Here is a 72,089-nt window from a genome sequence, read left to right as displayed (position 1 = left end):
ACAGCACATGTAAACATTATGTATCTATATAGAAATCTAATATTTTTTTTCGATGTTGTTGTTATTTTTTAATTATGTACGAATTTGAATATTTTGTTGACACAATTTTTAATTGTGGTCTGAAACCACCTGCTTAAATAACAATATGAGTTATGCCCCTTTATTTTCGGTACAGGGTATTGCACCTGTGTATATATATCTAAGCTAACTTACTGTATTTTTATCTTAACCTGACATTTTCTATGTTTCTACAGGACATAGCACGTGTATACGTGTATGGTCATCTTTAAACTGGACACAAGTACAAACTGGATGATTTTTGATGATTTTAAACGACTTTTACGAATTTTTAAACAACGATTTGATATTAAACGAATGTGGAAGAAATTAGAGCTAAATACACAAGATTAAATGATACCTGGATTACAGTGATTACTTACTGTATTATTTTCTAAACCTGATATTTGTTCGATGTGATTACAGGATAAATCTAGAATCTTTAATCTTTCAAACTGTTGAAGATTATCGATGTATGTTAAATCTTCACCATGTCGAATTATTTCATAAACTTTATTATATTCTCTTTCTTGATTTATAGCAAGCTGAAATATAAATATAAAGATAAATGGGGTTTACCGTCCACTCAAGCCAAACTAGGTCATTTTGGGACTAACACATGGTTCACTTTAATTTCAATAATTCGCTTGCGCGGAGGGGTCTTTAGCAGTGGGAGGAAACTGGAGGACCCTGAGAAAACCTACCCTCCTCCTTGTCATGTAATGGGGTTTAACATCCACTTGACATAAACTAAGTCATTTTGGGACTAACGTACATGGTTCACTTTTATTTCAATAATCCGCTTGCGCGTAGGGGTCTTTAGCGATGGGAGGGAACCTACTCCTTGTCATGTACAACCGGGGAATCGAAACCACGCCATTTGGCACAATGACAGACCTTATGATACAGCGCGCAAGTGCTAACCCTTCGGCCATCCACCCTCTCCCCCATCTGGATAATGAAGATAGACAAACACCGTGCAGTGTGCAAGGAGGGAAATTGTGACTGGACAGTTGTAAATCCAACTGTCAAGGGTTCTTTTACTTGCTAGCTAACTTGTACACTGGACTTTGTTTTTTTTTGTCTCATCTGAATGAATAGGCACTGTTCCTTGCCGGGCCCTAAATCCTGAACAACTGGGAAACCAGTTTGGAAAATGCTGAGGTACTTTCTCGGTCAAGACAGAGATCGAACCAGGGACCTTCAAATAAGAACTACTACTCTGTAATTGGCACATGCTCAGTAGCCTATGTTATATTTGACTGAAATAAGTATATTTTTCAGAGAAATAATAAACCATGTCTAATAAATATTAAAACAATTACTATTTCTAGGGGATCTATGGTCTTTTTAGCCATTGGTTCTCCAAAGGCAGTAGGAGGTTGTGACCTTGAACTCTGAACATCATAGAATTTGACATCTTGACCCTGATCTTCATCATCTGTGCCGTAAGTAGCCTCACTACCACATCTCTTGCCAATGGACGAGTTTGATTTCGCTCGATTAGGTTTAGATCGACTTCCACTTCCTGACCTTGACCTTGTTGAATGTGATGACCTCTTTGACCCTGCTGACCTTGAAGCACTGTTTGATTGACTGTCCTTTCCAGATCGGAGTTCAGTAAGATTTAATGACAGATCAGATGGATCAGTTAGTTTGCTGAAATGAACCCAATCCATTACAAATACAAATTCTTTTATGGGATGAAATGCTGTGATGTGTTATGAAATCTATTTCAAAATGTTTTTACCGAAGAGAGAGAGAGAGAGAGAGAGAGAGAGAGAGAGAGGGGTTTTTTTTTTTAATGTCCACTTGACACAAACTAGTTTATTTTGGGACTAACAATGGGACTCAATGACAGACCTTATCCAACCCTCCTTTATGGAATAGAATGCCGTACAATTAAAATGCCAAAATATATATTATGTTTTTATTGGATGAAATGCTGGGATGTTATTGCATAAAGAACCCTTTTACAAAATTATTTTATGCCAAAGGTTGTTCTACACCTAGATGACTCAACTGTAGTGCACGTTTATTTTTCTAAAAATTACTTGGGATGAGTAATAGTTATTTACCCAGTATGGTCAAATAAATTTGGAAAATTGAATATTATTCACCATGATTGGCATGATACTTCATTGTTTGTGATAAAAGTATTTATTTCAATACAAATTAAGACGATATGTTTTGAACATTATTCGTTTGAGGCTATATCTACTTGCACAAAGCATCAAATTGAATGTATAAATTGTAGATGGAAATTCATGTCTACTGGCAAGTCAACTGCTATATATTATTATAGTATAGTAATTATTATTATAGTCTGCAGTATTTGTGAATATTTAATTGTTTTGTAATTTAAAATAAAACACCAAAACAAACTTTTCAGAAAAAAAAGTTTTATTACGTTAGAGCCAGAGGTGATGAGATCTGTTAATTATTTGTAAATGACAATACATAATCACTTACTATATTCGATTCGATGATACTGATAGTCTAACACAAATGTGACAAATATATCTGATTTGCGGTGGAATAAAACCTACCTTGGGATTCGTCTCTGTTGTTTTGGCCTAGGATCTAGAGGTAAAACACCTACAGGGCGACCTACTGAACTGATCACTCTAGCCTTCAGTTTTGTATTCATCATAAAATATCCAAAATTATTCGCATCGAGTTCAAATTCCATAAAATTCCTCCATTGTTTACCTTAGATTCGCCTACCATAAGAATTTCTTGATTAGAAGAGTTGAACAAGGGACGTAATTTTTAAATTGGAGTTATCTCCCTTCCATAAAGCGTACCTGTCTTTTCTCCTTCCATTCGTAACTATCCCAAAAAAATATTTTAAAGGGCGTATGGCTCTATTTTTTTGAACTTTGAAATAGACAAAAAATGGTTCTAAAAGCACGTATTAATGTAATATGAATTCATGTAAAGTGATTTATATTCAATTTTATTTTTATTATTCAATTATGTTTGGTGAAATAGTGAACAGTTCAAATTGAACAGTAGTTTTCGCCTGCTTAGTGCATTCTACACGTTTTTTAATTATTATTTTGTCGTTTGTTAATCAGACTTTACTAATTACTTCCACACTGTGTTTGAGGATATGTTTTTATTTGTTATTACAAAATGGCACCCAAAACTATAGGGTACTCGGGTACATGACTTGTGTAGCCTACTGATTATAAAATGTTAATTTTGTCTTAAATATTGGATATTATTATTGAAATTGATCAATGTTGAATTATAATTTGTGTTTTTGGTTTCGAATATTATGGAAAATGACTTCGCTCCTTTAAAATACGTTTATATGATCATGATTGTCTCATCTCAGAGAGAGAGAGAGAGAGAGAGAGGGAAGGAGGGAGGGTTTAACTCACTACACAAACTAGGACATAATGGGACTAACACATGGTTCAATTTTATTTCTTTAGCAGTGGGAGGAAACCGGAAGACCCGGAGAAAACCCACAAGGTTGGACAGCCGACCCTACTCCTTATCACCTGCGACTGGGGGATCAAACCACACCAGTTGACAGTTGTATATAGTTTGGTAGGTCATTAGTTCATGGTCACAACGAAGGCCCATCTTCATTAACTTGGTAATTGAAGGAAAGAAGGATGCTAAAAGCCACTCATTTCATTTGTTGACCGTGAACTTTAGACCAGAGAGCAATCGTTAATGTCAACTTTCAGATGGTTTATTACATATCGGATGGAGCGGCAGCAGAATAGAATATATGAAGGAAGCAGAATTTGAGTATTTGTGATGTCCCCTTATTTAATGATGTTCCTGTTAATAAGGCAGACACATATAGCTGTTCTGTTTCCCGTGCATATACATCAGACGTTCACCTATCTCCAGGATGTATTAAATCCGGAGCTATTTCTCAAACAATTGTGCATGTGGCTGACTTTCAATTTTAGACAAATTTAATTTTTACAGCTTAATCCACGCCAACATCAATTCATTTTGTTGTTGTTCTTAGTGTTTAACATCCCCTTCTACCGAAGGTGATATCGCAGACAAGTTGTCTTATTTTTATTATCTTAGCACATGCGCAGAGGTGTTTTCTGTGGGAGGAAACCCACGAGGTTTAGAAGGCGCCCCTTTCTCCAAGCCACATACCCGGGATCAAAACCACAAGCCAGAGGTTACTGACCACAGCTAGAGCTCGAAGCTCGACAATTTAAGACCACTATGCCATCTCCACCACACTTATAGAGAGAGAGAGAAATGCGGTTTAATGTCCACTCGACAAAGACCACTATGCCATCTCCACCACACTTATAGAGAGAGAGAGAGAAATGCGGTTTAATGTCCACTCGACAAAAACTAGGTCATTTCGGGACCAACACATGGTTTAACTTTATTTCAATAATTCGCTTGCGTGTAGGGGTCTTTAGCAGTGGGAGGAAACCTGAGGACCCAGAGAAAACCCACGAGGTTGGACAGGCGACCCTACTCCTTATCACGTACAACCGGGGATTCGAAACCACGCCAGTTGACTCAATGACAGGCTTTATGATACAGCGCACACGTGCTAACCATTCGGCCATCCCCCCCCCCACCACACTTGTAGGTGGCAGTAACTTGTTTACATATCCTATGCAAAATGAAATGGTGTTTAACGTCCTACTGTTCTGCTCCTAACCTGGGCTAATGAAGACGAGCATACGCCATACAGTGTGCTATAAGTGGAATTTTGCCCAGACAGCCGCACTACGGCCTACTCTTATATCGAATTCCAACTGTCCGGAATCTTTTACGTGCATACCAATGTATACACAGGACCTCGGTTTTTTGTACCATCTGAATGACTAGACAGCTGTCAGTCCTGCACCACTGACAAGGGGGAAACCATGCCTGAAAATAACTATGATCGAAGCCACAACCTCCAGGCTATCGAACCAGTGTCTTACCCACTTAGCCTCCTTGTAGTTAGCAAGGGATTCAAAACATTTATGAAAGAACAGAATAACAGAATACTTTGTCTTCACCAAAGGAGCTTTTATTTACACCTCTGGGTTTTTAAAAGTTTTTTTTAATATTTAGAAAAAGAATCCTAGAATTTTTCCTCCAAGATGCTTTTTTCTCGCTTCTTCGTGATCCATAATACCTCCCGATGTCGTTAACACTAAATATCTGTAAAAATAAAAGATAACAGTTACTAGAGAGTAATGGGGTTTAACGTCCACTTGACACTAACATATGGTTCAATTTTATTTCAATAATTTGCTTTCACATAGGATGTCTTTAGCTGTTGAAGGAAACCAAAGAGAAGAGAGAGAAATGGGGTTTAACGTCCACTCGACACAACCTACGTCATTTCAAGACTAACATAATGGTTCAATTTCATTTCAATAATTTGCTTGCGTGTAGGGATCTTTAGCAGTGGGAGGAAACCGGAGTACCTCGGACTAATATATGGCTCAAGTTCATTTTAATAATTTGCTTGCACGTAGGTGTCTTTAGCAGAGGAAACCGGAGGACCCAGAGAAAACCCACGAGGTTGGACAGGCAACCTTACTCTTTGTCAACCGGGGAATAGAAACCACGCCAGTTGACTCAATGACCGACCTTATGATACAACATGCACAGGCTAATCATTCTGCTCCTCACCCCCCCCTCCCCCCAACACATGACAGCACAATGCCATGGTTACCCAACCTCAATATCTTTAACCAAGAATGTTACTGTAAGTTGTATTAATAAGAACTTACCCGAACTGTCGAGAAGGTAGAAGTTGGTTTGTCCATTTTTCCAAGTGTCTGATTGAAACATCAAATCTAGGACTGATAACACCACACTACAAACAATAACACAGATTAACATAATTATAAGACTTATAATAAATGGGACGAAATGGGGTTTAACATCCTAGGACAGCGGCGCCAAGGCCTTTTATTATATCCAATTACATCCATCAAGGGTTCTTTTACGCAAATTTCTACACAAGAATTTTACTGACCAAACCGCGAATGAACCCCAGACCGGATTAGAGTCACTGCGGCTTCCCATAATACAAACAATAATATGATTAATATTATTTATTAAGTCTGTGTGGCATTTTTCGGAAAATATCAAATTAACCCACACTAAGTTGTACTTGAAACCAATTATTTAATTACAAAATCAAACCATCAACGGTAATCCATAACTGACCAGCATTAAAGGAGCTAAGTCGCTAATATTTTGGACCTAGAAATTGACACAAATGGGTCGCAACGCATCTAATAATGTAATATGAATGTATATAAATTGATTTACATTCAATCGTTTCCGTTTTTACTCAAAGTTCAAATCAGTTATGTTTGGTGAGATACGCCAGAAGTCTGAATCGAATGGCAATCGCTAGCGTCTGGTTATTCCAGTCTACACTGATAGTATTCAATGCGCATGCTATCCAGATAAGAATATGCCGTCACCATTTAACATGATTTGTGGAATATGTCTAGCCTTGTTCTTCGTGTCCCGTGTTACAAATAGCGTTGAAACGAATTATGGTACACGATTCGTGTATCAATGGCAATTGTTTATCTTAATTATTGGATATCAGAAGTCAATCTTTTCCCGGTGAGAACACAGCATCAAAGTTGATTTAAAATGACAAACAATTTGTGTTTTCAATGTTGAAGACATTGAGTTAGATACTTAGCTACTTTAAACTATGTTTGGACTGGGATTCAGCTTTCACAACATTGTAGTTTTCAAAGGATCAAAAATCCTTCAAATGTCTATCGGAAGCAGTAAGATAAGACAATAATTTGAACTTACTTTATTTAATCTGCCTGTTAAATTGACGATAATTTTACCATTTCTGTGATCATCAATTATTTCAAATTCACCAATGTAACCTATAAATGAAAGTTAAATTTATAAAAAAATAACCAGAAAATGTAAGATTTATTATAACGCTAATAGTGAACCGTTGTTTAAGATGTATTTATCTATGATCATGGAGAATATTTTCTGGACCATGGTGCTCCACAACTTCTCTTTATTGAATTTAAACTGTCAAGGACTCTAAATGTGTACGCATGTGTACAACATCAAAGCATGTGTACAACATCAAAACGGCTAGGCACACTGTACTTGTTACCATCAGTGATGACTGGGCTTGAAAAATTCTGAGTTTCTTTTCAATCCCCGCCAATATATGACCCAGCCTATATCATTAAGGAAAACTATGTAAATGGACAAGTTTCAAAAAAGGCATGTGGGCAAAAAAAGGAAAGATATTTGAAGTCTTCAAGAGAGAGAGAGATGGGGTTTAACCTCCACACCACACAAACTAGGTCATTTTGGGGCCAACACATGGTTCAATCTTATTTCAATATTTTGTTTGCGTGGAGGGGTCTTTAGCAGTGGGAGGAAACCGGAGGTTGGAAAGGTGACCCTACTCCTTGTCATGTACAACCGGGGAATTTAAAGTCTTCAAAATAAGTCGGAGGAGGCCTGGTGTATTAAGAACTCAAGATCAAAGTCATATACTGAGCGCCATGGAAAACATCACTTTTTTTCCCAAATATTTTATTACTAGGTGGTTTTGTATGTATAATATTATGCAATACTATGAACCATTGTTTCACACAGTGCTCCCAAACGCAAAAAATATCGGCCCTTGTGCACAAAAAAAAATTGCAAGAGATGCACATGAAAAACCCAATATTCACGTGCAGCATTGTGCGTGAGCCCTTTAAAAGCATGTTTTCAACTTAATGTGCAGTACATGAACTGTGAAACGTCAATCTGTCGTAATTTGTTGTTGGACGTGTGAAGGAATCGAGCTAGAGATGCTGAGACTTACTGAAAATCAACGGAATGAAGCCATGGGAATGTCCCGGGGCTGGCATGTCTACACGTGCTATTGCCAGACACTTCAATTGTCATCAGTCCACTAAAGGTTGGTGATACGTGTTCGAGTTATTGGATCAACACGTGACCGTCAACGTCCTGGTCCACAACGTGTTACAACCCAGACTCAAGACCGCTACATCCAGGTCACTCATCTGCGTGACAGATTCCGCCCAGCGACTCGAACAGGTGCAGCAGTCGTTGGAAGACAAGGACCAGTAAGTGTCAACACCGTAAGACGTCGTCTAAGAGAAGTAGGACTCCGTGCACGACGACCTTATGTTGGAGCTATCCTCAGGGATCATCACCATCAGCGGCATTTGATATGGGCTCAAGGACACCAGACATGGAGAAGAGTAGACTGGCAAAGTGTGCTCTTCGGTGATGAGAGTCGCTTTCATCTTTATCACGCTGATGGCCGTCAATGTGTGTGGAGACATCTTGGGGAACGTCTTGCAGACTGCTGCGTCTTTAAAACGAATCGATGGGGTGGGGAGGCTTCACATTTCGTCACCGGACCGCCCTACACATTTGCAGGAGTCGCGTTAATGCTGTAGCCTACCGTGATGATGGCCCGTGGAGGACTCACGCGCTACTGACATCTGTGTCGTACTTTTGGTTTTGACCCCTCTGACTTTGTACCCTTGATTACAGATTAAACATCCATAAGTGTACAAATGTGTTGTTATTGATGTGTTCCCATTTGAATATTGTTCACAATAAGAAGCAAAATAAATAAGATATGTTTACAGGATCATTTTGTTATACGAAAAACTAAGTGATGCGTTTTCCATGGCGCTCAGTATATATTGAATCAATTGTCAGTCAGATCATAATTAGCTTCATATTTTATTCAGAAGAACGAAGGTATGAATTTAGATCATCATACTGACCAAATATACCCTCAAGTAATATATACTCCTTTCCTCTTCTTAAATAGTGGAAAGAAATTTGGGCATGCTCCCCCATATTACTTCATACCATGTGTACAAACTTGAGATATAAACACACTGCACTTGATCAAAAGCAAACATTTTCCGAGAAAGTTAATTGGAATTTTCCAACATGGTTTCCCCTTGTAAGTGTTGCAGGAAGGATGGCCTGACAAGGACAGCTGTCTAGTTGTTCGGATGATACGGAAAACCAAGGTCCCGCGTATACATTGGCGTGCACATAAAAGACCCCTTGGCAGTTGGAATTCGCTATAAGAGTGGGCCATAGTGCCGCTGTCCGGAATTTGATGTAAGAGTAGGCCGTAGTGCCACAGTCTGGGCAAAATTTCCCTCATAGTGCACTGTATGGCGTATGCCTGTTTTCGTTAGCCCAGGCAGAGCAGAACAGTAGGACGTTAAACCCCATTTCAATTCATTTAACCGACGAAAACGCTTGGAAATGCGTACATGGAAAAACAGGCCTTATACTGTTCTACAGTGTCCATAAGCAGGAGTGACAATAATTTAAACATAATTTAAATATAACTGAAGTAAACTAACCATGTTTCATCATTACTGTGAGAAAGCGGATGATGACCTTCGAGCTGGGTCTTAAAATCACCTGTCGCTTGCCACGCCTCTCAGCGGCAGTGATTCGGTTCAAGGCCATAGCTAACACACTTATCATCACCATCTTGGCGGCTGAAAAATACAATTTTAAAAATATTAGGCAAATATTCCATTATGGGACTTTAAACATACATTATGTAAGAGCTAAATCTGCCTATTGCAGGTCTTTCTTTAGGCCTAAAATGTTATTTAAATTATTAATTAGACATTAATTATCCAGGCCATAATCAACTCTCGATGGCATAGGATTTCTCCGATATTAAAGAGATTAGAACAGTTCAGCCATATTTTGATTTAAGCTAAAAATGGAGAAGCGAGACTTAGCGTCGAACAACCAGTACGGTGGTTGAAATTATTGCACACGTCTTGTCAAACCTTCAAAGGCTAATATCTTCACTGGCAATAGAGTAAATTGAATGAAATTTTCAAATTATTTATTTTACATTATCTATTTTGGAACTATTATAGCAAGAATGGCTAGCTCTTTATTTAAATCTTACATAAAGTATCTTTAATTAACAGTATATATTGTTACTAAGCCATATGTCAGTTCAATTTTTATCTTCAATTAATTTAAGAAGAACGAAGGTATAATTGAGTATATCATCATTCAAATGGCTTCGGTCTTCAGAGAATAAAAATCATTTGATGTCAGTTTACACATTTGTGATAAAATCCTATTTATTGCTTTTCCAAGAGAGAGATAGAGAGAGAGATGTGGTTTAACCTCTACTCAACACAAACTAGAACATGGGACCAACATATGGTTCAATTTTATTTCAATAATTAGCTTGCATGTAGGTGTCTTTAGCAGTGGGGGGGAAAACCGGAGAAAACCGACGAGGTTGTAATTAAAAGGAAGACAAACTTTCAGAAAATATCATCCAGAAAAATGTTGGGTTTTTCGGTTCATAAAGGAATACTCGTTTATTTTCGCAAGTTTATTTTTAATACCAGAAGCTATTACTGTACTGGAAGCATTGTCAGGTGCTTAGTTGTGACTGAAGTTTATCTATTCGGCTATTATTATTTTGCAGATTTGAACTAAAATGCTTTAAATAATGACAAAGTATTATTTAATTTCAATACATTTCTGTCAAGAGAAAATCGGCTTGTCCGCAGCTAAATGGAATGCGAAAAATCAACTGTCCAACAAAATGATCAACCAGTCCCGGACTTCCGGAACTGTGCACAGCTGGTTATAACACTGCTTATTTATGTTTGTCGGACCAATATCCACAGCGTACTTTGTGTGAGTATCGTTCTCAGAAATATAAAATTGCCACAAAAATAAAGCCATGAGTCAGATCAATTTTCATCTTCAATTAATTTAAGAAGAACGAAGGTATAATTGAGTATATCATCATACAAATGGCTTCAGTCTTCTAATTCCATTCTGTATGACAGTTTCCCTTTCTATTCCATGTAAAAATGAAAAATAATTGCAATAATGGGGCTTAATATCCTACTTTTCTGCACCGGGGGCCAGGTAACTTGTCCACAACCACTGGTTAAGTCGTCCACAACTAATACTTGACTCGTACACACTTTAATTGTATAGAGAGAGAGCGAGAAATGGGGTTTAACGTCCACTCGACACAAACTAGGTCATTTCGGGGACTAACACATGGTTCAATTTTATTTCAATAATTCACTTGCGCGTAGGGGTCTTTAGCAGTGGGAGGAAACTGGAGGACCCGGAGAAAACCCACGAGGTTGGACAGGCGACCCTACTCCTTGTCACGTACAACTGGGGATTCGAAACCACACCAGTCGACTTTAATGACAGACTTTATGATACAGCACGCACGTGCTAACCATTCAGCCATCCAACCCCCCTTAATTGTATGGAATAAAAAAATATGTTTTACTCGTTGGTTGTTTTATTTACCCAATAATCAATAAGCTTGGTTCACAGACTGATTAACGTTATGATTTTAGATTAGTTCACCGATGTTTTTGATCTAAATTTGTTAATAATTACGCAGTGGATATTCAGCCGTCCGACGGTTCTTTACTTTATTTACTATTTAGCCGTCTCTTCCGTTTGACATGCACAGTTGTCTGATTCCTGGACTTAGCGGTTTTCGCTTTGGCAATGATGCCGGCTATTTCAACTCGTGGCCTATTTTACCGTCTGACATTAATTGCCATCGGTCAGTTCAACTATTTTACCGTATCACGACGAATTTTATTTTACTGTCTCGAGACGAATTTTATTTTACCCTAACCCTGCTCGAAGAGTCAATTTCACGAAACATCATTTTAGTAAACGCACTAGCCGTCAACATCTTCTTCGGTCGCCATATTTAATCACGCGATAAGGGCGTGAGATCTCGCGGGAATCGGACAACTGCGCATGTCGAACGGAAGTACGGCTAAATATAGTAAATAAAGTAAGGAACTGTCGGATGGCAAAATATACACTATGAATAATTATAATTAGCATTACGATTTTAGATTAGTTTGCCGATGTTTTTGTAATAAAGTAGTCTCAAATTGTTTGTTAATTGGCGGTGTAAATTTTTAAACAATATTTAATTGAGTTGATATGACCATTTCGTATTTTTTCAGTTGCACCTCAAGAATCTGACACTCTGTGCTGTGGTTAGGTGGAAATACGTCTCTGGCACCAAAGATATGAAATGAAACGAGGTTTAACGCCCTACTGTTCTGCTCCGACTGGGATAATGGAGACGGGCACCCAAGATAGAAATCCGGAACGAACTAATACACACCTCCCCAATTATCTCACTGAAGTTGACAGTGAAAAAACGGAAATAATCGTCCATGCGATTCCACGAAGGAAAGGCGGTATGCATGATCTATAGATTGAAATATCAGGTAATTTCCAATCCCGTAACATAAATATCAACATTTATTTATTCATTAAATGTTCACTAAGGATTCAGGCCTGTTTATTTATTTTTGGGTGATGTAGATATTGAGATTTATCTTGATTTTCATCAAGTTTTGTTTAGGTCACCATGTTTACCTTTAGTAAGATGGCTGCAAAAGGCCGAAAAGGAGGCTACTTCCGGGAACGTAACTCACATGAACTTCCGGATTATGTAGAAATTTGGCAGGTGCCCGTAGCAGTTGAGTGAAATGGTGATTTGGAGTTAAATTACGGCCTTACTTGTCGACTGTAAGTGTGTAAATCCTTTTAGACTATTTAATTTTTAATGTCCATATTCTGGTTGTTTTAATTACTAAATATTTCTTGAGAAACAATAAAGTAACCAAACTACCAAAAGTTTGTTTACATGTTTCTATGGGAAAAGTTATCTCCCTTAGCATAATACATTTCTTTCTTAGTTTCACCTTAAATTATTTAGGCTGATTTATTGATCAGTATTGATTGTCAATTTTGATTGACAGAGCCATTAATTGATATTTTTGAAAAAAAAAAAAATAATAATCTTTCAGAAAAAAGTTTAAGATGCATTATAAAAGATTTAAATAAAGAGCTGGCCATTCTTGCTGTGTATAATTACTTAAATTACTATAATTAAAAATAGTTCAAAAATCGATACCGGTAATGAAAAATGAATTTATTGAAAATTTAACTTTATTCTGACTTAAGTTATGAGTGTTTGAAGATCTAGCATAGATTGTTTTTTATCGTAGCAACGGTCGCCTACTTAACAATCAAGGCTAAGTCATGATTAGCAAGTTTTTAAAAATTTGCGGGAGTTAAAATCCATTTAAATCTCGGCCATACGATGGTCTAGATATTTAATTATAGGGTGTTTTTAGAACAGACATATTGGAAGCCATAACCAACAACGATATGGTTTCCTATACATCTGGGGATCACAGTGGCTAAGTGGGTAAGGCGTTGGCTCGCTAGCCTGGAGGTCGGGTGTTCGATCCCTGCATTGGCCGAGAAAGTTCATCCAATTTTTCCGGCGTGGTTCCCTCTTGTCTAGTCATTCGGATGAGACGGAAAACCGAGGTCCCGTGTACCCATTGGCTTGCACGTAAAAGATCCCTTGACAGTTGGAATTCGATATAAGAGTAGGCCGTAGTGCCGCTGTCTGGGCAAAATTACCCTCATAGCACACTGTATGGCGTATGCCCGTCTTCATTAGCCCAGTTCGGAGCAAAACAGTAGGACGTTAAACCCCATTTCATTTCATTTCATTTCATTTCCTATACATCTGTTCTAAAAACACATATAGATAGCCTAGACGATACTTGTGAGAAGTAACAACCTCTAATATAACCTATTGTATTAAAATCATAATTCACAGTCCAAATATGAAGGAGTAAAATATCAAAAATGGATCTTTTACCATTTAGACACGTGTACAAGAAACATTACCCCCAAGTTTCAAAGTATTCAAATATAGGATATACGGACTTATATAGATTTCATAGATTTCTAATAAAAATACAAAAATGCCCCCCCTCCCCAAAAAAAACAATACAAAACCGGAGTATTTCAACTGAATATCATCGTGAATACCAAGTCTCAAGCTTTCCAGCTAAAATGTCTACCTGTGATAATTTAGGTGCAAAGTTCAAGGTTCGTTCAATGTTAAGGTTTCCGTGGAGCTTGCCATGTTTGATTTGAGGGTGTTTGTGTCACGGCCTCTGATTGGACAACGTTATTGTTCACGTGTCTGTGGTAAAGGGAGATAACGTACCTATAATTTCATGAATTAGATGGTCGAATGGTTAGCACGTGCACGTTGAGTCAACTGGCGTGGTTTTGAATCCCCGGTTGTACGTGACAAGGAGTAGGGTCACCAGTCCAGCCTCGTTTGTTTTATCCGGTTTACTCCCACTGCTAAAAAAAACCCTACGTGCAAGCGAATTATTGAAATAAAATTAAACCACATGTTAGTCTCGAAATGACCTAGTTTGTGTTGAGTGGACGTTAAACCCCATTTCATTCTCTCTCTCTCTCTTCAGGAACATGAAATTCCTGTGGCGAGAAAGTATTCAATTTTCCAGTGGTGTCTTTATCTGTATAGAAATCAAATTATCTCAAACATGTTGTTTTATGTTTTATTTTCAGGGGAAAATGTCTGGAAGTGCAATGTTAGAAAGGCGACCCACGTCTAGACATAGTGGTTCCCCTTTAAAAGGACAATGTAAAATACAGCATCGGTCAGATATCCTTATGAAGGAACAGGTTAGAAAATAAGAAATTTTATATTTATATTGTGATAGAAATCTTTAGCAATGCAACCAAATAATCATCAACTCATTTCCTTCTTGGGGAGACATGTTGACTCACTGAGTAAGATGCCTGCTGACTAACCATGAGGTCCTGTACTCCTCGGTTTGATCTCAGTGTTCAAATTTTCCAGTCAGCTTTTCTCTTGTCAGTGATGGTACAATAAATGTCTAGTCATTTAGATGGGACAAAAAACCTGAGGTGCCCCTTGTGGGAATTTCCCTTCATCGAGTAAGCAAAGAAAGTATAATGTTAAACCTCGGTATATTTTATATCACTGTACTCTTTCATGTGAAATGAAATGGGGTTTAACATCCTACTGTTCTGTTCCGGCTGGGCTAATGAAGACAGGCATACGCCGTACAGTGTGCTATGAGGGAAATTTTGCCCGGACAGCGGCACTACGGCCTACTCTTATATTGAATTTCAACTGCCAAGGGATCTTTTACGTGCACTCCAATGTGTACACAGGACCTTGTTTTTCATCTCATCCGAATGACTAGACTGTACCACTGACAAGGGAAAACCACACCGGAAAATCTTGAACTTTCTCGTCCAAAACCGGGACTGGATCTCCGACCTCCGGGCTAGCGAGCCAGCATCTTACCCACTTAGCCGCTGTGGCCCCAACTCTTTCATTGAAGGGGGGTGGGTGGCTGAATTGTTTGACACATGCACTTTAGATGATACGATCTGTCATTAAGTGAAGGGGCATGATTTGGATTCCCAGCTTTTTGTGACAATCTTGTGGGTTTTCTCAGGTTTCTTCCAACTGGTGCATGTGAATTATTGAAATAAAATTGGGAAGGTCGGGTGTTCGATCCCTGCATTGGCCGAGAAAGTTCATCCTGATTTTCCGACATGGTTCCCCCTTGTCAGTGATGCAGGACGGAGGGCCTGACAAGGACAGCTGTCTAGTCCTTCGGATGAGACGAAAAACCAAGGTCCGTGTATATATTGGAATGCACGTAAAAGATCCCCTGGCAGTTGGAATTCGATATAAGAGTAGGCGATAGTGCCGCTGCCCGGGCAAAATTTCTCTCATAGCACACTGTATGGCGTATGCCCGTCTTCATTAGCCGAGTATAGGAGCAGAACAGTAGGATGTTAAACCCCATTTCATTTCATTTTGAAATAAAATTGAAGCATATGTTAGTCCCGAAATGACCTAGTTTGTGTGGAGTGAATATTAAGCCCCATTTTTCACTCTTTTCTTTCTCTCTCAATGAGAATATTTTATTTCTCCAGGTTCAGAATGTTCAAACAAGTCAAGACATGTTAAAAGCTGCGGAAGCAAATCTCCATGCAGCGAAATCATCGGATGCAGACCGGTATCAGACCATTGTAAATGATCTAGAAATAAAAGTAGAAAGACAGCTAATTGTCTTACAGGTAAAAACATCATATTTTTAGTTTGTTTTCATTTTAAATGATGATTATTACAGTTTATTATTGAACCATATGTTAGTCCCGAAATGACCTAGTTTGTGTCTAGTGGATGTTAAACCCCATTTCTCTCTGTCTCTCTCTCTCTCTCTTCAAGAAACAAGCATGCCAAGTTTGATCAAGATGAGTAGCACTTTGGTAGCGTCTACAGGGCTGACAACGAAAGTGTGTCCAGTCATTAGGATGGGATGATAAACCGAGATCCACATGCATGAAAAAACATCCATGACAATTACAATTTGATGAAAAGTAGACAAAAACGATGCTGTCGGGGTAAAATTATCTACCCTAGGAAAATGACCATAGAATAAAAACATATGTTAGTCTCAAAATTACATGGTCTGTAATTTCAGATAATGCACAAATTAGATATAGAGTTGGCGTATGCGAGAGCTGATTTACAGACGGCCTTATATGAACAAGTAGGTGATATAAATACAGCTAGAAAACGGGTAAAATGGCTGGAAGACAAAATGGGTGACCTTTGTGGCAAGAAAAGGTTAAAGGTAAGTAAGGACATCTTATTTAAATAATGATCTTGTTAGTCTCAATTAGAGCAGTGGGTACAGCAAGAAGGACGTTAAATCCCATTTCATTTCTTTTCATTTGTCTTTAGATTTTTTAAATTATTTTTGAGGGGGTTGGGCGGTCCAATGTGTGTGCATTAGATTTTAAGGTCTGTTATTGAATCAAGCCCGGTCGCCTCTCCATCCTCATGGGTTTTCTCCAAGTTGGCTGGTTTGCTCCTGTTGCTAAAACCTCCTACGTGTAATCAAAATTATTGAAAAAAATTGCACCTTATGTTACTTTTTGGCACCGACTCTGTTAATAGGAGTAGTGCATGCGGAGCTGACACGGTAAGTATACCTACTCATTGGGTTGGGATGTTAAACCAATATCTACATACATACATATTGACATGAGTGTAATAGAACCCTTCACAGTAGAGAGAAAGATGGGGTTTAACGTCCACTCGACACTCCTTGTCACATACAACCAGGGAATCGAAACCCCCCTTCAGAGTAGAAATTTTAATAAAAATAGGCATGAATTAGAACCCTTCATGTAACCATTCGATGAAGAATTGGCAGATATTAGAATTTGATAAACAATGGGTGGATATTAGAACTCTTCACAGTAGTAATTCGCTGCAATCTGATTAAAACACAGATCCTATTTCATTTCGTTTTTATAGTTCAAAATTTCGTTTTATTTGTCTTTACTACATGTACACTAGTATCTGGAAGAGTTGTTGTCATTGACGTGTTCTGAATGATGTGAGGGAATAGCTAATCAAACGGTCTGTTACAGTGAGCTTTAGGTGTGTTTTGCACGGAACTGTGGGTAATCCACTAGTAACATCAATGCCGATTGGTTAATCAAATGTCTGATGTCATAGGGTCAAAAGCTGCTTGTATGACCTCTGACATGACCTATCGCTACAACCGGTCAGATCTTCATGTAATGTAGGCCATCAATGGTATAAAAAAAACGAAACGAAATATAGATCTGTATTTTAATCAGATTGTACTTTGCTGAAGAATAGGCAGAAATATTGACACAACGTTAATATCCACTTCTTTACCTCTTTCAGAGTCAGCCGGTAACAAAAGATGATAAGTCAACTAACAAGACAGCGATAACTAGTCCGGAACAGAGTGATTTGGCCATTGAATCTTCTTCGCAGATCGATCCGGATAAGTCTACCGTGGAACCAGAGTCAGGAGACGTGGAGACCTCTAGTAGCGCTGAAAGCCCAACTCGCGATTCCAAGATTATTAGTGATGAAACAGAAGTGGCTAATGAGACTGAAGAAAACAAAACACCTGTAACTGCTGAGACCAATGAAAAAGAAGTTAGCAATCTGTCGAAAAAAGTGACAATTTTTGTGACAACAACCGATGAAGATGAGCAGGCTGATGATGATGATGAAGATGATGATAAATTAGAAGAGGTAGTTCATGATTTTTTTATTTTATTCTTGCTAAAAGGCCATATAAAGAAACAACTCTTGTTCTCAGGTAACCCTGCATCACCTAAAAAGGGCTGCATGTCCGTTTTTTATTATTATTTTTATTGTTCGATTTATATAACAGTTCATTACACATGAGTGTTTCTAAGCGCATTCACATCAAAACGGTTGAAAAACATTTTTGAAATAAATATGTTTTTAAGTTCGCCTTAAAACTCTGGATGGACGAGTTTTTGGAAGATCATTCCACATTTTAGCTGCTTTGACCGAGAATGGATATTCACCAAAATGCTTACTATATTTGGGGATCCTCAATATGCTACGATCACTTAAAGAACGAAGGTTGGATCCCCGGGGAGTATAGAAATCAAAGAGTTCTTTTAAATAACTGGGTGCAGTGTCGGAATAAATTGATTTAAACACATTCATAAGAGCTTTAAATTGAACCCTCGCTCAAGCTGGAAGCCAAAACAATCTCATTAATTACAGTACATTAATGTTTATCTCGGTTTACAGGAAGTAGCTCTTTAAATAATTTGAATCAATCCAAAAATGTGGCATAGACTCATTCATCAAGTACACAACCCTTATAAATGTTACTGACAATGATAAATGTTACTGGATAATCATATACCTTTCTATAAAGAACATGATGAGATAAATATAGTGCCTTGATGAAATGTGATGTTTATGAGAAGTCATTTAGCCCAGTAGTAAATAAAATGAAATGAAATGGGGTTTAACGTCCTACTGTTCTACACGGGACCTCAGTTTTTTGTGCCATCCGAACGACTAGACAGCTGTCCTTGTCAGGCCCTCCATCCTGCATCACTGACAAGGGGGAAGTATGCCCGAAAATCTGGATGAACTTTCTCGGACAATGCAGGGATCAAACACCTGACCTCCAGGCTAGCGAGCCAGCGTCTTACCCACTGTGATCCCCTAGCCTAGTAGTGATCATTTGACAAAATAAAAAAAAAACACAAAAATAAAATCTCCCACCTGCATCAGACTTTTGGTAAGGATAGTCTGAGAAGAGAATATTTTTTTCGTATGGCCTAAGAATAGGGTAACCAGATTAATCATTGAAGAAACCTGGACATTTATTTTTCCGAGCAGACTAAAACCAAATTAAGCACGAAGCGACAAAATGAGCCCCCGAAAGCCGCGGAAAAATTGAGTGCCCCCCCCCCCCGAATTTTTTTATTCCTAGAAGCCGGGAGATGTGTTTATGCTCCCATTATGTATTATGCACTGAACTATATTTAGATCAGAAGTGGTGTGCTGAAGTAAGATTGTAGCAAACACTGTTTTATATATTACTATTAATCACTAGTTTATGTGTTTTGTCTTATTATTTTCAATTTAAAAACACCAGATTTAAAAACCAGGACATTTAGACACGTGAGATGCATCGGGACGGGACGACAAAAAGGACCCCAAAAACCAGGACGTATGGTAACCCTACCTATGAGGAACCAGGATTTTTTCCAAGCATGCTGATTTTGAAGGGTTTTTTTATAAGCAATCTACAACTATGTAAAAATAGAGTTACACATTGATTCAATCGTTTTTGTTGTTGTTCAGGAACAAAAAGAAACTGACCTTGCTGGTGGTTCAATTCTTGATTATGACCAATCATCCAGTACTAAAGAGAAGAAGAAATCAGTAGTACAAATAGTTACAGGAGATGAAGTAAAACAACCAACTTTCCTAACAGAAGTTTCTAAAGTTACGTCTAAAAGTTGTGTTACCATGGCATCTATTGTCGACAGTAAAGGTAAGGATATAGGTGTTGCTTGTTCACAGAATCCTCGGGATGAATCCCGGCATCGGACACAACAAGCCACTTGTTCCCACACATGAGTTGTAGCACCTGTGTAGTTACTCGGATGGGACAAAAATCTGAGGAAGTTGGTTGGTCTAGTGGTTAAACGCGTGCATGTGAAATCACAATGTCTGTCACTGAGTCAAAATGGCAAGGTTTCAATTCCCCACATGTAAGTGACATGGAGTAGGGTCGGCTGTCCAACCTCGTGAGTTTTCATCAAGTCCTCCGGTTTCCTCCCGCTGCCAAAGAATTATTGAATTAAAATTGAACCATATGTTAGTTCCGAAATGACCTAACTCATGTCGAGTGGACTTTAAACTTGCAGGTTGATTTTATTTTTTGGGGGGATCTATTTCAGGTTATGTTTGTGATGTAGAGGAAGATGCAGTTAGAGATTATTGGCAATCAGAACATCATCGATTTGATCTCGGACAATATTATAACGAGCTGATAGATAACGACCCAATATCATACCATAATCTAGGTGTATCCTTACCTGGATGTTTTATAAACACTGATACAGGTAATTAAAACGAGTTTATATATATAACGACCTGATATCATACCATAATCTAGGTGTATCCTTACCTGGATGTTTTATAAACACTGATACAGGTAATTAAAACGAGTTTATATATATAACGACCTGATATCATACCATAATCTAGGTGTATCCTTACCTGGATGTTTTATAAACACTGATATAGGTAATTAAAACGAGTTTATATATATAACGACCTGATATCATACCATAATCTAGGTGTATCCTTACCTAGATGTTTTATAAACACTGATACAGGTAATTATTATTATAATGTGCTTATATCGTAGCATAATCTAGGTGTATTGTTACCTGGATGTTTTATAAACACTGATACAGGTAATTATTATTATAATGATCTTATATCATACCATAATCTTGGTGCATCGTTACCCGGGTGTTTTCTAAATACTCATACAGGTAATTATAATTATAATGAGCTTATATATAACGACCTGATGATATCATACCATAATCTGGATGCATCATTACCTAGGTACTTTATAAATACTGACATAGGTAATTATAACAAGTTTATAGATAACGACCTGATAGTACCATAATCTAGGTGTTTACTTACCTGAGTGTTTTATAAATACTGATACAGGTAAATAATATTATACCGATCTTACCTGGATGTTTTATAATACTGATACAGGTAAATAATATAAGTGACATATTTTGGCAGTCATTATTAATTAATCAGCATTATGGTGCGAATGTCCCGCTTGGAATGATCCAGTGTGTCACATGGAATTGTCTGATATGCAGCCTGGTGTGTGCCAATTGTACTGGTCTATACTGGTCTAATATACTTATAATGGCTTAATATGCTGCTTGAAATGTGCCACTTGGAATGATCTAATATCCAACTTGGAATGGTCTATTATCCAACTTATGCCATATGTTGGCCAACCCTGATATTGAAATTCTGTTAGCGTCTAATCATGCAACAAAAAAACTTAGAATGTAGGTATACAATAGTAATTATTTTATTTCTGGGTTTTATTCAATCTCGTTTATTTACCCATCGTTTATCTCTGGTAAAACTCGCCAGCCATTTTGTAATCGACAGTATTTTGTTTTAACAAATCCTGCCAATCAGTAATCATGGGGGGGCGGAGCTAAATAACCGGTTTCACGCTGATTAATGGCTGGCGAGTTTTACCAGAGATAAACGAGGGGTAAAGTTGTCTCTGAAATCGAGATTGAGTTTTATTATTATTTTTAGACGATCAAGATTTTAATGAGTTACCATGGAGATTGAGAAGAAAAGAAAGTGATATAAAAGATGTACATGTAAGTTTTAACTCTTTAAGTTGAAATTCCTGTTATCCAAGAATCAGTAGTAAATTATTTGAATAGTCATTATCAAACAATGATAAAATATGACAATGTAATAAGAAAATGGAGAATCCAGACTATGTTTTTTTATCGTACCGACTTACGATTCTAGGCTCAAAATTCAATGGCTAAATTCTCGGTTCAGAGAATTTTCAGCATATTCCCTTTACATTATCTAGTTTTTAACTATTATAGTGAGAACTGACAGCTCATTATATAATCTCCCATAATATATCTTTAAATGAGTGTGATATTCACTGTATTGTTTGTTCTTGTAGAGAATAGCATTAGAGATAAACTAGCTGTCAAATTAAATGGAATGTACGCAAATCACATTATTTTTTTAGCGCGTTCTCTAGCCATCTCTTGCAAAATTTGGGCGTATCTTGCATGGCAATCGCTTGTCGAATTAAGTGTTTGTTATATATGAGTGTTATTATTTGTTCTTGTAGAGAATAGCATTAGATAAACTAGCTGTCAAGTTAAATGGAATGTACACAAAGGTTTATGATGCGGCCATGTTGTCTGTGTTACCTTCTTCAAGACAAGGTGAAGGTCAACCACAAGAATCAAGATTTCAATCTAGAGAGAGTATGTTTATTATCTGAGTTATTCAAAAGTCTTGTTTAATGGTTAAACAAGTACTGCTATATGGACAGGGTGTTGGGTGGTCTAGTGGTTTAACGCTTGCACGTGAATTCATGAGGTCTGTCAATGAGTCGTGGTTTCGATTCCTCGGTTGTACGTGCAACAAGGATTAGGGTCGCCTGTCCAACCTCATGGGTTTTCTCCAGGTCTTCCAGTTTCCTCCCACTACTAAAGACCCATACATGCAAACGAATCATTGAAATAAAATTGAGCCATATGTTAGTCCTGAAATGACCTAGCTTGTGTCGAGTAGAAGTTAAACCACATTTTTTCTCCCTCTCTCGTTATTTGGACGTCAGAAGCATAACCGTGACTTATAATTTATTTTGTTTAATTTAGTTGTTGGTCAAGGTCATCTAACAGAAACATCAGACAATACACGAAGTCAGCAGCGATCTGGTAAGAAAAGTGACGACACGTTCGCGCTGCCGAAAGTTGTATTAAAGAAAAGGGGAGGTAATGCCACTAAACTGGTCTACTATCCTAAACCTATACCACCTCCAGACGTTCTACCAATTACTAGAACGGTAATATAGCTTTATTTATACTAGAATGGTAATATAGCTTTATTTATACTAGAACGGTAATATAGCTTTATTATACTAGAATGGTAATATAGCTTTATTGTACTAGAATGGTAATATAGCTATATTTATACTAGAACAGTAATATAGCTTTATTTATACTAGAACGGTAATATAGCTTTATTTTTACTAGAACGGTAATATAGCTTTATTATACTAGAATGGTAATATAGCTTTATTTATTAGTGGGAAAGGAAATTAAATGGGATTTAACATCCTACTGTTATGCTCCGACTGGGCTACACATTGGCATGCAGGATGGGGGGCCTGACAAGGACAGCTGTCTAGTCGTTCGGATGGGACAGAAAACCGAGGCCCCGTGTACACATTGGCATGCACATAAAAGATCCCTTGGCTGTGTTGGAATTCGAATTAAGAGTAGGCCGTATTGCTGCTGTCCTGGCAAAATTTTCCTCATAGTCCAGTCATTTATATGTAATATACTCAGCCAAATTAAAAACTTAACACTCAGGATTTTTGGGACTAGATTTTTAATATTTAGTTTAAGTCAATTATTTTAGTGTTATGTTGTGCACAGACGACCTTGACATCAACAGAAAGCAAGAATACGTCTCGCCGAAAGTCCTTGAAATTGATAACGTTTGTGATGTCACAGTACCCCCCAAAATGAAATTCACAGACTTGGAGAACAATCGGAATAAAGTGTTAAGTAACATTTGTGGCCTCCTCTAGCGTCTCCTACTGCCACACAACGTCTTCTCATGGATCTCAGAACATTAGTAAACACTACCCGAGAAAGACGTCGACACTCCTCAGCAAGAGCATGTTGAAGGTCCTGCAACGTCAGTGGTGGATTCACTTGCTGACGAACACGTCGACCCAGTTCGTCCCAGATGTGTTCAATAGGATTAAGGTCGGGGCTAAGCGACGTCCAATCCAGGACTTGGACACCGGCATTTCTTAAAAAATTCTGGGTAGCAATTGCTGTATGGGGTCGAGCATTGTCTTGTTGAAATGTTAGTCCAGGCCCATGTCTCTGCATAAACGGAAGAAGAACAGGTTGCAAAATCTGATCCCTGTACTGGACAGCATTTAAGTACACTTGAACAACAATAAGAGGAGAATGTCCATGTGCACAAAAAGAACCCCAAACCATGACGCTGCCGCCACCAAATCGGTCAACTTCTCTGACGCATACTTGAGCGTAACGTTCACCTCGTCTGCGGTACACTTGGGCCCTGCCATCGGCAAATCTCAAAGTGAATCGAGATTCGTCACTAAAGACAACCGAATTCCACTGTCTTTGAGTAAATCTTATGTGTCTTGTGGCCCACACAAGTCGGTTACGGCGATGAAGAGGTGTCAATATTGGTACATTATAGGGCCTCCGAGCTCGAAGACCAGCAGCCTGCTAGCGATTTCGAACAGTTTGTGCAGTTACCCTTCCACCAAACATCTCTCTACTTGTGGAGGTTGCAGTGACAAATCTGTTTCTAAGATGACATAATCGTATTGCTTGATCTTCCTGGAGTGACGTCACACGTGGCGCTCCCGCCCTTGGGCGGTCGGCAATAGTTCCAGTTTGAAGCACTCTCATTCTAAGATTAATTATTGTCTGGCGTGAACAATTAAAGGCTCTTGCAACAGTGACCACAGACTGACCAGCATAGAGCCTACCTATAGCATGTAGACGTTCTACATTTGAAAGGCGCAGCATTTTCTAACAAAGATGAAAATAACAATTTTAATTTGTTTTTCCAGTTCAAGTTACATGTGCGTGTTCAGTTTAAGCAAACTTGCATCGATTGACCTCACGAGTTTGTGTTTGCACGTGTTTTTCAGGTTTTTCATCTTTATATGCTCAAAAGTCATGTGATCCACGTGACTTTACAATTTTATGAAATTAAAGGCTTCTTATTACTGACTATCGTTAGAAACACTTTAAAATTTATTTGACTTACCAGAAAAAACAATTTGTTGAAATTCATCAGTGTCAAGTTTTTAATTTGGCTGAGTATATATGCCTTCTTTTAGTGGGGGTGGGGGTGGATGGCTGAATGGTTAGCATGTGCGCGCTGTATCATAAGGTCTGTCATTGAGTCAACTGGCGTGGTTTTGATTCCACGGTTGTATGTGACAAGGAGTTGGGTCGCCTGTCCAACCTCGTGGGTTTTCTCCGGGTTTTCACCCATAGCACACTGTATGGCATTTGCCAGTCTTCACTAGCCAAGTCGGGGTAGGACGTTAAACCCCCTTTCATTTTTAAAGTGTTGACAAAGGTATTAAAGTTGATGCACCCGACAATATATTTGCAGAGTAAAAATAAAGAATTTCCAAGATATTCCAGTGCATTTGCTGAGCCTGGAGCAGATATCCGACCTCCAGCCAATAGAATTGTAGACCAGAGAAATTTAATGGAAGAAACAAAGTTGGTTTTATATCGTGAGAAACCAAAACCAAAGAAAGAAGGACCAAGTACGACAGAACGCAGATTTAGGCGAATGCTGGAAAGGGACAGAACTCTGAGTTCCGTTTCATCGTAAGTTTCTATTTATATTGGGGGGGTTGGATGGCTGAATGGTAAACACGCACGCGCTGTATCATAAAGTCTGTCATTGAGTCAACTGGCGTGGTTTCGAATCCCCGGTTGTACGTGACAAGGAGTAGGGTCGCCTGTCCAACCTCGTGGGTTTTCTCTGGGTTCTCCGGTTTCCTCCCACTGCTAAAGACCCCTACGCGCAAGCGAATTATTGAAATAAAATTAAACCATATGTTAGTCCCGAAATGACCTAGTTTGTGTCGAGTGGACGTTAAACCCCATTTCTCTCTCTCTCTATTTATATTGATTTCAATGTTTACATAAGTTGTATTTTAGTTTATTTAGTTTAAACATACATTATGCAAGAGCTAAATCTGCCTATTGCAGGTCTTTCCTTAGGCCTGAAATGTTATGTAAATTATTAATTAGACATTTATTAACATGAAAAGACCTTAATAAACTCTCAATGCCATCTTATAGTGTCACATTTTCACTGGATTTGAATCAGATTTGCTGCTCAATGCTCATTGATGATTTAATCCAAAATTGATAATCAAGACAATTTTTTTTACGTACCGACTTTAGTAATGATGATCGAGGCTAGGCCTAAAATTCAAGTGGTAATATCTTGATTCAGGGTGGATCAATTTGACTGAAATTTTCAGCAAATTCTATTTACGTTATCTAGTTTTTAACAATTATAACTCCCAGCTCTTTATCTAATCTTCCATAATGTATCTTTAAATTCTGTACCATAATAATATTTAAAATCGGTATGATTTCTTTCTGGATCATCTGGATGGTATGTGTACAGTATAAGCTTATAGATTCATTTTAAAAAGCCGGTGTACATCACTTGAATGATTTCAAATCGTTTGCATACTGCAATATTGTGAAAGTTGAAACTAAAAAAAGGATATCGGTCCAAAAATAGTCCAATATTAACAACAAATTTTACAACATTCAACAATCACTGCAGCAAGGTGGTTTTGATTCCCCGGTTGTACATGGCAGAGAGTAGGGTCGCCTTTCTCCGGGTCCTCCAGTTTCCTCCCACTGCTAAAGACCCCTATACGCAAGCGAATTATAAAAATAAAATTGAACCATATGTTAGTCCCGAAATGACCTAGTTTGTGTCGAGTGGATGTTAAATCCCATTTCTCTCTCTGTCTCTCACTGCAGCGAGCTGCCATTCTTAAAATCAAATTTTTAAGTTATAATAAATTTTTAGCTAGCCCTTAACTCATATTTGCAGTAACTCTGTTTGTTGTGTGAATTTTTAGCCCAGAATTCTTTGAAGTTGAAGAAGAAGCTGTATCACTTCGGTATCCTCAATTCTTTCATAAATTTACTTTCCTTTTCAATTTTTGTAGAATAGTATACATTAGTTTTAGAAATGGAAAATTCTTATTTTTTCTCGATGACATGACAGAGATTTTGTGTTCTGGGGATCTAACTAATACATGACACATGGAATACTAGTTACTTAGAATTTTTTACTAAGTTTTGTAGATTTAGATATTATAAAAATCCCCACTCGACAGCACTAAGAACGGACTTGAAGTTTGTTGGGAGTTGGTTTATTCAAACTATTCGGGTTGAGACATCCTTTTTCAATGAATGATTTTAATGATCTTGTGATGCCTTTATATACATTTTAGATTTTGTTGATTAAATTTTATATGTAGACATAGGGAAAAGGTTGATTTCAAATTATTTTACCCAAAACAACATTAATCCTTTAAATTGATTGATATATTAATATAATATGAAAATCAAACTTAAATTGTACTTGATTTTAACCCTTCTGGACTGGACTGGGGGGAGGAAGGATGAGGCCATGGATGGCTTAATGCTATTTTAGCTAGTTTTAGCTATTTACTACTGCATCTATTTTCTTTTATTCAATGTGTTTTTTTTTTATTTCTTATAATCCAAAAACACACATCAAATTCTAATGTAGTTCATTTCTTTTTAGCTTTCATACATGTAGATGTTGGTTTTACGGTCTCCTTTCTTTTTACCTTTCATATGTAGGTGTCGGTTTTACAATATTTAATTTTAGCGTAATTTTTTATTGCCCATAGATACGTTGTGGTTAGGTAACTAGACTATTGACCAGGGTGTACCAGATTTGAATACCGGTGTAGGCCTAGTAGACCCTGACGATTTCTCAAGCCCAGTTCAAATGGCCATATTGATATAATCCTTTAGTGGCATTTAGCAATGGGAAACATAACAAAACTGACACAGTGATATGGAACAACAATCACTGGTTTATTATACACATCGTGCTTGTGTATAATAAACCAGTGATTGTTGTCCCATATAACTGTGTCAGTTTTGGCCATATTGATTTCCCAGTATCGTATTAACTACACAGTTAAATGACGACTTTCACTCCAAAATCTTGCCAGACGGTCAATTTGTTGGGTGTTTTTGAAGGGTTGGGGGTTATATGTTTTATTTTAAATATTTCTTTAGTATTATCCAAATTTGGTCATTATGTCAATTTTACCAATAAGTTTAACTCTATTTATTGGGATTTTAAGATTTGAAATTCTAATCTAAAGGCATATAATTTGACTGACAAGTAAATCTCCACCTGATCAATTTCACTCAATGTCAGTCAAGACAGTTGAATCTGAGTGAAACAAGAGCCCTGCATTAAACATATCAGTTAATGAGAAGTGTAATTAAAGGGCAATATTGGTGTATCTGTTATCATTCGTCACTTCAGTCCATTATACAGAAGGATAACTCATATTTTCCTTTTGCGTTCGTTCGTCACTTCCTTGATTACTCATCTATCGTAGCAATGATCTCTGTATTAGAATTATATTTGGAACGTGTTAAACCAGTTCTATCACATATGTGATAATGACTGACACCAATATTGTCCTTTAAATCAAAGCCATTTGTTGCTATATTGACCAATTGTATTATTTTCGTTTCCATGAGATGTTTTTCCCGTCTTTGTGGGCCCGGTAGGGGCAGAAAAGTAGGATGTGAAACTTTATTTAAGTTCCATGAGATGTTTTTAAAAATTTTATTTACAGAAAAAAATTAAGACAAAGTTTCATCATGGCTAAATCACTGGCCAAAATAAAGGAAGGTTAGTATATATGATTTTTAAATTGTTTCTTGAATGACCCTTGTCAGTGGTGCAGGTCGGAGGGCCTGACAATTAGAGCTGTCTAGTCATTCAGATGGGATGAAAAACCGAGGTCCCATGTACACCTTGGCAGTTGGAATTTGATATAAGAGTAGGCCGTAGTGCCGATGTCTGGGCAAAATGTCCCTCATAGTACATTGTATGGCATGTGCCTGTCTTCATTAGCCCAGTCGGAGCAGAACCCCATTTTATTTCATTTATTTCTTGAATAGTGGAATTGTTGGTCGAGATCATAAGGCCTGTCATTGAGTTAAGTGACTTGGTTTTGATACCAAATGTGACCATGTATAAATAAGCAATTTACGGCAATAAAGATTACCATATTAGTCCAAAATGACCTGGTGTGGGTCACGTATAATATTCAGTATTTTTCAAGCATGGCCGTCAATTGTTATGTGGTAGAAATTTGAAGATTTTCCTCTTAGGATTGGATGGCTGAATGGTTAGCTTGTGTGTGCTGTATTATAAGGTCTGTAATTGAGTCAACTGGAGTAGGGTCGCCTGTCCAACCTCATGGTTTTTCTCGGGGTCCTCTGGTTTCCTCCCACTGCTAAAAGAGCCCTAAGCGCAAGCAAATTATTCAAATAAAATTGAACCATGTGTTAGTCCCGAAATGACCTAGTTTGTGTCGAGTAGACATTAAACCCCATCTCTCTCTCTCTCTTTGAGGATATGAAATAATATTATCAGGAAATGATTATAATATCTTGTTGATTCACTACTGTATTATTTAATTTCTAGTGGATAAAACCGATCAAGAAGTTGCAGGTGAATTACGGAATGAAAATTAAATTCTGTAGACCAGTTTTAATATCTTATAACTTTCATATATCCTTATTCTAGCTTTCTTGTAGCTTTTGTAATAGAGATTTTTGGAAAGTGGAATTTGTCCCACTCGTATCGTCGCAATACTAATACGTTGCACCAATGTAGTTTTAGCGTTTTGGCAGATTTTCGCCCCACGTACGTAAGAATTCCGATCTTCACTATTTGGGCACTCTTTTTCAATGATTAAATCCCAATCTTTATCATGTTTAAAACCACATCAGATATACACCTTCGTGTTCTAGGATACACATAAATTCATAAAAACGCTATGACACAAAATTTCAGTCTCTAAAAGTAGTAAAAAAGACGACGATTTTTTACGTTGTTTATATGGACGTTTTCCTCGTTAAACTGAAAGCTGTTTGATACGTGCTGCCCTGTCCGTATCCGTAGGCTGTGTCATGTATGCGAACTACACACAAATTGATTACATTGTACTTTAAGACGAAAAAACTATATGGACACACACGATACAGACCAGGAATTTCCACTTGCCAAAAGTTATCCTGTGTTTATGAAGACGTAAACTAGCATTTGTGCTGAATATTTAATCTAGCATGTAGATGATCCATAAAAAACATTTTCAATACAGATTTCTCTGATATCTAACCAAGCTTTCATTTTCTAGACAGAGTTATCTCATGTCTAACCAAGCTTCCATATTTATAACCTAACATTAGATTAGGTTTTTCTGTTGTACATGAATTCTAGCATCACTTTAAATGTATACTATTAGATCCTTTATAACACACATTAATACAACCTATCCCTTATTGCTATAATCAGGTAAATCGATATAGACAAAACTAGCTTCTCTTTTATAGATATATCCTACCATCTCTTATAGATATATCTTACCATCTCTTATAGATATATCCTACCATCTGTTATAGATATATCCTACCATCTCTTATAGATATACCCTACCATCTCTTATAGATATATCCTACCATCTCTTATAGATATATCCAACCATCTCTTTTAGATATATCTTACCATGACTTATAGATATATCCTACCATCTCTTATAGATATACCCTACCATCTCTTATAGATATATCCTACCATTAATACAACCTATCCCTTATTGCTATAATCAGGTAAATCGATATAGACAAAACTAGCTTCTCTTTTATAGATATATCCTACCATCTCTTATAGATATATCCTACCATCTCTATAGATATATCCTACCATCTTTTATAGATATATCCTACCATCTTTTATAGATATATCCTACCATCTCTTATAGATATATCCAGCCATCTCTTATAGATATATCCTACCATCTCTTATAGATGTATATCCTACCATCTCTTTTAGATATATCCTACCATCCCTTATAGATATATCCTACCATCTCTATAGATATATCCAACCATCGTTTATAGATATATCCTACCATCTCTTATAGATATATCCAACCATCTCTTATAGATATATCTTACCATGTCTTATAGATATATATTACCATCTCTTATAGATATATCCTACCATCTCTTATAAATATATCCTACCGTTGCTTATAGATATATCCTACAATCTCTTATAGATATATCCATCCATCGCTTATAGATATATCCTACCATCTCTTATAGATTTATCTTACCATGTCTTATAGATATATCCTACCATCTCTTATAGATATATCCAACCATCACTTATAGATATATCCTACCATCTCTTATAGATATATCCTACCATCTCTTATAGATTAATCTGGAGCTTCTCTTTTTAATATATAACTTACTAACTAAATATTTTAGGAATGAAAGTCAGGTTTAGTTGGTCAGTCTTTAGATTTTTTAAACCTTAATGAAAGATTAGAAAGTACATTGTATGTTTAAGTTAACATTTGATGTACAGAGAACACGACACAATTCTATGCTGCACTTTCATGCAACATCGATATATTATTGTCTTGTGCTCGAACTTTAAAACTGAAGGGCCTGACAAGGACAGCTGTCTAGTCGTTCGGATGGGACGAAAAACCAAGGTCCCATGTACACATTGGCGGGCACGTAAAAGATCCCTTGACAGTTGGAATTCAATATAAGAGTAGGCCGTAGCGCCACTGCCCGGGTAAAATTTGCCTCATAGCACACTGCATGGCGTATGCCCGTCTTCATTAGCCCAGGTTAGGAGCAGAACAGTAGGACATTAAACCCCATTTCATTTCATTTCGAACTTTAAAACGAGGGGTTGGGTAACTGAATGGTTAAACAAGTGCACGTTAAATTGCAAGGTCTGTCATTGAGTCAAGTGGTGTGATGTAGCTTTCACTTCCAGCCTCGTTGGTTTTCTCCAAGTACTCCGGTTTCCTCCCACTGTTGAAGGCCTGTACATGCAATCAAATTATTGAAATAAAAATTGAACCATATGTTAGTCCTGAAAAACCTAGTTTGTGTCGACTGGACGTTAAACCCCATTTCTTTTTCACATAGGAGCTATATATAAATATAACTCTTTGAGTATTTTTTGTAATAAAGGTCAATTATATATACATGTAGACATTATAATATTTTTGTAGTATGTGCCAAATACAAATGAAATAATTGAACGTATTGTATACATGTTTTTTGTAGCCGTCAGTGGCTGGCAGTCGATTAAACCAACAGGAAAAGGAAAAGGATATTCTGGTCTAAGATGGGAGAGAGTTAAGGTATTTGACAACTGTAATATTATTTAAAAATTATATTCCCTTGAGGTTAACTAGCACTCTGATCAGCAGTGAATATTCGTTCGGCCGCTACATTCACTGAGAGGGATGACATCACACTGATCAGCAGTGAATATTCGCTAGTCCGCTACATTCACTGAGAGGGATGACATCACACTGATCAGCAGTGAATATTCGCTAGGGTGCTAAAATCACTGCATGTGATGACATTGATGATGGTTAATTACCTCGCAATATTAATTGTTTTTCCTTCTGCAAATTAAATTCTAGAAAATGTTTTTGGGGTATTAGAAAAATAAAGTAAGTTGTTTAGATGAAAATTATTTCCTATTTAGTGTAAATTGGTATATAAAAAGAGTAAAAGGCACCATTCTGCCTGGAATAGTTTACGCAACTCGTGTCGTCGAATCAATGATCGATGTCATATGATGTGATGTCACATGTAGAAGGTGTACTTGAACTTATAAAGCTCAATAAGCATTCACAATACCTCTATGAAACAGATTGGTTAACTAGGTCTTCTGGTGGTACCTGAAAATGCTTTTTTTTGTTAACTGACCCAGTTAAATCATTTAATACGGGGGGCTATGAATGGGTTGTTGATACAATGGCTCACTAACAAGAAGGGTCCAGGATTATCCATCATAGCCTTCCCATAGTCAGCAGCGCAGGACGGAGGACCAGGTTAGAAATAGATGGAGCATGTCTATCTTCATGGAAGAAAATTGATTAATTATCAGACATTGTTAAAAATGTTAATCAATCATTGAAATTTGAAAATAAACCAGTCAATAGTGTTATTTGTTTTAAAAAATGTTGGATATATGTTTATTTCAGTCAATTGTCCATGTAAATCTGTTGTCTCCACGACCTGAAGAAAGAAGGGATGCAGCCAAGGTAATTAAAAAAGCCTTTTTAGTTTTGGTTCCAGTAGGATGTGGGGTTGCTATGGTATTTTATGTTTTATGTTTATGATTACAGCAACTAGAATTATTACTATGTGGGGTTACCATGGTATTTTATGTTTATGATTACAGCAACTGGGATTATTAAGATGTGGAGTTGCTGTGGTATTTTTATGTTTTATGTTTATGATTACAGTTGCTAGGGTTATTAAGATGTGGGGTTACCATGGTATTTTATGTTTATGATTAAACCAACTAGGATTATTAAGATGTGGAGATGTTTAATGTTTATGATTTCAGCAACTAGGATTATTAAGATGTGGAGATACCATGGTATTTTATGCGTTAAAAGAAAGACTGCATCGAGATGAAGATATGAGGGTACAATATGAAGCAGCTAAATCGTTGATTTTAATAGGTTTGTGTCCTTCTGATATTATTACAGGCCCATGTTATAACAGGCATGTCAGTGGTGCAGAACGGAGGGCCTGACAAGGACAGCTGTCTAGTCCTTCGGATGGAACGAAAAACCGAGGTCCCGTGTATACATAGGAATGCAGTTGTAATTCGATATAACTGTAGGCGATAGTGCCTCTGCCAGGGCAAAATTTCCCTCATAGCACACTGTATGGCGTATGCCCGTCTTCATTAGCCCAGTATAGGAGCAGAACAGTAGGACGTTAAACCCCATTTCATTTCATATAACAGGCAAACAGTTTTATTAAATTTATATTTTTAGCTTTTGAATATTATTCACCATATCTTGATGTCCCATTGGGCATATTTCTGGTCGGACGTTTGGAAAATCGGGCAGGACATGTCCGGAATATACTGGCGAAGTAGCACCCCTGGTTCAAACTCAAGTAAAGACCCTGGCTTTACATTATAGAAATAAAATTGTTAGTCCTGTAATGACCTAGTTTGTGTCAAACTAAACCTCTCTCTCTCCCCCTCCCCCTCTCTCTCTCTCTCTCTCTCCCCCCTCTCCCTCTCCCTCTCTCTCTCTCCCCCTCCCCCTCTCTCTCTCCCTCTCTCTCTCTCTCTCTCTCTCTCTCTCTCTCTTCATTGCTGAACCATGGAACATATATATATAAAATCCAGTTTCAATCTCATCATAGCTTATCTCCGATGTGGCTGAACGGTTAACAGGTTTTCTCTGTGTCCTCTGGATTCCTACGCACTAGCAAATTATTGAAATAAAAGTGAACCATATATTAGTCCCGAAATGACCTAGTTTGCGTCAAGTGGGCATCAAACCCCATTTCTCTTTCTCTCTGTCTCCTATACCTATCTTGAGACAAAAGATATTAACCCACATATGATGTTATTTTATTATATTGTTAGGTTGTTGGGATAATGAAGTATTACAGGTTATATTAAAGTTTTTAGTTACTGGTAATACAGAAATAAGATTAGATCTAATCACTACCATGACAAAAGGAAAGAATGTACAATATGTAGACAAAGTAAGTGATGTTTATTCTTCTTTCAATCTCATTAAAACACAGATCTTATTTGGTTTGTTTTTTTATGGTTCAAAATTTCATTTTATTTGTCTGTACTACACTAGGATCTGGAAGAGTTGTTATAGAACAGGCTTTCTAGTTGGTGTGATGAATTAGCCAATAATACGGTCTTTTACAGCGAGTTCTTGGCATGCTCTGCACGGAACTGTGGGTAAACAGTCCTTCACGTTTAAGGGGAGCTTTCGCTCCTGCTCCTCTCGACACACGTCGGCTTTCCTTCGAAGGAGTCATTAAAGACTCCTGCAAATTAGCTAAATCGCTCTCCTAAATATTGAGATTAATAAACTACTTTCAGTTTTTGTTTACTTTTAAACTGCATATATTCAAGGTATCAGGAGCTTTTTATGGCTCCCGCACAATTTTATAAACATGAAGGACTGGGGTAAACCCCTAGAACTGTCAAAGTTGATTAATTAATCAATGTCTGACCCCTGGCATGACCTCCCACTACAACCGGTCAGATCTTCATGTAGTGTAGGCCATCAAAAGTATAAAAAACGAAATGAAATATAAATCTGTAATGTTAATTAATGTCTAATTAATAATTTAGGTAACATTTCAGGCCTAAAGAAAGACCTGCAATAGGTAGATTTAGCTCTTGCATAATATATGTTTAATAATATTATTACAATGACATCATTATTATTAATTAATTAGACATTAATTAACCTATCCAGACCATAATCAACTGTCAGTGTCCTCTCTAGCCTGCGATATTTACTGGATTATAATCCGATCTGCTACTCAACAACGCTCATTTATGATTAAATCAAAAAATGGATAATCGAGACTATGTTTTTTATCGTACCAACTTTAGTAATGATGTTCGAGGTTAGGCCCAAAATTCAATAGCTAAATTAGATCAATTTGACTGAAATTTTCAGCAAGTTCCCTTTACATTATCTAGTTTTTAACTATTATAGTGAGAACTGCCAGCACTTTATCTTATCTCCCATAATGTATCCATAAGCAAAAAACTGGAATAATTATAAGAAGAAATACTCTTTTCAATTTATTTTCAGTCAATATCAGCATTTACTGAGTTAGTGAAAGTTTTAAGTCATTTTTGTTGCAATCCTGACCCCGATGACCCGATATCCATAGAAGCAGCTGTCTTGATAGGGAAGCTGTGTGTTTCAGATGTCAACGCCAAAAACAAATTATCCACTACCTTGTCAGAAACGGACGATTCACATCTCAAAGCCAAGGTAAGAAATGAGGCGATCATCATTCGCTTTAACAGCCAATGGGGCCCCACAGTCCCAGCGATTTTAACAAAATAAGTTCCTGTCTGAGAACTTCTCCAAAAATTAGACGGCTTGCTCCCCAGGAGGTCCCACGTTTAATCACAGTGTTGGCATAGAGATTTCCCCTGAATTTTCATGCATGTTTTCCCTTATCCCTTTTCAGCTTGTGGTCCCTCTACAAGTCACAATGTTTATCCGATATTGATGAAACTTAATATATATGTTTATATCCCAAACATCTAAGTTCCATTAATCAGTGTGAAATTGGTTCCTAAGCTCCACCCCCAGTGGATCCTGATTGGCAGGATTTGTTAGAATGAAATGCTGCCGATTTCTCGACAATTAGGCATCATTTAATTAATGATCCTTGGAATATTTTCCACATCTTGACATCAAAAGTTCATTTGAAAATAGCCGATTTGATTATTTACTGGGAATTATTTTTAGTGCACAATGTGAGTGATTCGGCTAAATATGTGAAATTTCTGAAGAAATGCGAGTTTGAGCCGCCATCTTGGATCTTTAGGAAGAGACCGACGGAAGGATACATCACATCATATCCAAAATGGCCTACGTATGGCCCGCGATTTTTCCAAGGGTAAACATATATCTGGGAGCCAAGATTAGTTGGTGCTATTTCTTTTCGTTTTATTTCACTCCTTAGTAGACGATCTTTTATTTTGCAATCTGTTTTATTTTATTTTAGGCTTTGGAAATTCTGGTAAAACAGTTGAATTGTACTGATGAAACAGTGGTTAGAAATTTAAAAGACTTGCTTCAGACATCTCCTGTATCTAAACATCGAGCTCTTGCGACTAAACTTCTTATAACTTTAGGTATTAAATAAATGTATTCTCTATGATACTCTATTTGGTTAAATCACAGATCCTATTTCGTTTCGTTTTTTATAGTTCAAAATTTCGTATTACTTGTCTTTACTACACTAGGATCTAAACGAGTTGTTATATAACCCACTTTCTGGTTGATGTGAGGGATAAGCCAATGAAACCATCTGTTACGGCGACTTCTTGGCGTGTCATGTGGGTAAACTAGTAGAAACGTCAACGCTGATTGATTAATTAATGTTTGACATCATAGGGTCAAAAGCTGCTCGTACGACCCCTGACACGACCTAGGGGATCACATGGCTAGGTGGGTAAGACGCTGGCTCGCTAGCCTGGAGGTCAGGTGTTCGATCCCTGCATTGGCCGAGAAAGTTCATCCGCTGCCCGGGCAAAATTTCCCTCATAGCACACTGTATGGCGTATGCCCGTCTTCATTAGCCCAGTTTAGGAGCAGACAAGGGAGAACCACGCCGGAAAATCTGGATGAACTTTCTCGGCAAATGCAGGGATCGAACACCCGACCTCCAGGCTAGCGAGCCAGCGTCTTACCCACCTAGCCACGTGATCCCCTCAGTGAGTAAGATGTTGGCTCGCTAACTTGGAGGTCGCGAGTTCAATCCCTATGTTGGCCAAGAAAGTTCATCAGGATTTTACTGCTTGGTTCCCCCTTTATTAGTTGTGCCTGGCAAGTGACAATGCAATGCATAGTCGTTTGATGAGACGAAAAACCGACGTCCCATTTACACATTGAAGTAAATGTAAAAAATCCCTTGACAGTTGGAATTTGATATAAGAGTAGGCTGTAGTGCTGCTGTCCAGGCAAAATGTCCCTCATAGCACACTGTATGGCGTATGCCCGTCTCCATTAGCCCAGGTTAGGAGCAGAACAGTAGGACGTTAAATTCCAACAATTGTACGTTTCTGGTGAAAAAATGTTTTCTGGATGGAATTGCCGTTAGTCTAAGCTCCTGTCGTCGGACAATAAAAAAAAACAACAGTTGAAGACAAACATCTTTTTCAGTTTCAGTTTAATTATTTGATTTTTGTTTACAGGACCACAACATCCATGTATTGTATCAGATGTAGAGGATATTTATAATCTGCTGGAGAGAAAACTATGGGATGAACCTAGTCTTGTAAGTTAAAGGGGGAGAGAGAGAGATGGGGTTTAACGTCCAATTCTCTCGCATGTAGGGGTCTTTAGCTGTGGGAGGAAACTGGAGGACCTGGAGAAAACCCACGAGGTTGGACAAGTGATCCTACTCCTTGTCACGTACAACTTTGGAATCGAAACCACGCCAGTTGACTCAATGACAGACCTTATGATACAACACACGCGCTAACTATTTGGCCATCCAACCCCCGCAAATAAATAGTATTAGGGACATACTGTAATGAGGTTGGATAAACTAGGAAGCTTCCTCGTGATTATGATGCAGGCTCACTGATCAGGTGGTTCCGATTTCAGATCTGATGGCACAGAGGAAGTTAAAGTAAAGGCCCATTCTCACACAGATTTCGCAGGTGTAATTCCCCCCCTCCCCCTCCTCCACCAACAAAAAAGAATGCAATAAAAGCAGATACCCTCCTAATGACATAAAAACTAGTGAGCGACGGTGATCTGTCAGGTTGACTGGAAAAGCTCCCTTTATTAATTCAATCAAGGAAAAGTTACACATGATAAAATTTAAAACATCATGCTTCTTGATATTCAGTTTGTTCCCATCTTTATGAAATATTTAAAACATATTTAAATATAATCGTTGAGTGGCATTTAGCGATTGAGCACATTAAAGTAGCTAAGTCTCTAACTCAATATCATCCAAAACCTTCAACATTGAAAACACGATTTATTTGTCAAATTAAATCAACATTCATGTTGTGATCTTACCGGAAAAAGATGGGCTTTTGATATCCAATATTTAAGACAAAATAAACATTTTACCATTGGTACACGAATCGTGTACCATAATGCGCTTCAGCCCCAGTTGTATCAAGAGACTCGAGGGACGAGGCTAGGCACATTGCGCCAAATCAAACTGCGTATGTAGACTGGAATAACTAGACGCTAGAAATTTGCACTCGCTTGAGACTGCTGGCTTATTTCGCCGAACATAACTGATTTATAATTGGAGTAAAAACGGAAATCATTGAATGTAAATCAGTTTATATTATATTCATATTACAGTATTATATGCGTTGCGACCCACTTTTGTCAATTTCTAGGTCCCAAATGTTAGCGATTGAGAACATTAATATGTAAAATAGCTTTATTTAACGTCCGCTTCCACCGAAGTGATATCGCAGACAAGAGCACATTAAAAAACACAATACAAGTTCTAAGGAAAACAATCCCTGGTTTATAGACATATAGCACCACGTTTCGACAAGTATTCTCTTATTGTATTCAAGTACTGTGCTATATGTGTATAAACCAGTGATTCTCAACCAGTGTGCCTCGAGATCTTCCTAAGTGTGCCGCAAAATTTTGAACGGCACACTAAGAAAATGTAAAAAAAACACATGATCCCAAATGAGTATTCACTGGTGTCTACTGATAAGTTCATAGCTGTGTTTTTCTTTATTTAGTTTGAGTCATTCTATGTGTCTCTGACTAGTCTCGGTCTACGGTTGTTTTCCGTCCGACTTACCATGTTTTTATTTCGCAAAATTCAAATATTTTTCATGTACATTTAGCCAGGTGTGCCGCTATTTTGCCATGTGTTCCAAGGTGTGCCGTTGGCAAAAAAAGGTTGAGAACCACTGGTATAAACCAATGATTGTTTTCCATATAAATTGTGTTGTGTATTTAGATATAATTCATCAATATGTATTTTTTGGGGAATAAACTTTTAATAATATTTCTTCCAGGAAGTTAGGGTGTCCTCAGGAAAAGCTTTAACAGCACTTGGGATGTTCTCTAGAGCCTGTGAATCAGTTGAAAAGTAAGTTGTTGATTTTTAGACCTTTATGTTATCAGTGATCTCAATCTACTGTCAAACAGTCTGATTAAAATACAGATCTATATTTCGTTTAGTTTTTTTATACTTTCGATGGCCTACACTACATGAAGATCAGACATGTTGTAGTGGTAGGTCGCATCAGGGGTTATACGAGCGGCTTTTGACTCTTATGACGTCAGAAATTTGATAAACCGATCAGCGTTGATGTTTCTAGTAGGATACCCACAGTTCCACTCATCGCATGTCAAGAACTTGCTGCAACAGATCGTTTCATTGGCTAATCACTCACATCAACTAGAGCGCAGGTTATATAATAACTCTCCCAGATCCTAGTGTAATAAAGAAAATTAAAACAAAATTTTGAACTATAAAAAAATGAAACGAAATAGGATTGTTTTTAAATCAGATTGGCTTTCAAAGGAATGGTATACGTTTCAGCTTCACTGACTTCTGTATGACAGAGGTGTATTTTCCTGTCCGTTACTTATTAGTTGCCCTTCCTTTATATGAAGCAGCGCTGCTGTGTATACATCGGTGTGCACGTCAAAGACCTGAGCCATTGGTGTGCATGTCAAAGAAAAGAGCCATGGTGTGCACATCAAAAACCAAAGTTATTGGTGTGCAGGTCATAGCCCAGAGCCATGGTGTGCAGGTCAAAGGACAGAGCCATTGGTGTGCAGGTCAAAGGACAGAACCATGGTGTGCACATCAAAGACCAGAGCCATGCAAAGGACAGAGCCATGGTGTGCAGGTCAAAGGACAGAGCCAAGGTGTGCATGTCAAAGGACAGAGCCATGGTGTGCACATCAAAGACAAGAGCCATGCAAAGGACAGAGCCATGGTGTGCAGGTCAAAGGACAGAGCCAAGGTGTGCAGGTCAAAGAACAGAGCCATGGTGTGCACATCAAAGACCAGAGCCATTAATGTGCATGTCAAAGGACAGAGCCATGGTGTGCAGGTCAAAGACCAGAGCCATTGGTGTGCATGTCAAAGACCAGAGCCATTCGTGTGCATGTCAAAGACCAGAGCCATTGGTGTGCACGTCTAGAACCAGAGCCATGGTGTGCACATCTAAGACCAGAGCCATGATGTGCCCGTCAAAGACCAGAGCCATTGGTCTGCATGTCAAAGACGAGGGCAATGGTGTGCATGTCAAGGACCAGAGCATATCACTCACCAGCAGGTCCTGGGTTTAATGTCAGTAACATCCACACCTATAATACTAATGAAATTGGACCATTTTTGGACTGAAATTTCCATGTGTATGCCATTAACAAGTTGTGAACAAATATTTCAGGAGGTTAGATGACCGTGATGAAGAAACCAGAGCAGAAGCAGTTGTTTCTGTTGTAAGTAGAAATATTCTGTATACCAAGGATTTGATTGATCGGGAAAGTAACTTGATAGTGGTGCAGGGGGGTTGGATGGCTGAATGGTTATAGTGTGATTTCGATTCCCCGGTTATATGTGACAAGGAGTAGGGTCGCTGTCCAACCTCGTGTGTTATACACTGAATGGTGGATGCCTGTCTTAAGTAGTCGGGTTAATGCAGAGATGTAGGATGTTAAACCCCATTTCATTTTGTATCAGTTAATGTGCTATTTGTTTCTAAATACAAGACAAATTCTGCTGGTGTACCACAGGGATCAGTATGTGGCCCACCATTATTTTTATATGTTTTGGTATTGTAGGGAACATTAGGAATGAAGAGTGAGAAATTAACTAGGTTATTGTTGGAGATGCTGGAGTTGGATACCAGTGAATATGTTCGTATAATGGTAAATATTATCTATGATTAATTCTCTAAGCAAAGTATTAAACCACTTTGCCTTAAAAAATTTGATTCCAAGCTTGTAATTGACAAGGAGTAAGGTCGCCTGTTTAACCTCCGGGTTTTCTCCTGGTCCTCCAGTTTCCTCTCACTCCTAAAGACTCCGGGTCGTCCGGTTTCCTCCCACTCCTAAAGACCCATACCCCCAAACGAATTATTGGAAGTAAAATTGAAGTATAAAGGGAGACCTCTATAGAATGCTGGTTTGCATCGAGTGAAGTTTTAACCCTAACCCTAACCCTAGGTTAAAAAACCCATTTATCTCTCACCCTCTCCCTTTAAAAATTTCCCTTGTTGTGTTGACAAGACCTTTGATCTATTTACATTTTTTTCTGTACTAATTTAAAAATTGACCCATTATATGTCTTTTATAGATCATTCGAGCCTTCGCTATCCTGACATTAACAGATAAACGTGTAATGAGATGTCTGAAAGAAAGGGAGAGATTAGAAGGTCCTCTAGGAATGTAAGTTATACCCCCGTCAGACTGGGGTGGCTTCCTTACTGTGCTGCTGCGACCGTACGGCGACCAGAAAATACACAAGATCGCCGGAAAACGTGAACACAACGCAGGAAAATGTCCCAAAAATTACAAACTTAAAAAAAAAAGGCGAGTTCTCACAGCTTTTCACGCCAGCGCCACATCGAAGAACCTTGGCGTTTGCTTTGAACATGCTCAAAACAAACGCTGTGACTCGGCGATCATGGAGACCACAGCACAATATCTGGCGTTTCCACCACGCTTTCACCAGGCTTATGGCGATCTTGAAGCGCTCTGAGACCATTTTTCGCGGCCGTAGCAGCGCAGTATAAAGGACGGGGTATTATGAGAACTCAAATCGTTAAAGAGTTGTTGTTGCATTTATGTGTAATCTAGTATCTGGACGATCCAAATCTACTACTCCCTATTGCACCTCAAACTGCCCTAGTCATAACTAGCTGTGAAGCGCCACGGTGGTAAAGTGGGTAAAACGCTGGCTCGCTAGCCTGGAGGTCGGGTGTTCGATTCCTGCATTGTCCGAGAAAGTTCATCGGGATTGTCTTGCGTGGTTTTCACTTGTCAGTGGTGCATTACGGAGGACAGCTGTCTAGTTGTTCGGATGTCACGAAAAACCGAAGATCCATGTATACATTGGCGTGCACGTAAAAGATCCCTTGACTGTTGGAATTTGCTATAAGAGTGGACCATAGTACCGTTGTTCGGGTGAAATTTCCCTTATAGCACACTGTATGGCGTTTGCCCGTCTTCATTATCCCAGTCGGAGCAGAACAGTAGGACGTTAAACCCCATTTTATTTCATTGCACCCCTTCATAAAGCTGTTGGTGGGCGTAGTTTCGTTGGCCGGTTCCATTGTGTACACACTTCCTGTTACCATTCAATAAATGTATATTATTTTTTATAAATTTCAGCGAATCCCGTAAAGCTATTAAAATTTTAGAAGCTGCTCGAGAGACCACTCCAAAATTACAATTGTCTAAAGCTAATTGTTTACGATCTGTACAACTAGCAGTTAAATAGAAGACAAATTTGAAACCATTTACGGACAGAGATGTGTTTGGTTTTTTTTACTGAATCAGCGCCATAGAATTCTAAACAACAGTATTTTATATAACCTTTCATTATATATATTGCGCAAATAACGGGGGCATCCTGCTACAGGAAAGGACAATGAACTATAACACATACTTATGGAACAACAGCTACTAATTTCAAAGGATCCAAGAGTGTGATTTAATGGTGACATTCAGCTAATGGATAGGGCAATAAACTATAAAACAGCTACGTGTACTAACTTCAAAGGATCTAAGAGGCTGATATCTACAATTGAACTAACCAACTGAAAACAATGGTTGGGAGACTACTTATGTCTTTAATTGATAAAAACCAACAAGAATTCATTGGCCATTTTTTTTACTTGCACTGTACTATTGGTATTATTTATTCATGAACAAGGCGGCCGATTGGCGTGTACGTAACAAGGAGTATGGTAACTTGTACGGGCTAGGGAATTATTGAAATATAACTGAACCATATGTCTCTCCCTAACTCCCTCCCTCCCCCCCCCCCCTCTCCCTCCCTCCCTCCCCCCTCCCCCCTCTCCCCTCTCCCTCTCCTCCCAAGAAAAGCCTAGTAGAAACTGTAACAATATAGACAATAAAATCACACGATGCATATTTGGCAGTGTCTTTTATTCAAGTGACATAGTACAGGCAAGATGCACGCGCAAAAACTGAGTGACAATCTCAGGCGTTACCAACCGAGCACATATTTATCTGATCGGCTACCACTCGGAAAACCTCGGATATTCCGTTACTTATTAGGAAATTGCGTCGTTCGAAGCGTGTATAGAATTTTCAGTGCAAAGTTGTCCCTGTTTGAAGAAAATCGGATAACCTTGAAAGAAAAACAGCTTCAGACTTTGAAATATTTGTATGATAAAACATTCTTCAAAGGCGTCGTCATGGGCAACGCCGTTGGTAATCCGGGAACTTGAACGTAGTTCCAATGGCGGACTTCGTCATACAGCCGAGGCTAGATGTAGGGACTAGGGTACTGGAATCTGCTGAGGTTTGTCGAGTGATCGGATACATGCTTACAAAACCAGTCGATAAATTTTTAACATGATAATACTACAGAAACGTCTTCAGTCATAAGTAGTAACTGTATTCCATAGAATTGTGAACTGTATATATTCCAGTTCAATTACTAAAGACGGGGCACAGACCACTAATGATTTACCCATTTGCTTTAATGTTAATTCTCGTCTCTTAGACCGGCTCTAACCTTTTCCCAAATTCTCGTTGGGTAGAACGCTTTATGCCACAGATGGAGCAACGTGTGGCAAATTCTTGCTCAAAAGCATGTGTGAGGATCACCATGGAAAACTTGAGATACACAAGCTGGAAGTAGAGACAAGTAAACATGCAATTTTCGGCCCTGCATTTCAACGTAACCAACCTCTCAACTCTTGTATCCCCCCGCCTCAAAATCATGAATATTCATCAAAACCTGGCAGAAAATGTATTTTCAAACCGTTTTCTTCGATTCTACACCAAAAAGTAATCAAAAATCGCCATGCAAAAGGGGGAAAGGGAGAGAAAGACTAAAAATAACTTTCGCGAAGCAATAATTGGTGAGCTGTGTCCAAATGCCATTAAAAGAATTTATGTGTATATTATATTATCTAACTGAGATATTTAATTATATATGTTTTATAAATAATTTATGGAATTGTTCATATTATCAAAGTATATTATTCGTTGTTTTATTATGTGTATTTCTGTTTGCAACTATAGGAGCCATGGTGGCGCAGTGAGTAAGGCACTGGCTCTTTAACCAAGAGGAGGTTGAATGAGCCACGGTGGCTAAGTGGGTAAGACGCGTGTTCGGTCCCTGTATTTGGGCGAGAACGTTCATCGGAATTCTCCGACGTGGTTTCCCTTCGTCCGTGTTGCAGGACGGAGGGCCTGCCAAGGAAAGCTGTCTAGTAGTTCGAATAGGATGAAAAACCGAGGCCCCGTGTATACATTGGCGTGCAGGTGAAAGATCCTTTGGCAGTTGGTATTCGATATGACTAGACAATAGTGCCGCTGCCCGGATAAATCTGACTTTTCGGGCAGACGGGTAAAGTGAAAAAAAAAACCCAACCTATTATTTGATCTAGTTGGCAAAATAAAGTGACCAAAATAAAAAAGAAAAACACTAATTTTACTTTTCTTTTAATTGAATACCAGGACTTTGTACTGAACTAAGTCAACTAAGGATTAAAACATTTTGCCTGGAGCCACTCTACTTTGTGCGACATTTTTCGAGCATCGATTATTATTTGTGAATGCAACTGCAACAGTCTGACTGTATGGTTGGAATTCAGGTCGGCATAGAGTGGGATTTTGGTAACAAAACCATTGGATAACTTTGGTCCAACTTTGGAGTTGCTTAACCCACGGGCAGGAGAAGCAGAAAAATGCATTTGCGGTAATTGAATTTTTAAAATTTTCTCCGGGAAGATGAAGCCCCCATACCCCGAGACGATTGATTGGTTGTTTGGTATTCTGGTCAGCCACCAAAGGTAGACTATATTGGAACACATTGAAGTTGATGTATTCAAGGACTGAAATAGCAGGAAAACGCGTTTTTGGCAGTTAAATTTTCTCCCGACAGTCCCGTCTCCATGGACTGTAAACGATTGATCTTTTTGATTGGAATTCGAGTCACCCATCTTTATTAGGCTATATTAGACTATTTTGAAGTTGTTGTATTCACAGACTGGAATAGCAGGAAAACGCATTTGCAGCCGTCAAAATTTTCTAAAATCTTCTTGGGTGGGGTGGGGGGGCTACACGGTAAGCCCCGTTCCTCCGCTCTCGCAGGCGATCGGCGTCGCTCTGCCCCACACCCCTAACCCCCATCGAGCCCGTCCGCCTATGATCAGACCTGAATCGGCTAATTAAATATTCACGGGATTATTTTTTTAACAAGGTAGGACTGTTTATAGATACCATCTATTTTAAGGCTTTATTTTAATACATTTTAAAAATATAGCTTAAAAATATGAAATTGCAACTTTAACAAAAATGTTAATTGGTTTGAACCGGAAGTACCTTTTCACCAGTCCAAACGTCTTTTCGGGAGTGGGTGTGTGGTGAGGGAGGGGGGGGGGGTAAATGATTTAACGCGTGCACGTTAGATGTCAAGGTCAGCCAAGTCAAGTGGCCTAGTTTCGATTCTCTGCTTGTACTTGACAAGGACTGAGGTGACCTGTCCAACCTCGTGAATTTTCCCCGGTTCCTCTGGCTTCCTCCCTTCTACGCGCATGTGAATTATTGAATTAAATTGAACCATATGCTTGTCCCGAAATGACCTGGTCTGTGTCGTCTGGACGTTAAACTAACTCTCTCTCTCCGAGACGACGATATATATAGTTTTCGACGGATTTTTTTTCGAATTCGGTGTGAAAGAATGAGGTTATGAGAGGACGAACTCCATCGATAATCAGCATTATATGACTTTCTGATCAACAGTTATGCGGAAAGTTATTCCCCCTTAGCCGAAAAGCTTCTGAACGCGATGGAGACTGCAGGGTTTTGACGGGGTATTTTCAAACTTGGTGTGAAACATTGTTTGCATGAGAGGATAAATCGCGTCGATATTCAGCGGTCTACGACTTTCCGTTCCGGATTTATCTCCCCTACTTGTTGTGGAAAACCCTGTAAACGCGATATAGGCTACAGATTTCAATAAAATGGCTTGGGAACGCGATAGAGTTTACAAGAAATGAATGTTGGGTGAACTGTCAATCCGATCTGTAGAGCGTGATATTTTGAATTATAGATGTATTATGTAAGAACTAAACCAGCCTATTGCAGGTCTTTATTTTGGCTTCTATTGTTATATAAGTTATTATTTATACATTTATTAACATGACAAGCCTATAATAAACTCTCTAAGCCATCGGGTGGTTGAGATTTTCAACGAATTTAAACAGGATCGCGAGCGAATAATTTACTTAAAAACTGGATAATCGATACTGTGTTTTTCACCATAACAACTGTAGCAATGACAATGGAGACTACTCTATTCTGTAAACTTCCCTTAGAATGAAGTAATTTCACTGAAATTTTCAAGATATGCCCTTTTATTATCTATTTTGTAACTATTATAGCTAGAACTGTCAGCTCTTCGTAGAAATCATACATAAATCATCGTTAAGAAATATGGGACCACGGTGTCTCAGAGGGTAGGACGCTGGCTTGCTTGCCTGAAGGTCGCGTGTTCGATCCCTGGAATGGCCGAGAGAGTTCATCGAGATTTTCTGACGTGGTTTGCTCTTGTCAGTTGGATTTCGGTGCAAGAGTATGACATTAGTGCCGCTGCCCGGGGCAAATTCCCCTCACTACACGGTGGGTTGGATGGCAGAATGGTTCGTTGTATCATAAGGCCTGTCATTGAGTCAACTGGCGTGGATTCGATTCCCCGGTTGTACGTGACAAGGAGTAGAGTCGCCTGTCCAACATCTTAGGTTTTCTCCGTGTTCTTCTGTTTCCCCCCACTGCTTAAGATCCCTACGCGCAAGCGAATTATTGGCATGAAATTGAACCATATGTTAGTCCCGAAATGACCTAGTTTGATTCGAGTCGGAGCAGAACAGTAGGACGTTAAACCCCATTTCATTTTATTTCTTAAGAAATACGGAAATACATATCAAATGTAGCTACCAACAATCCCGCCCCCCCCCTCCTTCCAATAAAACAAAATAATAAACCGTTCCTTGCAAGGCCCACCTATCCCGCACTACTGGCTGGAAACTGTTCCTTACAAGGCCCATCTGTCCCGCACTACTGGCCGGAAACTATTCCTTGCAAGGCCCATCTGTCCCGCACTACTGATTGAAAACCGTTCCTTGCAACCCAAATCTGTCCCGCACTTCTGAATGGACAAAGTACCTTGCAAGGCCCATCTGTCCTGCACTACTGACGGAAAATCGTGCCCTGCCAGGCCCATCTATCCCGCACTACTGGCTGGAAACCGTTCCTTGCCATGCCCATATATCCTGCACCACTGACATATGGACACCAGACTGAAATTAGCGGAGAGTCGTCAGTTATAAAAATAAGAGACCAACCTGTGTTTTGATGGATGAAAAGATAACATAAAACCAACAGCGGAAATAGACTTGTCATCTTCTTACTTCAACATCTAAAACTAACTAACACGTATTGCCGGTTTAATACTCTTAGACAATTATACAATCGATAAATACTGTTCAATTGGTCAGGTAGATTAATACAATTGGCCAGGGCGCGTGTTAATGTTTAAATTGCATCAATTTAATTAGGGAGAGAGACAGAGAGAAATTAAAACGTAAGATTTTGAGTGCACTTGGAATTGGAAATATCAGTTGAGAAGGGATTTTGTTTTAAAATTATTGTATTGTGTCTTGTTATTCACACAATATGCTAAACGTGTACTTAGTTTAGTTTAAAGTAGCTAAGTCTCTAACTCAATATTATCCAAAATCTTTCGACATTGAAAACACGATTTATTTGTCGGTTTAAATCAACATTGATGTTGTGATCTTACCAGGGAAAGATGGCCTTCTGATATCCAATATTTAAGACAAAATAAACATTTTACAATTGTTACACGAATGTGTATTATAATGCGTTTCAGCGCTATTTGTAATAAGGGACTCGGAAAACGAAGCTAGGTATATTCCACAAGTCATGTCAAACGTAGACGCTATATTCTTATCTGGAGAGCATGCCCAATAAATACAATCGGCGTAGACTGGAATAACCAGAAGCTAGAGATTGAAATTCGATTGTCGCCGAACCTAACTGATTAGAAATTACAGTAAAAACAGAAACGACTGAATGTAAATCAATTTATATACATTCATATTACATTATTGTATGCGTTACGACCCATTTGTATCAATTTCTAGGTCCCAAATATTAGCGACTTTGCTCCTTTAAGAATTTGTTTTTGCATCCACAGAATTTTTTTGCAGTTTAAGAGGATTGGACATAAGTTATTAGAACTTATAAACGTCTTTTAATGATGCCATTGTGTAAAAAAAAAAAGTTTTTTCTACAGTGTTGTTTACCAGGGTTTTTAATGCGCTGTTTTTCGAGTTTTAAACAGAACAATTACAGAAATGGGGTTTAGCGTTCTATTTTTCTGTACCAACTGGGCTAATGAAGACGGGCATAGCCATACATCGTGCTATGAGGGGTATTTTGCCCAGACAGCGGTTCTTTTACGGGTAGGTCAGCGTGTACATAGATCCCGGTTTTTCATCCCACCCGAACGACTAGACAATGTTAGTTAACAGGACCCATGTTAATACAGCGCAAAGATTCTAAATTCTAAAATGATAAACTGAATTAAACGGTATATCCCACTCATATCCAGTGTTAAGTTCATATCCGGTGCTACGATAGTATAATATACACAGTATTGAAGAGAATAAATTAACATACATTATGCAAGAAGTAAATCTGCCTATTGCAGGTCTTTCTTTAGGCCTGAAATATCATCTAAATTATTGATTAGACATTAATTAACTTATCCACACCATAACCAACTCTCGATGTCATCGCTAGCCTGCGATGTTTATTGGATTAGATCCCGATTTGCTGTTCGACTTCCATTCATAATTAAATCATGAATTGGATAATCGAGAATATGTTTTTTATCCTACCGACTTTAGTAATGATAATCGAGGCTAGGCCGAAAATTCAATCGTTAAAATCTCGGATCATAGTGGATCAATTTGACTGAAATTTTCAGGAAATTCCCTTTACAGTATCTAGTTTTTAACTATTACAGTGAGAACTACCAGCTCTTTATCTAATGTCCCATAATGTATCTTTAATACAGACCGAAGCTTTTAGCCATTAACGCGCATCATCGCGACACTTTGTCACCTTATAACTGGAGGTAAGTGCTAAATGATAAGGTCAACTCTAACCGTATAAAAACAACACAAAAAATGCCTCTAAAAGATCACAACAAATGACGTTACAGGGAAATCTCACAAGAATGGGAACAATGTAAATGTTCATTATTCAAACAGACAATAAATATGTATATTTTCTATAAAGGAAAGACAGAAAATACATTATCTATGTTTAATCGTTATTGCCTTAATAATATAAACAGGGAGAAGAAATAGGACCGGATACACAGCTAAAACCTTTTAATTTAGCTGAATTTAATCATCTATATAGTGTGAGATCAATATTATGGAGCCGAATTGTTGTCATATTTAAAAGAGAAAATATAATCAGAATTGCAAAATTATCATAGTCTTGTCCGAGAGGCATATATTGCCGACTTGTATATTAATGAATATAATTTTTGTTTCTAATTTTGCATTACTTAAAGAAGAAGGTGTGGGGGGGGGGGGGGTTGCCGACCGGTTTAACGCGTGCGTGTTAGATCAAAGGGACTGTCAATGAGTCAAATGGAGACTGGTTTCGCTTCTCTGCTGGTACGTGGGTATGGTCGCCTGTCCAACATCATGGGTTTTCTCCAGACCTCCCGGTTTCCTCCAACTGTTAATGAAATAAAATTGAGTCATATTTTAGTCCCGCGTTATGTTTCAATGACATGAAATGAAATGGGGTTTAACGTACTACTGTTCTGCCCCTTTACTGAGCTAATGAAGACGGACATAAGCCATTCACTGTGGTATGATGGAAATTTTGCCCAGGCAGGGGCACTATGGTCTACTCTTTTATAGAATTTCAACTGCCAAAGGATCTTTTACGTGCACGTCAATATATACACGGGAACTGTAACCATCCGAACGACTAGACAGCTGTCCTTGTCAGGCCCTCCGTCCGGCACCACTGACATGGGGAAACCAAATCGGAAAATCCCAATGAACTTTCTTGGCCAATACAGGAATAGAACACGCGACCTCCAGGTTACCCACTTAGACACCCTGGCTCCACATTATGTTTTAAGTGAATGTGTGACAAAGTGCTCAATTTTCTATTTTATAAAATACAAACAATTATTTAGATGCAGTTAACTTATTGACCCAAGCTGGTTTTGATAATATGTGATATCGGCTTTTCAACAATATACTTTGTTCTAAACACATACGCACTAATTAAAGACTATCAGTTTCACAATGTATATTATTATATCAGTCAGCGAAATTAAGATAACTTGTAAATACCATAAATAGTGATGATTTCGTTTGTGTAGACTCAGTTGAAAGGTATATAACCATCAGTTTTCTGACAGAGGAGGAGAGAGAGAGAGAGAGAGAGAGAGAGAGAGAGAGAGAGAGAGAAAGAGAGAGAGAGAGACAGGAGATGAGCGGACTGCAGCAGAGCAGAAGAGTGTGGAATGTTTGTCTTAATGCACCATGTTAATATTATCGTTTATATACCTGTTTACATTGATGTAGGTGTTTTATATTGTTCCGATGTAATTAAACCCTTTATGTACGAAACTGATTACTGATCTCTGTTATCACTAAAATAGTGTTACAGATGTTACAGAATAGTAGGACGTCAAATCCCACTTTATTATTAATTCTGGTAATGAATTTATATGCAAACATTTGTGTTAATTTAATTTCAGGCTCAATGTTATAAAATAAGTTTTACTAAATATTTACTGTGAAGATTTAATATAATGAATAAAAGATACCCGGTCTCGATTTCATACAACATTCTTAGAATTTACTCAAAGTTGTTCTCCTTATTTTAAAATTGTGACTTCTAGAGGGATCACAAGCTGAAAAGGGATGAGGCAAAACACGTATAAAAATCCAGGGGAAATCTCTATGCCAACACTATGATTGAGCGTGGGACCTCCTGGCTCCGGTTTCAAAAGTCATTCTCAGTTTAAGTTAAGAATTTACACAAAATTGATCGCATTATTTTAACTAATATATAGCCCTCTATAAAACTTCTGTTGTTTTAATATATCAAATACATCAATAAGAAACTATGTGCAAATTTTTTTGTTTCTGGATCAACGATATTTCTCATAAACAATGATTGAAAGTTGAGTAATTTCTTAACTTAAGCATACATTATGCAAGATTCTGTCTTTAGGCCTGAAATGTTATACAAGTTATTAATTAGACATTTATGAACACGAAAGGACCATAATCAACCCTAGATGCCATCTTATGTTTCCGATTTTCACTGGATTTGAATCCGATCTGCTGTTCAACCCCCATTGATGATTAAAGCAAAAATGGGTAATCGAGACTTATTATCGTGACAGCAGTAACAATGATAATCAAGGCTACAGTGATTTTAAAATAAGGGTTTTTCGGCTAAGAGTGAAGAAATTTGACTTTAATTTTCAGCATATTCCATTGACATTTTTTAGTTTTTGACTATTATAGTGAGAACTATCAGCCCTTTATCTAATCTTCCATAACGTATCTTTAAGTATGAGAATGCTTTGTGCAACCGGGGCCAGATTAGATGAATGCAAAATTCCTAAATTTCTATCCACAGTTGTCACTTCATATTTTAGGGTAGATCTTATATTTAAGGCTACCTGCAGATTTCGTCAAGGTCACGAGATGGAAACAGGGTTAGGATACCTGATTGTTGCCGAGGGTAAGGGCTAGGTCTTGGGTTAGGTTAGAATTAGAGTTAGCGCTATAGTCCTGTTTACATCCCGTGACTTTGACACAATCTGCAGATGGCCTTAATATTTAGATCTGACCATATTTTAGCCATCCCGGGTTTCAACCCTTTTTTACCGCCTCGACATATGACAGTATGTCCATTCAGAATTAACTGTTATGTTAAAAGGTACAATCACGTCATCATCCTCAAGTCTACCGAAGTTAGCATAAGGGTCACAGTTATTATACCCATCAGGACGATAATTCATAGCAAAACAGAACGATTTCTTCAGACATGCCTCGGCACAATCCATTGAACTACGCGATGGTTTTTCTTTGCTTTGTTTGGTAGGGTGCCTCAACTTATAACCATTGTAACACACAAATTCTGAAAAATAAAAAGAAAAATATAAATGCAGTTTTAAAAAACGTATTTCTATGTATTTATAGTTCACATAAAGATTTTAAGAAGACAGTCATGTAAAGAGTGGAAGCATGCCCACGTAGCAGCAATGTTTGAACACATCTTATCCGAAATAACATGAAAGTCTGTTGTTGACCGAATTTGATATTTCGCCAAAGGGGGTGGGGGGAGGCGGATAACCCTGGAGCCAGTGCTGAATATCGATCGGCACAATAATAGATCTTTGTACGATCTGGAAAATATTTTTCTCTAGGGTTAGGGTTTGGATTAGGTTTGCAAATTACATGTCAAACGTACAAATTGAGCTGTAAAAACAGTGGAATATGGGTAAACTATTCTGAAAGGTAAGGGTTATTATTGTGGAAAAGATATTTGCCAGATCGTACACAGATCTAGGGGGGGTTGAATGGCTGAATGGTTAGCACGTGCGTGCTGTATCATAAAGTCTGTCATTGAGTCTACTGGCGTGGTTTTGAATCCCCGGTTGTACGTGGCAAGGAATAGGGTCGCCTGTCCAACCTCGTGGGTTTTCTCCGGGTCCCCCGGTTTCCTCCCACTGCTAAAGACCCCTACGCGCAAGCGAATTATTGAAATAAAATTGAACCATGTGTTAGTCCCGAAATGACCTAGTTTGTGTCAAGTGGACGTTAAACCCCATTTCTCTCTCTCTCTCACAAAGATCTAGTATCGCGCTATCGATAGGGTTCGTCCACTAATGGCCACAATGCTTCACACAAAATTTGAAAAGAACCACTCAACAACCACAGCTTCTATTGAGCTCACAAGGTTTTCGATAAAGGGTGTTTAACTCTTGCACAGAATATCAGAGAACACTGTAGATCAGTGCACCAAATTTGAAGAGAATCCATTCAAAACTTACCGTGCGGTAAGGACGGCCAGCCCTCGATAAACTACTAGAAGGTTTTATTACTCAACAAATACCTTCTCGAAGTATGTAATAAAATCTAATCGGGTGCAAAACTATAGTCTGTATTGCATTCACAAGTTTGTCGGAAAGGGGGCATAACTCGCGTGCGGAAGGTTTCGGAGCACTGAATATCAATAGGCTGTGTCCGCGCATGACCACACTGGTTCCTATCAAATTTGAAACGAATCCCTCAAAAATTGTAGCCGCATTTATCGCGTTCACAAACGAATGTTGAGGGACAGACCGACGGACAGTGTCGACGACTGTATACGCTCAAACTACGCGTGGGCGTATAATAGATAGCACTATTACTGTTGTTATTATTAGGTACTCGCACTCGATATAAGAGTAGGCCATAGCGCCGCTGTTCAGACAAAATTGCCCTGATGATTTGTTGCGTATATCTGGACTCCTATATAAAATTAAGCTTTATCAACATGGACCCGACATGGGTATAAACTGTACTTACGTGCCGAGTTGTGATAATCGATATAACTCGACGGATTAGAACCAGATGCAGCCCAATATTTGACATTAATGGTTTGGTTAGTTTCATGTACTCCTATCCTATTCAAACCCAAGACCAATCCAGTTCCAAATTCAACTCGATTCATCTCCCATCGGAACCAAAACGAAGAAAATGTAACGGCATTGAAGGTGGTATTGGCTGTATAAGTTGGCGCTGTACAGATCGTATCATTCAGACATTCTCGGACAGTGTAATAATCAGCTGTAACCTGTATTTGGTACACAATTTTTTCTTCATCAAATAATCCTACATATACTTCCACCGGTCCTTGAAATTTGGCTGTAAAATGGTTTAGGGTTGAGACATCCAGGAAATTTCTATATAAGTAGTTCTTCATTGGAATGCTTCGATCTCCTACAAATAATAAACAGGGCGGATTAGAAAATTTAAAACAAGTATCAATGGAAATAAAACAAAGCCATTGATCGGTGTATGTGTTAAGCTCTAATCCGTCGTCATTAGCCCAGTTGAAGCAAAACAGTAGCATCCGAAGACCTTAAAGGACAATATTGGTGTCAGTGTTAAACACGTTCCAAATATAATTTTTAACACAGAGATCATTGCTACGATAGATGCGTTATTATGGTTTGAACAATCGGAAGTGACGAACGCAAAAGGAAAACACGAGTTATACCTCTATATAACTGACTGAAGTGACGAGTGATAACAGATACACGGCCGAATTTCTGCTCACTAATAATTTCTTCCAAGACAAAAAGTTGTTATGTGAGGCGTTGAGGGGATATCTGATAATTCAAAAAAGTAATTGAATGTCACTAGATAAAGGAAAACGAGAAAAATAGAAATGGTCCATAAATTCCCTTGTTTTTATTCAAGAGAGGGAGAGAGAGAGAAGAGAAGAGAAAGAGAGAGAGAGAGAGAGAGAGAAGAGAGAAGAGAAAGAGAGAGAGAGAGAGAGGTTTAACGTCCACTCGACACAAACTAGGTCATTTCGGGACTAACATATGGTTTAATTTTATTTCAATAATTCGCTTGCGCGTAGGGGTCTTAAGCGGTGGGAGGAAACCGGAGGACCCAGCGAAAACCCACGAGGTTGGACAGCTATACCTTAGAAAAAACATGGCAATGCACGGACTTTTGCGATTTTACTGTTTTTTCTTATCTAGTGACAGTCAATATTGTCCTTTAAATCCTACCGTTAAACCGAAAGCACATGATGGAACATGTTAGCCTTATATTCATGAAACTATTGTTCCGGGGTTAAAATAACACGACCATGACTGGCAAGGCGCCCCAAAAAACAAGTAACATCGTGGGTTTTCTCCGAGTCCTCAGGTTTGCTCCAACTGCAGCTGCCCCACTTGCCCCAAAAACTATGGTCAATCAAAATTGTATGACCGACATGGCCCATCTATGGTCGTTTTGGCTCTTCCGCCATCCGTAACACATTTAAACAGATGACCATGTGTTTGTGGGGATGAAAGGAAATTGGGGGGGGGGGGGGGGTAACGACTGGGCTACTTATGGCGGGAAATGGAAATAAGGATTTGCCTCACATACATTTTAGTATGATTGGTGAAGCAAAGTTTGACGTATTTCATATGACTTCATTTCCAATGAAGGGATGCCTTGAATCAATCTCAATCCCAGAGATAAGTTTACCTTCTTGTAAAACTCGCCGGCCATTTTGAATGTCACGTGATGTATTCTTCCGTCGGTCGCTTCAGAAAGATCCAAGACGGCGGCTCAAACTTCACTGACACTGTGCGCTGAAACTAGTTCCCGGTCAATCATCAAATGTTTTTTTTTCGAATGACATTTTGATGTCAAGATGTGGAAAATGTTCCAAAGATCATTAATATGTAACTCATGCAATGAACTGATGCCTAATTGTCGAGAAATCGGCAGCATGTCATTCTAACAAATACTGCCAATCAGTAGCCAACCGGGGCGGGGCTTAAGAACCGATTTCACGCTGATTAATGGCCGGTTAATTTTACCAGAGATAAACGAAGGCGTCGAGATTATGGAAAACATCTACTTATTTATTTAGGGCCATGTTTTCCATAAGTATGTATTATAATTTATTGCTCTATCCAGTTACTAGTTGGTTAACGCTTGTGCGTTGTATCATAAGGTCTGTTATTGAGTCAACTGGCGTGGTTTTGATTCCCCGGTTGTAGGGTCGCCTGTACAACCTCGTGGGTTTTCTCCGTGTCCCCCGGTTTCCTCCCACTGCTAAAGACACCTGCGCGCAAGCGAATTATTGAAATGAAATTGAAACGTTTGTAAGTCCCTAAATGGCCTGGTTTGTGTCGAGTGGACGTTAAACTCTCCCTCCCCCTCCCCCTATCTCTCTCTCTCCTTCCTCTCTCTCTCTCTCTCTCTCTCTCTCTCTCTCTCTCTCCAGTTACTAAATGCCTTTTAAAGATTAAAATATTAAAATATATCAGGTGGTAAATAAAAGAGTTCATTTGATTGTTGTATTGCCTTGTACCCTTTGTTTAATATTATATTCCCTGAAATTCTATTTCTATTGTCAATTTCATCAGTCAGTCAAGAAAATAAAAGGACATGAAATAGGGTTAAATGTCCTTTTGTTCGGCTCCGACTTGGCAAACGAAGATGGACATATGCTATACAGTGTGCTATGAGGGAAATGTTGCCCGGGTAGCGGCGCTATAGCCTACTCTTTTACGTGCACGCCAATGTGTAAACGGGACACCGGTTTTTCGTCCCATCCGAACGACTAGACAGCTTTGCTTGTACGACCCTCCGTCTTACACCATTGACAAGGGAAAATCCCGATGAAGTTTCTCGGCCAACACCGGAATCGAACCCGCAACTAGCGAACCAGCGTCTTACTCACTTAGCCACCGTGGCTTCTAAGTTCAGTTTGACATTTGTAATTGTGAGTGCTATATTGCCATGCACCCTTTGTTTAATATTATCTATTAAGCACTCAAACAACACACAATGTGCTTTAGACTATTATACAGCAACTAAGCAAAAATAAAAGTACATGTACATTAAAAAGCTTAGAAAAACATGAGACAGAAAAGCCACAGAACGAATATTTTCTTATTTATAGGCAATTAGTAAAAAGCATTGTATATTGTTCGCTATACTGATCAACACTGACTAGTTTCTAGGCCGCTACGATCACTGAGAGGGGTGGCATCAGTGCATCTTAATGAATTAAATTCTAAAACAGTTATTGAGACAAAGTATTTTCTGTTTTATAAAATACGACTTATTATTTAGATACAGTGAACTTATTGACCTAAACTGGTTTCGATAATAGATGGTGTCGACTTTTCAACTATACACTTTGTTCTAAACACGTACGCACTAATTAAAAACTATCAATTTTAACATGTATGGACAATGTTAGAGTGATTCATGCACAAAACAAAAATCCAATTATGTGTGAGTTAGTTGTATTTTAAGTCCGCTTCCACCGAGGTGATATCGCAGACAATTAAAATGATGTAGACTTTTACACTACGCTTGGCCGATACTATTGATAAAGTGATTCATGCACAGAACAAAAATCCAATAAACGAGCTATATTTGGGGCTTATTTTAACAAATATGATAGGACGTACCATTAAAAACATCATTTATGAACAATTAAACTATTTCTAAGTTGGATATTTGTGTGATTTAAGAATTTGAATGTGTTTGTTTAACTTATTGAAAAGTTAATCACCATGTGGCGGTACATCGGTCACATTAAAGTTTCGACTTCAGCTCTGAAAAACGAATTCTTAATTTCCTCAGTCGGGATTCTTCGTTATTTTTTTTACGTACGTACAAATATCAATTGAATTTAACACTTATACGGGTTGAATTTTTTTAAAAGATTACATGCACTAGACACTTGTTAAAACTTTCTAATAACGGAAAATTTCGTGGTTTACAAACTAAATATACAAAGAGTGCTTAAATATCCTTTATGATAATCCTATTATGTTTCCAATAATTATCACTGACAGATAAAAATATACACGCTTCCAAAACAGAACACACGACACACACAAAGAAAATTAATTTTCATTTTCAAATCTATTCAGCAGCAGCGGTCCAAATGTCTATCATTGCACCCGGAATTCTGTATAAAAATCTACTTAGAAGTCAACAATGCGACTTCTGACCAATCGCGCTTTAAACTGTCTTATAAATTATAGATTAAAACTTAAATTAATTGAACTCATTTCAAGGTGGAATTGCATGCTTTCTGATATCTTTGGATTACTTGAGGCGCCAGGTAGTCTAACAATAGATGACGATGCGTGACAATCGATGCGTCGGTGCGTGACAATGCGTCTCGACAAATTCTGATCTGTTACATCACGGGACAATTCTGTTATTAAAAATGGTTACATAGTAAGTTGAAAGTTCTACAATAAAGAATCGTTTAGTGAAACGCTACAGTAATTTAAGTTTAAATATATCCTTTGTGTGTGAATTACTGATCTATACTGTACTTGGTTTTGTCGTATTGTTATTGAAGGTAACGCGCACAATTTACGCACCGTGTCGCGTTTTCATATTTTTAATGGTTATGAAACAGTCGATGCGCGTCTTTTTAGTTATATTTCGGTTCTAGAAAAAGGAGTTGTTGTTGAATTTATTATAACTGAAACGTTTTGAAACCACCATGTTAAAAATGCAGTTTTTGTGCGCGAAAGCATAAGCATACTAAACACGATTAATGGCATAGCCCTTTTGTACACCACACCCTCCTATTAAATTTGACCCAAAACTGGATGTCAAATTCGCAGCACCCTAAAAAGATTAGAATTCCGAGTCATGTGACCAGAACCGAAATTTTATTTTAATCATACAAGTCTGGTTAATCGAGAGCCCTCCTGTAAGTAAGTAAGGGTGTTCATCCAAATTCAAAATTAAATCCCAAGGTAAGTTGTACTGTAACATAATATGAAACCGATATATAGAGAATCTCTTACTCGTCTTTTTGATATTAAAAAATATCACTACAAATCTGCCTATTGCTGGCCTTTATTTAGGCCTGAAATGTTATCTAAATTATTGATTAGACATTAATTAACTTATCCAGACTATAATCAACTCTCGATGCCAATCAAATTCATGCAATCGCAGTATATTCTGAAATTTATCACACAAGCGATATCTACTGTAGAATGTGTTATTGGATGATATAAAGCAATATTCGTCAACTACTACAAGTACTACGATAAACGTATAAAATACTCAATATATCTTGGTTTATCAACTTCTGAAAATTGGAGATCGTCATTAAAAAAAGAAAAGACCAACCTGTATTTTGATGGATACCAAAACAAAATAATACAACCAGTGGCCACAGACTTATAGATTTCATTTTCTTACTTCAACATCTACAACTAACGACCAACTGATGATTAATAATTGTCTCTGTAAATAGTATCCAGTTCTATTAAGTACTTTCCCAATCGATAAAGCAGTTCAATTGAATTGGTGGCGTTGCGAGTTAATGTTAATGTGGCGACTCATGTGCTAGCTAAGTGTTCTGGGATTTTTTTTTATCACCCAGGGGAGTAGCCACAGTGGCATGGTGAGTTAACAACAACTAGGTCATTTCGGGACTAACACATGGTTCAATTTTACTTCAATGATTCGCTTGCGCGTAGGGGTCTTAAAAAGTGGGAAGAAACTGGAGGACCCAGACAAAACCCACGTGGTTGGACAGGCGACCCTACTTCTTGTCACGTACAACCGGGGAATCGAAACCCCGCGAGTTGACTCAATGGCAGACCGTATGATACAGCGCGCGTGCTAACCATTCGGCCACCCCACCCCCGCCCCCCTATTTGATTTTAAATGAAATGAAAGGGAATTTAACCTCCTACTGTTCTGCTCCGAACTGGGCCAATGAAGGCGGGCATACGCGATACAGTGTGCTATGAGGGAAATTTTGCCCGGACAGCGGTACTACGGCCTACTCTTATATCGAATTCCAACTGTCAATGGATCTTTTACGTGCACGCCAATGTGTACACGGGACCTCGGGGTTTCGACCCATCTGAACGACTAGACAGCTGTCCTTGTCAGGCCCTCCGTCCTGCATCACTGACAAGGGGGGGAACCCCGCCGGAAAATCTGGATGAACTTTCTCGGCCAATGCTGGGATCAAACAACCGACCTCCAGGCTAGCGAGCCAGCGCCTTACCCACTTAGCCACCGTGACCCCCCCCCCCCCCCCATATTTGATTTGAGAGAAAACGTAGCTATAAGTTCGAGAATCGCAAAGTAATCCAGCAACGTCCAGATGTTGTAAAACTCGCAGTTGTTGCTTCAGTAAGCTGGTTTAATGAAGGGTTATCTCGTCCACGTTTTATCTATGCAATGGTTTGACAGATAGCCAGCCTATTTGACCTATTTGAAAAAATCAACTTAGCTGTGCTGTTAGGGTTTATTGTTGGCAAACAATATACAAGCTGTGTTGTCAATTCACGTCATCTCAATAAAGAAATAGGTTTTATTGTTGACGAACAATATACAACCTACGTCAACTCAATAAATAAATTACTCCCAAGGAAGATCGTGTAAGAACAAATCTGATTAAAACACGCATCCTTTTTCGTTTCGTATTTTTATAGTTCAAAATTTCGTTTTACTTGCCTTCACAACAGGGGGGTTGGATGGCGGAATGGTTAGCACGTGCGCGCTGTATCATAAAGTCTGCCATTGAGTCAACTGGCGTGGTTTCGATTCCCCGGTTGAACGTGACAAGGAGTAGGGTCGCCTGTCCGAGTCCTCCGGTTTCCTCCCACTGCTTAAGACCCTTACGCGCAAGCGAATTATGGAAATAAAATTGAACCATATGTTAGTCCCGAAATGACCTAGTTTGTGTCGAGTGGACGTTAAACCGCATTTCTCTCTCTCTCTCTCTCGCCTTCACAACACTAGGATCTGGGGAAAGTTGTTATATAACCAGCGTTCTAGTTGATGTGAGGGATTAGCCAATGAAACGGTCTGTTACGACGAGTTCTTTGCATGCGGTGCACGGAACTGTGGGAAAAGCACAACAAACGTCGACGCTGATTGATTAATCAATGCCTGACGTCATAGGGTCAAAAGTCACTCGTATGACTCCGACGCGACCTTCCACTACAACCGGTCAGATCTTAATGTAGTGAAGGCCATCGAAAGTGTAAAAAAAGAAACGAAATGTAGATCTTTTTTATATCAGTTTACAATGTCTATTTCTTATTCTTATAAATAACAAAAACATGTTCGTTCTGATGTTTTCAAAGCGTTTTATTGAAATGTACTTTTATTGTACTTTGCTAAAGGAGTATAGTCTTAGCATACTGTTATGTGTTGTATGGCTGGTTAAAGATTTAGATAAAGAGCTGGCAGTTCGCGCTTTAATAGTTTAAACATAGATAACGCAAAGGGAATATGCTGAAAATTTCAGTCAAATTACTTCATTTTGAGCGGGGATATCGTCGTTTGCAAAACAGTTTAGTCTCGATTGTCATTGCTACCGTTCTTACGATAATAAACAAAGTTTCTATTATCCAGTTTTAAATTAAATGATTGACTGCCAATAGTATTTAATTATGCTGAAAATCCAAACCATCCGATAATGATCCTGGCATGTAAATAAATGTCTAATTAATGCCATACGAAAGATCTGAATTAAGCACCTTTAACGGCCAACAATATACAATGTTTTTTTTACTAATTGCCTATAAATAAGAAAATATTCATTCTACAGTTTTTCTGTTTGATGTTTTTCCAAGCCTTTTAATAAAATGTATTGTTTTTTTGTTCCCGGAGAATATATAATCTAGAAACTATTGCTAGGTGTTGTTTGAGAGGTTAATAGATAATTGTTTCACATCTTAATACAAAATGACACAAAGGGCACATCAGAATACAACATTAACAATCACAAATGGTAAACTGAACTCTTTTTTTAACACACTGTAAATATTTCAAAAAGATTTACTTGACATTCTTATATAAACATGTCCAAATCGTATTCAAGGCATCCCTTTATTGGAAATAAAATCATATGAAATACGTTCTCGGATTTTTGCAGGAGGGGGTTTGCCAGGTTCCTGTTAAGGAAATTTGACAGTTGACAATCCATGATGCCATCATCGTCTCCAAATTCCGTAGGCATACGTACACACTGCAACATCCCGTTTGACGTCATTTTTTATTATATGAATTAATAGGGTCACATTGTGATTCAATTTCAATGATGCAAAGCATTAATAGTGATATCACATATGTCTATATCAATATCTCGCGCTTTGAGTACCCATCCCATCCCACCATCTGGCCATAAAGAATAAAGCAAACGACCGAAACACTCTTCTAATAAAAGTGTTCTTTTACCATTTTTTTATGTAGCTAAGCAGTGTGGGGTTTGGAGCCTTTCCACCGCCCCCAGATCCGCCGATGGTCCTACTGAGCTGTACTAACTGGACTACAGAAAATGTGGGTGTATTTCCATAGCCAGTCATCATTAATCCGGTCGCGGGGTTGGGTCGCCGAATGGTCAACACTTGCGCGTTTATCATACGTTCTGTCATTGAGTCAAGTGGCGTGGTTTTGAATCCCCTCTTGTACGTGACAAGGAGTAGGGTCCTCCGGTTTCCTCTCACTGCTAAAGACCCCTACGCGCTAGCGAATTTTTTAAAATAAAATTGAACCATATGTTAGTCCCGAAATGCCAGTGTTTGTGGCGATGGGCGTTAAACCCCATCTCTCTAATACACTCTCAAAACCAATTACTTAATCGGTTAACTTAATGCCAGAAATATGCTAGTTCAGATTTCAATTAGCCCCCCCCCCCCCGACTTACCTAAAATTCGTTTCATCTTACAGAGTTATTAGAAGATTTTAATAATACCTCTGTAAAACAGATTGGTGCGCAGGGGCTTGGTCCGTTGTAAACATTAACTAACTAATTTCATTACCCATGCGTAACTGGGAGGTTTTTTTTATGTGATTGATTATCCAGTATCTTTAGCCAAGTCAAGTAAGAGTTGCGCCCCTTCCCGAAATACATCCTATAATTCATGCATTATTATAAATAACCATGACTCGTGACTACGAACTAGGATTAATAAAAAAAAAACATAGATATGGTAAATGAAATTTTACATTAAAATTTATTAAGAGTTCTTGGATATTGAACTGGCAATGCAAATGGATTTTCTGAAATGCCAATCTTTAAATGGGCGTCTGCATCTTGATTTAGGACTAATTCCCCCCCCCCCCCCGGTGAAATTTTGTTAATCTAGCCAATTACCTAGTTATTCTCAATTGACAACCCATTCAGAGTATTTTTTTTTTTGTGACATCCCATCCATACTAATATTCGTAGAATAATTGTCTGATTGATAGAGACTAGGTGTACAGTATTATGTAGCTGGAATGATAACGATAGTAAAAGAAAAATTGGACTAGATGAAATAAAACTAATATCAGGTCATGTATATAACAAAAAAAAAACCACTGAAATAAATTCGTTTCAGTTTTAGGAAATCAGAGATGAGTGTTGTGGTTTTTAGCAATGGTCCTAGCTTCACGTTTACTACCCGAGACGAGACTAGAAATCCGGGTCTAATCCATGTTCCTGAAGCAACGACTGTGAGTTTTACAACATCTGGCCGTTGCTTGTTTACTTCACAATTCCCGAACTTATAGCTTTGTTATCTACAGACACTTGAGCAGTAGCGTCCAATCAGAGGTTGTGACATCGTGATCTCCACATTGAATGAACCTTGAACTTTACAACTCGATTATCACAGGTAGACATTTTAGCTTGAAAGCGCGAGACTTGGTATTCGCGACGATCGAGGAATCTTACAGGCTCACAAGTTGGGCTTGTACCCAATCGAAATTAGTGCCGCAATATTCAGAGTATTACGTGAAGGCCTTGATAAGATGCACGTAGTTAAAGCGAGATCAAGCTTTCTATTGAAGATGTGACTAATCATTCCAAGTAAACCAAGTTCCAGTATTCCTAGTCGGGAAAGATTATAATAAACACTTACTGTCGACAGCTCGGTGTTCAAACCTTTACAGACATCTACATTGACATACGGTAATTTAAATTGGTAAACGGACATTTACTAGGCAGCTACTTTGACTGGAAATGCATAACACCCCAGTCCCGTATAGCTGTATTTTAATATATGGGAGATAACTCCAGTTTGGCTCAAATAAGGAATCATGGTTATTTTATCAGTGTTTCAACGCTAAACAAGTAATTGTGAAAAATACAGGGGGTAGTCTACATCGTGAGAATAATGGAGACTAGATATTATTGTATTAACGTAAGCGGCACATACTTCTATTATTAATTAAATGTCTTGTGAACCGAAAGGCAACGTCGCTAATACCTAAATTACACCTTGGTTTTCTATTTTATTATCGTATCCATTATTTGGTGAATGCTTAATGTGACATCTATATTGAATAATATGCCCTTTGGCCTTACTAGCTCCCCTGTATATTTAATAGAACGTGTGAGGTGAATTTTATACTGTGGGGGGTTTCGTATTTTATAGATCATTGAGATAACCATGACTCGCCTTATTCTTGCCCCTTACATAGAAACGACCTATATTATTAGTTCTATATTGCTTCAGACTTGAATTGCCGGTCATCCCACGTGGAAATTCTATAGAAACCCGCCATTTTGTTAAATGGCTGGAGATAGGTAGTTCGACGCTTCTGATTGGATAGCGTGGGTAAAATCAGCCAATGGGAGAGCGGGTTCTGAACTAGGATTAAAACCCGGGTCAAGGTTCATGCACGTGCATCCTACAGTGCAGAGCGTATAGATAGAGTATATAAGGTCAATCAAAGTCAGTCTTAGTCGAACGATCGGGGGGTGCAAACCTCAGCGGAAATATTACTTATTTCGCTCTGTGGTAAACATCCCAAGGGGACACATTGTCTCCTGTGGTCAGCAAGTTCCGCAGGAATAATCAATTATTCCGCTCGGGGCAAGTCCGATCTCGGGGGTAGAGTTTTGCCTTTTAGTCCTACAAGCTAAGGGGGGGGGGGCGTCCCAAGCTATAGGGGAATTGTTTGTTTGAGTTAAAAGTTATGAGTTTCTAGTTACTTTAAGGGTTCCGTTTGGGTGATGTAAGATTTGTTTGCTCCCTTTGTACGAATATTGTAAGTTCGGGCTGAGGCAGGCATAAAGCCGTGATGTTTATATACTGAGCGCCATGGAAAACGCATCACTTAGTTTTTCGTATAACAAAATGATCCTGTAAACATATCTTATTCATTTTGCTTCTTATTGTGAACAATAATCAAATGGGAACACATCAATAACAACACATTTGTACACTTAAGGATGTTTAATCTGTAATCAAGGGTACAAAGTCAGAGGGGTCAAAACCAAAAGTACGACACAGATGTCAGTAGCGCGTGTGTCCTCCACGGGCCATCATCACGGTAGGCTACAGCATTAACGCGACCCCTGCAAATGTGTAGGGCGGTCCGGTGATGAAATGTGAAGCCTCCCCACACCATTACACTTCCCCCAACCCATCGATTCGTTTCGAAGACGCAGCAGTCTGCAAGACGTTCCCCAAGACGTCTCCACACACGTTGACGGCCATCAGCGTGATAAAGATGAAAGCGACTCTCATCACTGAAGAGCACACTTTGCCAGTCTACTCTTCTCCGTGTCTGGTGTCCTTGAGCCCATATCAAACGCCGCTGATGACGGTGATGATCCCTGAGGATAGCTCCAACATAAGGTCGTCGTACACGGAGTCCTACTTCTCTTAGACGACGTCTTACGGTGTTGGCACTTACTGGTCCTTGTCTTCCGACGACTGCTGCACCAGTTCGAGTCGCTGGGCGGAATCTGTCACGCAGATGAGTGACCCGGATGTAGTGGTCTTGAGCCTGGGTTGTAACGCGTTGTGGACCAGGACGTTGACGGTCACGTGTTGATTCAGTAACTCGAACACGTTCCACCAACCTTACAATAGTGGACTGATGACAATTGAAGTTTCTGGCAATAGCACGTGTAGACATGCCAGCCCTGAACATTCCCATGGCTTCATTCCGTTGATTTTCAGTACGTCTCGGCATCTCTAGCTCGATTCCTTCACACGTCCAACAACAAATTACGACAGATTGACGTTTCACAGTTCATGTACTGCACATTAAGTTGAAAACATGCTTTTAAAGGGCTCACACACAATGCTGCACGTGAATATTGGGTTTTTCATGTGCATCTCGTGCAATTTTGTTTTGTGCACACGGGCCGATATTTTTTGCGTTTGGGAGCATTGTGTGAAACAATAGTTCATAGTATTGCATAATATTATACATACAAAACCACCTAGTAATAAAATATTTGGGGAAAAAAAGTGATGCGTTTTCCATGGCGCTCAGTATATTTATTTACAAAGTTATGAGTTTTTAAGTATTTTGAGGCTTCCGTTTGGGTGATGTAAGATTTGTTTGCTTCCCTTTTTACGAATATTGTAAGTTCGGGCTGAGGCAGGCGTCAATTAGCGTTTATATCCTGAGTTTAATTCATTCTGAGAGTTCATTAGGAAGATATAGGATTTGGTGTAAGCAGACGCTCCGTTTCCTGGTTCGGTAAAGAGACATAGTTGACGTAAGGATAGTTGATGAATTTGGCACAAGTTCTTTATTTCAGCTGGTTAACCATTGGTGAAAAGAAGACGAACGGATTCGAATACGCGTTTCGGGCATTTAACTTTTGTATCTTACGAAATAAAGAATTTTGAAACTCTATAAATGTGTTCCCTTTTATTTCAGTTCACGTGGGAAACCTGACATCCTGTGTACGAACCTGGACTTCCGGTTTGCATGAGAGACGGTCACTCCCGACGCTCGAGTGCAAATCGGGTACAACCCGTCCTGTTACAATACATTGTTAATTATACTTAGATAAACAAGCCAGAGTCGGCCATCCATAGCCTTCTTTCTAAACCATCTCTAAAACGCAGGTTCCTTCAGATTTAAATTAATATCTTTAGTCCCGAAATGACTTAGTTTATGTCGAGTGGACGTTAAACCCCATTTCTCTCTCCTTGACCTAGTCGTAATTCCATAAATGATGTTTTAAAAGTAGCTAAAACTCGGTCAGGGATAACGTGGCCAAGATATATAACTTACGCTTAGAAGACGTTTCACGAGAAGCTAGAACTCATCAGGAATAACGTGGCCAAGATATATCTGGATTTAAGTCCCCAATGGCCGGCCCTTCCTATGAGTGGCCAGGCGAAATCTTAACTGTTTTTTTTTCTTTATCAAACTTTTGTCTCAAAAAGCCTCATGCACATTCTACACCGCGACCGCCGCAACTCATCCGATCTGTTGGGAGATGTTCCGACAACTAAGAGCGAATGGATGTCTTAACTTGAAGAGCTCAGCATCAGTTATCCCACAGTAATTTCCATACAATAATAGTGGCCATTCGCGGAGGATGTCTAGTGTACTCCGTATATCTGTTTGCAAACCTTTAGCGCTTGATAAATTATTAGTGGAAACACTGAAAAGCAGATAGCAACTCGTTTTGAAGAAATCTGTCCATTAACAAGGACTTGTCACTGTGCTTAAGGTTCCGCCGTCTCATCTAAAAGGAAATTGGTCCTCTGAAAATGGAATGAAATGGGGTTTAACGTCCTACTGTTCTGCTCCGACTGGGCTAATGAAGACGGGCATACGCCCGGGCAAAATTTCCCTAATAGCACACTGTATGCCCATTTCATTGCATTTCATTTCACTTTATGTTCCACCGTTAAACATCTATTCTTGGTGCGATATAGGCTATAGTTTTTAACGGATTATTACAAGCTTGTTAACATAAAAACTTTCAGATTTAATGAAGACTATTGTTCTATACAAATTTAGTCAACATCCAAGTTTTCTTTTCAGATAAGCTTCTGTTGAGACTGATCTGCTGTCAGAGCAAATATTTGCTTTAAAACTATACTATTGTGATGGAATCTTTTCTAATACTTGAACATATTCAAATGGGAACAATCTTTATTAACAAATTGGATGACTTAGTCGAGACTTTCTTTCTTTTTTGTTTTTCAGAATTTTCTTGTCAAGAAGATTTTAAATTGGTTTACTCTACAATAGTCGTGAAGGTCGTTTTCGGGGTCTTTTTTTTATTTTGTTTGTGGTTGATGTTTAATAATAATAGAGAGAGAAATGCGGTTTCACGTCCACTCGCCACCAAATAGGTCATTACTGACATATGATTCAATTTTATATCAATAATTCGCTAGCGTGTAGGGGTCTTTAACAGTGGGTGGAAACTGGAGGACTGGGAGAAAACCCACGAGGACAGGCGATACTACTCCTTGTCACGTACATGCAGGGAATCGAAATCACGCTACTTGACTTAATGACAGATCTTATGATTTCACGCACAAAAATTAAACCACTAGACCCCCCTCCCCCGCCCCACCTCCTGATGTGAAATGAAATTTGATTGTACGTTTCCACACTAACCGGGTTAAGTAGATCTGCGAAGATGTTGACAAAGATGTTTGTGTTTTGTTTCATTCTATTGATAATAGACATACCTGTGATGCAAGCGTTTGTACCTACGAGAGACAAGTTTAATGAGAATCGGAATAGCTAACAATTTGTGGGGTATGCGATTCCTCTTCTTGTTTTTGCAAAAATCGATTTTTAATTGTCTGCATCACCGACAGGGAGTTATCTATAGAAAATCCGGGATTAACAGGAGTGAGCCAGTGCGTTACGATAGTTCATCGCCATCAGGCCTAGGGTCCCCCGTCCGAGCTACCAAATTGCAGCCTCTGGGCAGCCCTGATGTAGTCGCCAACCCTGAAGCGACAGACAGACAGACAAACAATTGCTGTCTAACGGGTCCTCATTTAGCTTGATATATGTAAATAGCCTAAACTCAACCATATATTTATGGCCCGTCTATTTTATAAGGTATCTGTTTGAATGGCGTGGTTTCGAATTCACGGTTGTACATGACAAGGAGTAGGGTCACCTGTCCAACATTGTGGGTTTTCTCCGGGTCCTCCGGATTCCTCCCACTGCTAAAGACCCCTACGCGCAAGCAAATTATTAAATTAAAATTAAAACCATATGTTAGTCTGCTGACGTTAAAGTCTATCGCTGTTGTCTTATCCGTTAGCCTTTTGATGAAACGTGGTTAAGTGGGTAAGACGCTGACTCGCTGTCCGATACATGCATTGGCCGAGAAAGTTCATCGGCATTTTCCAACGTGGTTTTCCCTGGTCAGTGGTGCAGGACGGAGGGCTTGACAAGGCCAGCTGTCTAGCAGTTTGGATGGGACAAAAAGACGAGACCCTGTGTATATATTGGCGTGCACGTAAAGGATCCCTTGGCAATTGGAGTTCGATATAAGAGTGCCATAGTGCCGCTGCCCGGGAAAATTACCCTCATTGTACACTGTATGGCGTATGCTCGTCTTCATAAGCTCAATCGGGACATAACATTTAGGACGTTAAACCCCATTTCATTTCATTTTTGATGAAACACAACAAGAGCCCCCCCCCCACGTCAATTGATAAGATAACGTTGCTTTAAGTGCTCCTTTTTGACTTGTGTGAGCCCCGTGGGTGTTTTTCGGAGAATCCAGTATTTGTTTTAATTTGTCTATACTTTCAAGCGCGTCATTTTAAGTGTCACTTATTTATTCCTTAGGTTCATTTGGTCCAATGTAAGCTTTCCAAAATCCATGTAGTCATTACGCCTTGGCAAGAGCGTGAAAGTGAAGGGGGGTAATCTTTTTTCTGTTTTGACCTTTATGTTCAGTGCTGTACATTATATACACACAGAAAGAAAACGTTAAGCACCCATTATTGATAATTTGTGGACTAAAAATGACATTTTTCATAAATTATTATGTTGAATCTGCATCTCCATACTTTTTCTTGACTCCTTTTTTTTGGGCTTTGCTTCAAATACTGCATCTTAGAATTATTTTCAAAGATGAGTTCTGGCAGTCTTACATGGCACAGTTACCCCCCCCCCCCCGCGCAATTTATGCCCACTACAGCATCATTTGTTTTTGAGAACTTTGTTTTATACTTTTAGTTAAATGCCATATGAATAGGAATAGTTTATATATTCTAGTTTTGCCGTATGTTTGCCCCTTGCGTCTATATTTTCTTGTCACCATTGTCTGCTGACTGTCTGCTAGATCAGTTATTGGATACCAAATGTGACCAAAGATTACTACAACAGCGTTAGTCATTGCTGGGGCAAATATAATATCCACTCTCCAGGTAGTGCTTTAAATCATTTTGGTTCATAAAATAGTCTTGGAATAATTTTTGAAATTATTTGGTCCAAATTGGGCCCCGGGGGAAGCCGGGTACCCTGCTAGTGAAGAATAATTGAAGATGATAGTATTTCCACTTTGGATTTAAATATACTGACCCCTTTTTATTAATGACAAAATAAGCTATTTACAAAGAGCTGATAATATTAATGAAGAAACATTGGAATCATTAAACGACCTAAGATATTAAAATCAGGTTATTGACAGATTGAAATGAATGAGGTGTGCAAATATCTGACAGCATTTACTGCAAATGATCTGTGGATTTGGAATTGTAATACTGTACCTTTTGGCTTTACTACCGCCATCATTCAGAGAATGATGCAACTCAGTATGGGTCATATGAATCTTGGACATAATTAAGTCCGACAACAGGTCAATTGAACATAAATATGCCTAGGTTATAACCTTCCAAGCGGCAATCAGGATAGAATTTCTGGAAACGCTAAATAAACTAAAATTAACAATTCATATGCCGGACACAGACTAGACGAATAATATTTGATTTAGAAACATATCCAGTATTATATCTTATCCTTCTAGGTTTTTTTTAAAGCATCTCTTACGTAAATTTATACATGAAAAATAAACAACGAGCACTTTTATATAATTATTCTGTTGCATTATCGCCAACTTTATCGCCCTGTCATATGACAATAAAGCCAATCATCATTAGCTGTTATATTAAAAGGTAAAATAACATCTTTGTTTTTAATTTTACCCGATATTGCATAATATTCGCAGTTTTCGTACTGGTGTTGCCGGCTATAATTCACAGCATAACAGTAATTCCTCCTCACACATTCACGACTACAGTCCACCAGACCAATATGTGTATTTGGTTTTAGTGACTTTTGCGGGTTAACCAATTTATAACCTTTATGACACGAAAATTCTGAAAAAAACATAAATAAGAGATACGTTGCTAGGTAACGAGCTATACATAAAAAAGTACCTAAGTCTGTCGGTATTTTGATTAAGGTTGCCCTTATTAGAATATATTGTATTAAAGGACAATATTGGTGTCAGCCATTATCACATATGTGATAAAACTGGTAATTGCTACGATAGATGCGTAACGAAGATGGAAGAGACGGAAGTGACGAAAGCAAAAGGAAAACAGGAGTTATCCTTCTATATAACTGACCGAAGCAACGAGGGATAACAGATGCACGGGCGACTTTCTGTTTACTGATAATTCCTTCGAAGACGAAATGTGAGAGGATGTCTGACAATTTATAA

General features: G+C 38.4%; 2 protein-coding genes across 3 annotated transcripts in view; one reads left to right on the top strand and one right to left on the bottom strand.

Annotated features, from left to right (window-relative positions):
• Nucleotides 1-2,803, bottom strand: part of LOC126810077 (protein phosphatase 1 regulatory subunit 7) — a 14,849-nt gene extending 12,046 nt beyond the window's left edge. Inside the window, exons 1-3 of the mRNA XM_050535034.2 lie at nt 2,607-2,803; nt 1,383-1,716; nt 441-602 (exon numbers count right to left, since the gene is read on the bottom strand). Of these exons, the coding sequence (XP_050390991.1) occupies nt 441-602; nt 1,383-1,716; nt 2,607-2,749 (639 nt within the window). The 5' untranslated portion in view covers nt 2,750-2,803. The remainder of the gene's footprint in view (nt 1-440; nt 603-1,382; nt 1,717-2,606) is intronic.
• Nucleotides 2,804-12,538: 9,735 nt separating this feature from the next.
• On the top strand, nt 12,539-45,241 carry LOC126810075 (uncharacterized). Of its 2 annotated transcripts, XM_056099031.1 has the most exons (26): nt 12,539-12,633; nt 14,512-14,628; nt 15,922-16,065; nt 16,473-16,625; nt 17,714-18,073; nt 19,679-19,871; nt 20,281-20,445; nt 21,695-21,762; nt 22,260-22,398; nt 22,795-22,982; nt 25,316-25,539; nt 26,823-26,864; nt 28,599-28,654; nt 29,456-29,482; nt 32,128-32,204; nt 33,060-33,119; nt 33,428-33,545; nt 34,472-34,593; nt 35,676-35,861; nt 36,607-36,736; nt 37,799-37,881; nt 39,617-39,690; nt 41,006-41,057; nt 41,400-41,486; nt 41,914-42,005; nt 42,951-45,241. In XM_056099031.1, the coding sequence occupies exons 2-26, from the start codon at nt 14,518-14,520 to the stop codon at nt 43,057-43,059; spliced, it is 3,060 nt and encodes a 1,019-aa protein (XP_055955006.1). In that variant the 5' UTR covers nt 12,539-12,633; nt 14,512-14,517; the 3' UTR covers nt 43,060-45,241. The 2 variants fall into 2 exon arrangements, with proteins under 2 accessions (XP_055955006.1, XP_050390989.1); XM_050535032.2 differs by lacking the exons at nt 12,539-12,633; nt 14,512-14,628; nt 15,922-16,065; ... (2 more) ...; nt 19,679-19,871; nt 20,281-20,445 and adding an exon at nt 20,745-20,802.
• Nucleotides 45,242-72,089: the final 26,848 nt, after the last annotated feature.

This window comes from Patella vulgata, chromosome 2 (genome assembly GCF_932274485.2).
Source record: "Patella vulgata chromosome 2, xgPatVulg1.2, whole genome shotgun sequence".
In the NCBI taxonomy this organism is placed as follows: domain Eukaryota; kingdom Metazoa; phylum Mollusca; class Gastropoda; family Patellidae; genus Patella; species Patella vulgata.
The sequence above is the reverse complement of the archived record's forward strand: the minus strand, read 5'-3'. Positions and strand labels throughout refer to the sequence as shown.

Excerpts from the sequence above, each read along its gene's own strand:
- LOC126810075 (XM_056099031.1), top strand. The coding sequence starts at position 14,518 with ATGTCTGGAAGTGCAATGTTAGAAAGGCGACCCACGTCTAGACATAGT. Across the intron at positions 19,872-20,280 it reads ATCTATTGTCGACAGTAAAG|GTTATGTTTGTGATGTAGAG; the intron begins GTAAGGATATAG and ends GATCTATTTCAG. Across the intron at positions 42,006-42,950 it reads TTAGAAGGTCCTCTAGGAAT|CGAATCCCGTAAAGCTATTA; the intron begins GTAAGTTATACC and ends TATAAATTTCAG.